The sequence below is a fragment of the Accipiter gentilis genome, chromosome 32, assembly GCF_929443795.1.
Source record: "Accipiter gentilis chromosome 32, bAccGen1.1, whole genome shotgun sequence".
In the NCBI taxonomy this organism is placed as follows: domain Eukaryota; kingdom Metazoa; phylum Chordata; class Aves; order Accipitriformes; family Accipitridae; genus Astur; species Astur gentilis.
This window is the reverse complement of record NC_064911.1, coordinates 10,848,614-10,901,693: the sequence shown is the minus strand read 5'-3', so window position 1 is coordinate 10,901,693 and position 53,080 is coordinate 10,848,614. Positions and strand designations below refer to the sequence as shown.

General features: G+C 43.5%; 1 protein-coding gene across 4 annotated transcripts; it reads right to left on the bottom strand.

The window, feature by feature from the left end:
• Nucleotides 1-24,378: 24,378 nt before the first annotated feature.
• Nucleotides 24,379-48,331, bottom strand: NDP (norrin cystine knot growth factor NDP). 4 transcript variants are annotated; one of them, XR_007510284.1, is made up of 4 exons: nt 47,127-47,372; nt 36,329-36,683; nt 28,184-28,483; nt 24,379-24,468 (listed from the first exon to the last, which is right to left on the bottom strand). XR_007510284.1 is itself a non-coding variant. In XM_049835008.1 (3 exons), exons 2-3 carry the CDS (start codon nt 36,500-36,502, stop codon nt 28,256-28,258), a joined length of 402 nt encoding a protein of 133 aa, XP_049690965.1. In that variant the 5' UTR covers nt 36,503-36,683; nt 48,197-48,331; the 3' UTR covers nt 27,534-28,255. The 4 variants fall into 4 exon arrangements, 3 of the variants coding, with proteins under 3 accessions (XP_049690965.1, XP_049690964.1, XP_049690966.1); XM_049835008.1 differs by lacking the exons at nt 24,379-24,468; nt 47,127-47,372 and adding an exon at nt 48,197-48,331 and having other exon boundaries at nt 27,534-28,483; XM_049835007.1 differs by lacking the exon at nt 24,379-24,468 and having other exon boundaries at nt 27,534-28,483.
• Nucleotides 48,332-53,080: the final 4,749 nt, after the last annotated feature.

Below are 53,080 nucleotides of genomic sequence, written 5' to 3'. Positions count from 1 at the left end.
ACAATGTCCACTGCTAAGGCTCTAGCATCTTCATGACACCCTAGGATGAAATACCCTTCATCTTACAAGTATACTGTCTAACAAGCATCCTCTGTTTCTTTATATTTTTCATAGAATTACAGAATGGTTTAGGTTGGAAGAGACCTTTGAAGACCATCTAGTCCAACCCACTCTGCCATTGACAGGCACACCTTCCACTAGACCAGGTTGCTCAAAGCCCCATCCAACCTGGCCTTGAACACTGCCAGGGATGGGGCAGCCACAACTTCTCTGGGCAACCTGTTCCAGTATCTCACCACCCTCACCATGAAAGATTTCTTCACAAAAAAAATTTCCATGTACTTCCACCTCACTTTCCTCCCCATCTCTGCTTCATCTCTCATTCCCTAAAGATGTGCTCGCCATACTTCTCCTGCCCTTCTTTTAATCGCTTTCCCAGCCTTCTCCACCTGGATACCTCCCTTCCTTGTATCTTACCCACTCTTTCTCCAAGCTGCCAATTGACAGATGAAGTCCAGCCTTTAGGATGAAAGCCCTCCAAAACCTGAAGAACTAGTGAACTAAACCCCATGATTTCTTCATAAGGGGAAGTTTGGATTAAAGGAAAGATTAAATTAAAAAAAAAAATAAACAAACAAACAAAACCCCCAAAAACCTAGAAAAAGAGCAATATCTAGCTGAAACTAGTTTATCGCAGTTCTCAATATCCGAAGTATGAAATTTTCATTTGATTTACCTGATATCTTTATTACTTTGTGGCTATTACATTAATAATTGCAGCAGTGATACCCAGAAAACAGGTGCAGCACTTATCTTTCATGGGAATGCGATTCCTCCATGATCATGTGTATTTTCTTTTTTGTCTGGGAGAAGGCATGCCAGAGGGGCAAGGGATGTCAGAGTGCTAGGGATTCAGCCATCGTCTGGAGGGGCAGTTCACCTCTTGGAATATACAGGGAAATTCATTACAAGGCAAGGGACACGTGGTGCTGTTTCTTTTTATATGCTTGGCAGAATGCCACATTTATATTTCTGAAGTTCAGGCTGGTTGCTGGTAAGAGGAGAGATCAGAGTAGATAAAGGGAGAAGAAAAAGGAGTAAGAGAGGAAGAGGAGAGAGCAGCGGCCCTAATTTATTTGTCTATTGTCTGTGAACATTTTTTTAATTCACTCAATTCTCTGAATGTGAAAAATCAACCACTATATTTTAGAACTTGCACTGGATTTCTTTCTGAGGATGCTAGTCCTAAGCAGTAGTTAGCTAGTACATATGTTCCTTTTGATGGGGTCAGCAATTAGCTGCCTTGCCACACCTAATGTGTTTAATGTCTAGGCTATTTTACTGTATACGAGATTTGGGTCTCATTTAACCACTGTAGTTACGAATATCATACTGCAGTTAGACGCTGTATCTGGAACTGCAGTTCCAGATAATTTTAGACATTTGATTCTGTTTTGTGCTGGTGAAGTCTGCTTTGATGAAACTGATCTTTTGCTTTGAAAAATTATGAAAATTTGTGAATAAAATTTATTGCTCCTTACCCCATTTTTCTCCATTGCTCTCTTTCCTTATCAAAGGTCTGTTCTCATCTTTGCCTAGCTGCCTGCTTACCTTTGTTGTGTACTTTTAGGTGTGATCTCTTCCTCCTTAAAGCCATGTATGTATCAACTTCTTACAAAAGAAAGCAGTCTAGTGAGACCATCCACATTTTTACTTCCATTATTGCATTTCTACCTAGAAGATATGTGAAGACACGAATCTTTGCCTCGTTAATAGTGTCATAAATATCTCCCTCTCAAAACAGTTTTTCTGAGTGATATTTGCCCTACCCAAAGCCATACTGCATGGTTGATCATTTACAGGGAGAAATTCCTTTTCTTTGAGAGAACTGGTTAATGGAGAAGACAGACAGACATCTCTCCAAACAACCTGAATAAAAAGTTATTGGGAGACTGATGAGGCTGAATTAATAGAAGATGGCATTTTTTTAGTTTCTGCTCAGAAATACATATTCTTACTCTGATTAAAAGAATCTGTCTGATTCAAGGATGGTTAAATCCAACTCCAAGACCTCTTCATACTGAGAGACACGCAAATGGCTCTCAGAAACAGTAGTTGTAGAGATTATTTCAAACCCCATAAGAAACATTGAAAGGTAGGGGAGGCTATTCCAAATGCAGAAGTGTGTAATTTTATTTGGGCTGTTGGCAAGGGTAGCTATGGTTACATCTATGTACTTAACGCCAAGTGCCACCGATTCCCAGTGTCCACAATATATACCACTTATTCCTGGGATTCCTCTGGTCTTTATCTTCCTCCTGTGGCTCTAAGGAATAGTAATTAATTTTTGTTTTAATGTGAGTGTTTGAAACAGAGGGCTGTATTGCCTGCAATTGAGGGTATGTGGTGCATGCCCAGGAGTCACATGAAGGTGCATGGGAGTGTTTGAAGGCACAAAGCCTTCAAAGAGCTGCTATTGAGATACAACAGAGGAAACATCTGTGTCATTAAGACTGGTTTTCTATCATCATGGACACATTATATAATCCTTCTAATGAATAAATCTAGTTCTGTCTAGAGCAGGCCAAACCTCTCCCAAAGCCAGGTTTGTAGTTTTTCTCTCCTCTCTCCCACAATAAGTCTGTTTCAAAGGTTCATTTTTTTTCATCTCAGTAGCTTCTGCTGCCAAAGTATTTATACCATGATACACTTAAACAGATACCATATTCCCCTTTCTGCTTTTCTGTTTGCAGTGCTGATGCTTGTCGAGCACTTTAGTATCCTCATATACTGGGATACACATTTGCTGATCCTAATAGCTCTTTTATACACCTTTCTCAGTCTATAAGTATCTATCTTCAGCAGGTATGACCAGAATGGTATACATAATCCTAATAAAGCCTTTTTGATGGCATAAAGATTTTTTTTTTTTTTTTTTTTTTTTTTTTTTTTGCCTGGAACCCTCTTTTCTAATCATATTAGGATTCTGTTTCTGGTTTTTATGGCCCCATTACTCCTCTCATCCCATGTGGTTCTAACTAATTAAACAGTTAAGAGTCTTCTGCCTGGATTTTGGTGCATTATTCTTTGAATGCATAATGTTAAAAGCAAAGCAAACTTTCTGAGAAAACAGAGCAACTGAGAGCCTCCACATTTTCTTACCTTGGAAGAGAACTCATCTGAGACAAAGTACATTGTTTTCATAAATTTCATTAGGCACTTAGACACTGTGGTGATGAGATGGCATAAATAGCTATACTGTCTGGTGGAAAACGTACTGACAGCCCCAGACTAAATTTTGAGAAACTAGTGGAAAGCTGATGAAGTAGGGGTCAAAGCCAAAGATTTCCAAATTTGCAAAGACTAAAAGGTAGAATTTAAGCACATGATTCATGACTGTCTGGTTGGTGGCTGGTAAAAACACAGTGCGGCATTTTAAATTACACATCCTCTCAGCTTCTGTTCCTTCAACAGCAGTGCGTTTAATAAGCCAGCTTTTCATTGTTTGTTACAGTCTCTCTTCATCATATTCAGCGGGAAACTGCTTCAGGAAAAGTCAGTTTTCACTGCTGAAATTTGCTGCTGGCGGGTAATACGTGTTGACATCACCTTTAATCAAAGCGTCAGAATGGATTCCTCCGTTACCTGCAAGCTATGTTAGCACCTGCATCGCTAGGGTACTTCAGTGACAGTGATATGATCAGAGCCAGGATTTGTTCTAAATTCCTGGGTCTGGATGAAAACTCCCACTGTGCCAGGTCCATGTCAGCAAGCCCTGGGTGTTCATCCCACCTCCCACCCTTCCCTGCCGCTGCTGCTGTCCCCTACCACACAGGGAAGAAGCCCAGGCATGCAGGCAAGGTGGACACCATGGCACACCAGAGTGGGTCCCAGACCTTTGTAATTGGGGTCAGGGCACAAGGACCTGACAAGTTTTAGGCTGTTTGATGGTCAGAGGTTCAGGCCCTGGAGCACAGGTATGTCTAGACACAACCTTAGGGCATCGTCATCACATACAGAGAAACTGCGAAGAGAAAGATAACAGAGAGATTGTTTGTGAAGAGCAAGATTGCATCTTCCATCAGCCACGAGCATACACTGAGACTCGGTGCTTTCAGGCATCTAGTGAATGCAGTGCTTGTACTTCATTACTGGTTTGTGGTGGAGAATCCCTTGAAGGTAGGGTGAACGTGGTTTGTAACCTCTCTAGTCTGCAACCAGGTCATGCTGTTCTTCTGGTTAGTACCTTTGTGTCTGCTGAATACTGATGTTACAGAAGACAGGTCAGTTTAAATAAATTTTTAAACATATATTTTACATAGCTTCAAATTTCTCTAAAGCAGTCAGTGCACAAATTGTGAAAAGCACATGTCAGTGATTTTGAAGTACTGTACAATTAAATGAGCATAAGCTCCATGCGAGGCTTTCCAATAAAGGAGAACTGCTGCAAGGAATCTCAGGAGGTTGTCTAGTCTGTCCCTCCGCCCTACAGTGGCATCAGCCATGACCGAAATGTATCTTGATTAGCAGCAAATGTTAACTGGAGAGGCTAAATGTTAGCAGCCAAGATTTTTAATCCAACATAAACAGTCTGACATTAATCTAGAGCTAATAAGCAAAAAATTGAATGTTTTATCAGTCAGATTCCATTCAAAGTAGGACTGATCACTAAATGTAAAACCTACGAGATGAAGCCCATTAGTAGAAGCGATGAGTGAATGTAAACATGTCACTCCTGAGCACACAGAGCCATAGTGCAAGAACAGAACGCAGGTCCAAGTGCCGTGGTGCAGCCAGGCCGGCAGCTGCCTAGGGCCAGGGGCCACGATCTTGGGGGTCCCCCCCCAAAAATGGGACGGCGGACAGGCAGGCCCTGGCAGCCCAGGCCTGTCCCACCCCCAGCACGGATCAACCGGGGGCACCGGGGCAGCCCCAGCCCCAGGCATCAGGCACGTCCCCAAGGATGGGGACGAGCTGAGGCTGGGGGAGGCCATAGGCTTGCAGGTGGACCCAGCTCAGCGGGTCCCATGGCCGGGCAGGACGGATCTGTGCGGAGCTGGAGACCGGCCCTGCCGTGGTCTTGCTGGGGCAGGGGCTGACGGCCCTGGGGGGCTGACATGGGGCAGTCAGGGCTGGTGGTACCTTCAGGGCCCCGAAGCTGAGTGAAAACTGCTTTGCGTATTTTCAGGTTAGTCAGAAAGACCAGTAGAATTAGGTCCCTACTGATACCATAATCATTAAATACAAGTACACAAACTTCTAGACCGCAGCATTAGAACACCAAATAATTTTTGCTTTCTTATTAGCTCTTTGTCTATTTAGACTTAAGGATCTTCCTGTCCAAAAGCATCTGTAATGGGTATAAATGCAGCCTCCTGTTCAGTGGAGGGAGGCCATGCAGGCTCTAACACAACAAGGAGACAATCACATGTCCCCTCGTTAGATCTTACGGAGAACCCATTCATCAAGACTGCTCGTGTAATGAAACCCCAAGAAGGAGTGGAGGAAAGCTGATGTGATGTCTCAAACCGCTCCAGCTAGTTCTCCTTCACAGTCTCTAGTTTTCTTTCCCCCTCTTTGTCCTAATGAGCCTGCTTTTACAAATCTGTGACTGATGTAACCACAGTTCTGATGCAAGGATTAGTAACAATTATGGTAATTATACAAGTATATGCATACTTACTAATGTAGCCAACAAAGGAAAAGCTGGGAAAAAAACTTAAACTAACATAAATTATTTTCCCAACGTCAAGCTCACCCTTGCACTATGCTAACCTCCTCCTGACCATTAGCTACAGTATAAGCTGGTCCAATTTCCTATTACTCTTCTCTTTTGCAAAATTTTTCTCCAAAAGAAATCCGCCATCAGGTTTGCAGTGATGTTCGCTATTGGCGTTAGCATGCATATCTGGCAGAGGTGCCTGGTACTGCCATGGCATCTGTGACATGGACTTCTACCAATTTCAAAAGACACTTTGCATTCATTCACAGACAATGCCAGTTCCCACCATACAGAAGTCCTAGCAGACAGGTCCACAGGTGACCCATACAGGCAAGGATACAGAATGGAAAGCAACATTTTAATTATATATGGAGGAGTTAGAAAAACTGAAGTCTCTTAGAACGTAACAAAGATGGAAAAGAAAAAAAAAAATCTCAACAGCAGCAGCTAAACTGAGCTCCATGTGTGCATCATGGCAAGGTGGAACACTGGCCCCCCCCGTCCATGTTGGAGAACTAGTGTGAATGAGGTGCTCCCAAGCCCTCCAGTTCACCTATAGCCTAAATGCCACAAAAGAGACCAGCAGGCAGGGCATGACCTGGAATGGCAGAGAGCAGTCCAAATGAGTTGTTCTTGTTTCAGACAGAGCCAGACTTAATTTTGCAATCACAGTGTATTGTTCCAAAATAATCACTGTTTTGTAAGCAGTGATCAGAAGACAGGTTCTGAACTGCAAATCAACAGTCTCTGCTATGTAATGCCTTTTTTTTTTTTTTCTGACCCTTGTTTAGAGTCTGTTTGCCCTCAATTTTTTTCTTCTTGAACTAGATGAGCAAAGGCTAAAGATGCAAAGCAGATGATAGCAGTGAAATTCCTTCTCACACCTCTAAACAGACAGTGCCCTGTGTAATATGAATTGGCATACCTCAGAACACATGAGGAAATAAAACACTTTGATCCTTTTAACAAAAATGACTGCCATGTCCTTTGCTGATAACCTAATCTGAAGAGTTCCTGAAGAGACAGGTTATGCCTCTTACTCATGTCAAATGTTTTCCTAGTGAATAATGGCAGGTGACCTTTTATTTTTTCTTAATCATGCTGGTCCTGCTGCTTTGCATCTATCAAAATCGCAGCACACCATTTCCATCTGTCACTTGAAAGGTAGCTCCCTTTCAGTCTGGCCACTGCTGGCCTTCATTAATTCACTGCTAACCTATTTCACCTGAACTGGAGTCAAAAGGAGTTCCTAGGTTTGCATTCCTCTGGTTCCTCATTCTCTAATTATGTCTTGCCCCCCCGTGTTTCTTCTAATGCCTCATTCCCTAGTTGTTAGCTGTGGTGAAATAGAGCAGCATCAGTAGCAAAACTCATGTTCTTCTGCAGGAGAAAGCATACAGGAAGATACTCGGGAAGATCCTACAGTGGAAACTTAGGAAAGAATTGAAATAGTGAATGACAGGCTATGGTGTATTGATATGGAGGTTATTATCACTGAGGAGGCTATTATGCATGTATTATGTATTACTATGCATGTATATGGTAATGCTGCTGCAACTACTGAGGTATGTTGTTTACTCTTCTGTGCACACTTCCATAGTCCAAGATGGCCCTGTATGAATTCAAGTGGCTTCAGTGAAAAGCCCTGAAAATACTTAACAGATTGGAAAATATGCTTGCTAGTGAACAATCTAAATTTAAAGAGGAGAAGGTTAAGAGGTTGTAGTATTTACTGGTGCAATTCATTTCATCTTATGTTGACCATCTGCACTGGCCAATGAGCTCCCTTCTCTGGGCAATGGAAGAGATAGGTAGGTCTAGAGACTGATTTATACTATACTACAATAGTTAATCAAGAGAGGTGGGACAAGTTTCCTCCTGAGATACCTGGCTCTCTCCAAGGACCCTTGGACACTAATTGACTTGGACTAGATAAACTTTCAGATTATTAGAAATAGTGAACTAAGTCCCACTCCAGGTATGTACTTAGGAAGCAAAGACCTAGTCATAGAGTTCTTCAGTGAAGTTGACAGAAGTGCTAATACTTCTAACCTAGAAGAAAAGGAGAAATCAATACCAATCTTCCCCTGGAAACTTACCACTCGGGTTATTTTGTACAGACCATAGGATCTTGTCTTTGCTCCCGAGAAGCAGCAGGAGGTTGTGACTTCAAGGTAAATTGGCTCCTTGCTCTTCCTTAAAGGCTAGGACTGCCTCTGCAAAGGCCTGTGTTGTCCTGCTCATCCTCTGTGCCTTTCATTAGTGCCCCTCAGTGCCCTGAAGCAAAGCTGATAGAGCTTCCTGAACGGGCTTGGAGAACCCCTTTACATAGAAAGGCTGGGGCCTTGCTAATTATTAACATCATAGCACAGATTTTAAGCACCCACAAACAGCATTAGCTGTATGCTAGACCAGAATCAAGTTTTTATCTTCTAATTGCCCTTTGCACTCTGTGTTTTCTAAACATTCAACATCCTGGCATTACAAAGTGCTGAGCTTAATCCAAATCTTTCTGTGCTAAATCCTCTGGGGTCAGGACTTGATCCTGTTCTTTGAGGCTTGGGATAGATTTTCCATACTCATGTTATTTTTTCTTTCTATTGTATACACAGTTTTCATTCTTTTCAGGCCTAAAAATTCTCCAAAATCTTTAATTACCCTATAAATTCTCTAGTCCAGCTCCTCATCAACTTTTCCTTGCATGCTTCCTTTAACTCATTTCCATAAAAGACCAACCTCCTTCAGAGAATTAAAAAAATACCTATGTATCCTCTTACTAAATGTACAATAGTTTAAAATCTGTAGAATCCGAATCTAAAATTAAGCTTTTCATACTGTCTTCATGCTATTTTTTTGTCTCTCTAAGTATTTAGGTCTGTCTTCACTTATGGTCTTCCATTTTATAGCCTGCTTCTTTTGAAACACTTTTTTATTTTAATAAGCCTAACTTGCAAAGGTGTTTTGTTTATATTAGCACTTCTCTACACTGCAGCTAGGATCAGTCATGAGTCTCTTTGTTTTCTGCAAAATGAGCCTGCTACATTCCCTTTATGTTTACAGATCTCCTACAGAAGCCAGTCTTCTAGTTTCAATGCAATAAAAATATTCTGAGTTTAGGTACATCAGAATTTTAACTGCTGTCTCATATGGACACTGAAGAGTAGTTTCCAGATAAAAATATTATTTGATCTCCTCTCACATTTCTCATGATCCGTGTTTTGGTTTCGTAAGGTGGCCAGCATTTAGTGTTACTGTGGGTCATATTTCACAAAAGGTAGATTTTAGAGGAGGTCAATAAGAGACAGGATATTTTAAAATTATGTTACTTTACAGAGATCAGCAACCAGCCAGACAGCACCAGGGGACCTTGTCTCTGTCCCATTCCTTAGCTCAAAAAGATCTAGTTTCTTGTTGCTGGTGACTGCATTGAAAGGAGTTGTCAGAGATGAGACCAACTTTAACTATTTTACCTAAAGACCTCACCTAGTCCTCGCTCTATCTTCATGAAGGAGATTCTTGAATCAGAATATCATCCGGAATCTAGAATATCATCAACCCTTTAGGTTGTGGTATGAAAACAGAAGCTTGTCATGTTCAAATACCTGACCCTATGGTCTGCATGCTTGGAAGGAGAACTGCAGTGATCCTTCATCTTCTGGCAATTATTGTTTCACAGCAGATGGCAGAAAAAATCAAGGTGAGCCTTCTGCATTTTCTCTCTTGGGATGAAAATCTTGGTCCTGAGCTATCACATGCATTTGACTGATTGCCTCCTTTCTGTATGCAGTGGCCATTGCTTTCTCCCATGCCCTTCTGGGGAATGGTTGATACCTGATGGTGCTTGTTCAGACAGGCATCCTTTTGTTTTAAATGTTTTATTAGAACTCCAAATGATGCCCTGGGATCAGACCATGCACTAATTTGCATCTGAACTCTTTTTGAAGTCTTGCCTGCTTCCCTGACATCTTTTTGGTCTGTCTTGTTTTGCATTATTTTCTGCTGGTTCCCCATTGTTGGCATTCTCTACCGTGGTATTCCTGATCACCAATGTATTTTGTGACTGGTGTCACATTGTCCTGGTGACTGTTGGAGCTGGTGGAGAGATTCATACTCACGTCAGCGACTGTTTTCTGAGAGTCTGTGTTATGGCTTTTATTGCTATTCTAAAATTCCTAGGTTTGAAAAAAGCTGGTTTGCTTTTCATGCATGATTTTAGATTAAAAGAACATTAACGTGTGCAAGCAGTTCACTGAAGTTAGACAGACTTTTGTCTAAGTCACACAGGTTTCTGGAACTGGTACATGTCCAGAGATACCTGGACAAAGGTACAAGAAATATCTCATACAAATGTGACTTTTAAGTTATGTCAGTCAAGTGAAGGAATTGAAGCAATTCTGTCAGTCAGGTCTTATGAATTCACAGTCATAAATGCCTTAGCACTGATGTCAGATTTTAATAAACCAAGTATATTTGCATACTTTCATACTTTGAGAATACGTATAGACAATACCAGAAAGAAATGGCCTTTTGAATATTGGTTAGTGATTTCACATACCCTGAGTTCATTAGAATAGTCAGCATTTCATCTGGGATTGACTGACCAATAAAAATAGTAGAGATAAGCAAAGAAAGCACTCTGATTAATTAGCAAATATATGTGGTATTTCTGAAAAAAAATCCTGACATTTTCATAGGAGACTCTGGGACTGTAAGCATTACATAACCATGAGGCTTGCTTAATGAGGGAATGTATTCTGAAGTGAGATTCTTCGATGCACCTGTATCTTTAAGCTGGCACTCAGTAGCCATATCCCCATGAACACTGGCTTTTACTGCATTATAAAATATCATTCCCTTGAGAAACAGGTATAGGTTTTCCTCTGAAGAAGGTGTTGCACAACTTGGATTAGCACTGCATTGCACAGCTGCTGGGGTCTGGCCTCCATAGGCTTGGTCCCATGGTGAGCGGTGAGAGATTTTGCAGAAGCTAGTCAGTAGCCACTGAATTAAATAACTGGGAGTCAAACTCCTACTCTGTTCTGCCCTTGAGCTGTCTTATGGGGAAAGCCAGCACCATTTTCATGCCCCTAGGAGATCATTATGCATAAAACTGTCTTCTAGGTTCAGTGCTACTGCAAACTGTATTGCAGAGCAGGGCTGGCTGGTAGTGTCTGTATTTACTCAGGTTGATCAAAAAAAAGGTCAGAGGTAAACTCGTGGGTTTGACGTGAGCTCCGTGCTGATGGAGGGCCAGAGAGGCCTCTTGAAGCCAGGATGGTGGCTGCATTCACACTATTTCAGGCAGTGCTGATACTGAACACATTTGCTAATCCATGTCAGGAAATAGTGGGACTTTGGCCTAAGAAGGTGTAGAGGAACCCAGCAAAATAAGCAGTGCTGTTGTTCACTTGAACAGTCTTTCCTGCCACTTTGAATGGGGAGATGGCAGTCATGCCTTAAACAGCAACAAATTCCTTCCAATGAACTCTGCTCTATCTAAAAATTTGATTTATCTCTTCCAAGATCATGCCTGGAATTTTCCATATCATGTTTTCCTTTGCATAAGCCTTTGTAAAGTAAACAGTGTTCATGCCTTCTAAACTGTGTTGTGAAATTTCTTGTCTAGTTCTCATCTTGTGATATGTCAGTGTTGCTACACTTACTTTCACAGTGGTTTGCTATACTTGAAGAAGAGGTTGCAGATGTACAAGACTTTGGCAATGAACAGTGCACAGGGAAGTGCGGGTCAAGCTTAGGTGAAGGGCTTTATGGTGACAGGAGGTTAAGATAGCACGAATATTGGCACAGGTATTGTAGAGGAGTGCATGTAGTGACATTTAATTGATCCAGACATGGAAAGTTGTCATGACAGCTGTTTGATGTTGATTGATTTCTTCCTTAGGAATAGCTGTAATTTGTTTTCACTCCCCTCTGAAAAGTATTCATGATAACAGCCTATGCAAAGTGTTCTGAGCTCCAGATAAATGTTGACCAATGACTCCAGAAACAGGTATGGCACCTGTGAATAGGACACCCTCTAATAAAGGTAAGCACAGGGATTCTGCAGACCCAGAGCCCAGTTTCTCTGTGGATAATCTTGCAGGCATACAGGAAGTCTGATGTGGCCAGGGCGCTCACTGTTGGATTTGATGACCTTTTTAAACCTGGGGACATTGGAACCTGGCTCTGAGGTTTATGTCTTAAGATGGCACTGTGCATTCAGAATAATCTTTCCCGAAATGACCAAGGTTAGCTAATATGACGTCATGGGCAGTAACTGTGTAATTTCTTTAAAACAGTTTCCAACATTCATAGCTTGCTGGTCTTCATCATTCCACCGACTGTAAAATGCATCCTGAACAAGGACCTGTTCCGGAGATAACAGTGTTGCTTATTAGCCACCAAATAATGTCATACTGAATTTTAAAGGAAATTACTCTTTGTACCCTGTAAATGAATCCTGAGGAACTGTTTGTCTTCAAAGCATGGTGTTCTCCGAGACTGTGGCAAGTGATCTGCAGATGATCATGGAGCTAACGTTACCTTCACAGTATTTCCAACTAAAACTGTGCTAAAGATGCATGGCTGCCTACAGAATTTCTGAGAGGTGATATGGGCCTGAGGGATAAAAAATCTGGAAATCACCAGGCAAAGAATGCCATACTCCATAACCTCTGGGTGTTATGAAGGAGTGAAGATAAAATATAAATGAATATTAATGTCTGGGGACAGCTTAATGATACAGCATAAAATTGAAATTATATCATTAATTCCTAAGTCTGGAACAACATTCTTTCTGAGAGAGGAATTGGTTTGATCATGATTAGAGATATTTTAAAAAAGAAGGTTTTTCTGTACATAAATGTCTGTCTTTTTCTGGCTGCTGTGAGGTGCACACCTCAGTTCTCTCCCCTAGAAATAGTGTAAGACTTGAATGTCTTACTGTGAAGAAATACTTCCAGCACTTCCAGATGCAAGCTATAGCTTAAAGTTGAAGCATGACATACACAGCGTCAAACAGTTTATTTCAAAGGACAGCTGGCACTGCATATATTTTGCAGTTAGCATTAGTCCCATCCTATCCTAGACTAATATTACTCATAGACTGTAGCAATTTTAGTTGTATTTCAACATTATTAATGCTCTACAAGAGGAATTCTTTGTAAATATTTGTAACAGAAATAAATACTGAAGAGGAATATCATAAGAATAACAACTTGTATCACAGGCCTCATTACTTGATAATTATTTCATCTCGTTAGCATTTTGATCTGTGTTCAATGTAAGACAAACTGTACTGTCACTATTTGCTTTTGAATAGGCAAGCAAAAAGGTGATGTGTCTCAGCTATGTTATGAAGTACCTGTTTGTTGTCTTTTGTGTGAACAGTGTGGTCTTTTATTACATTCTCTTGACATTGGTTCTGTTCTAGCAAGATTCGTCTTCTTTTTCCAATATCTAATCATCCTCCCATCAAAGTATCAGTCCCTGAGGGAGAGTGAAGGAGGGGAGAAGCACATATGTTGCCTGCCAGAAGACAGAGAAGCTGTTTTTATTTATAATGAAAGTGATAGAACAACCTGGTTTAACTGTATGAAGCAGCAAAATGGAAAATCTTGAGTTTTCTCAACAATGAGGTTATTTTTTTGGCTACGTGTCTAGCTTTGGTAGATTTGTCTGATACTCAATGATGATTCATAATCCAGCAAAATCAGAACGACATCTCAGAATACAATTAAAAATTATGTTCTTGTTATTACTGAAGTCCTATGAAGCTGCAGAGCCTGAACACATGTCCTGTACTTAGATCTCGGTACAGAAAAATTTTCAGTGCTGGCATTTGAAAAGGCCATGGCAATTAAATGAGATAGAGGCAAAGCATTCTACTGGCTGGTGTATACTTCTCCAGAAGGTTCATAACCTTAGTGATTTCAAGACAGATTACAGATGAAGTAATCTTCAAATAAACTATGATAATGTCACCCTATGTCCTTGTTGCCATAGATTATATTCCGGGTCATAGTTATTGTCCAAAATGGTCCATAGGTCATACACGTTCATGAGCTGTAAGGGGCATTTCTGTTCCCCAACTGACTATGTAACTGCGGTCTCTTTGTGACTGAAGGATTTACACTTGGCACAAAAAAGAGAAGAGCTCCCCACGATCATCCTGTTTCCATGCTGCCTCTCACACTCCAACCAGCCTGTAAAATGCAGCTGGATGGTGCTAAACACCAGGCAACATGGAGCTGCTCATTGCCTTGGATGTAGAAAGGCAGCAGAAGAGCCAGTGTCCAGCAGGCTTTTGCTGCTGTCTGTCAGTGCAGACAGGGGAAAGAAACATTACAAACCTTAAAACCAGAAAAAGCATGGTGTAGCACATCTTTATATTATATGATGAGGTAACCTGCTGAATCCAAAGGATGAAGAATTGGGCCTTGCTCCTTCCTGGTGCAACTGAAGGTCTGTTTTTGTGTTGGGTTTGTTTTTCCCCCCCTGCTGGCTTGTCTTTGAATTCAAGGGAGGGCATTTTAATGTTGTTCCAGTTGAAAATCAGCTGTTCCAGGAGCATGGATAAGTAGGTAGGAAAGCAGGGAATACACAAACGTAACTCCCTCTTCAGCTGGGGTTTGGGGGGGTGGAGAATAGGAGGAAAGCATAATCAGCTCTTTTTCAAAGTAGAAGTACTTGCTTTGATCATTTCTAGTGAAAAACAGGGTTAGTAAAAGGTGACACTGCATTACAAGAAGTCAGCGAAGCTGCCCAGGAGCTTCCTGAATAGGGATCTCAAAGCTATAGTGCTTTAGCAGAGGCATACTCACAGCAAAGCTCACTCAGGAAAAGACTGAGGTTTCTCACACCTCTTCACTTAACCTTTGCTCTTTGCCATTAGCAGAGACTCCCAGGAGATGACTGCCCTTATAGTCAGTGTAGCTCTCTGTGCCTATTTTCTACAGAACCTTCATTTACATCTTTTTTTGCATTGTAGTTACAAATCATATCCCTATGCCTCACCACTACCTTCTCCCATCAAAATATTTTCTCATGGGCTGTTGACTGAGGTTTCAAAACACCTTTTTCCCTGCCTTTTGGACATCCCCTTTCCTATATACCTTCACAGCTATAAGGCCTAAGCCTCTCTTTTCCTTTATTCAAAACCCAGATATCTTATTTCTTATGGTCTTGAAACTGTACTTTAGACCAGTGGCATATCTGTTTATTGCTGGAGCACTATAGTAAGGAAGGGTTAATGATTATAGTAAGGAAGGATTAATGTTGATACTGGCTGTGTCCAGGACCTGACTTCAAACCTCAAGAGATTTCTAAGCCTCCTGGCTACATGACAAATGTTTTAAGGTCTTTGGAAAGTGCAGAGTATAAACAAGAACAGAAGTAGGAAATGTAAACCAGGAGGAAAAAGAAACAAGTCACTCTTGGAGAGAAAACTGGGGAAAAAATGGCTAAGAGCAGATGTAGAGAGGTATCTTCAAGACTTTGGGTTAAATCTACCTCAGCTCTACGGGCATCTGCAGCAGGCACCGAGAGCTCATGCTCACAGCTGCAAGCTAAAGCTAGATTTCCTCTTGCCAAAGAACAGTCAGAACAAATAGGCTACCCTAGCCCACACTTTAACAAGCCAAATGTTGCCAGGCCTCTACAGGCTGCCCTGTTATGTGAAACAAATTCACGGTATATTTACTTTTTCTAAATGTTGCAGCTCTGCTGTCTTTTTAGCTCAGTTTTGACAGCAGCTCACAAATGACTCTCCTTTCCTGTTTCCCAATCAGAGAATCACTTTGACATAATTTTTCTGCAGCAGCCCTGGCAATGAGAATGCATGCCTTGACCTCTTCTGCATAGTTTAGTGGCACAATTTTTTTAACCCTCTCCTCAGGGGTCAAGAGAAAGATATCGTGACAAAATGGTCATGATGCACTGTCACACACAGGGGCATGGAAAGAGACCTGAGGAGATGATTTAATTCACTGCACCATCCGGAGATAGGATTGACTATACCTAAACATTTATCTATCTAAACTGTTCTTAAAGGCACCTAAGGATATGTCTTAACAGCCACCTACTGCAATTATTTCCAGTCCTTCATTGTCTTCTGTGTAAGAATGCTTTTTCATTATGGATACTAGGAATTTAATCCCTGCAGCTGCTTTTTGCAAATGTTAATATTTTCAGCAGATTTTTCCTAAGCCTTCTCTTTTCTAGGTTATACAACCTGCTTCCTTCAATTCTTTCTTACAGGCTATGTTTTCATGCCCTCTGATACTTTGAATTTCTCTTCTCTATATTTTATCCAGTTAGTGAACCTCTTTCTTGGCCTCAAAACTGATCACACTATGCCAGCTGAAGCCTCACTAACACTGAATAAAGTGGAAGGATTGCTTCAGGTACCTCATGATGCCACCCAGTATTGCATTTAGCTTTGTCATAACAACATGATGTTATTGATTTATGCTCTGCTGCGACCCACCATAACCCCCGTATCTCCTCCTGCTGAAGGTTTGTATTTGTACAACTGTTTATTCTTTCCTGTCTGCTGCATCTTTCAGGTCTTACTTCTGTTTACTTTAGGCGCTACCTTCAATTTGTCAGGATTGCTTTGAATACTAATTCGTATTTGCAGTCCCTCCTGCTTAATGCCACACGCAGATACAGTAAGCATCCTCTCTATTCCATCATCTCAGTCATCAGTGAAAATACGAAGGGCCCCAACTGATGTCATCTCCCATTTTGACACTGTTTACTAGTAGCCACACTCAGAGAGTAGTTGCTTACTCACCTCTCAGAAGTTCCATCTAGATCATGTTTCCTCAGTTTATTTGTGAGGATATCACTAGAGAGACTATGTTAAGAGCATCCCTGTGACTCCTATTGATCTCCACAGCTGCTGTGCAGTTATACCTGGATCTGTATTCTTTGGGTTAAAATTGTCCTTTTTGTGTGTGTACAGTATATTGATCTGTACCTGTGACTTTCTGCAATAAGAATGATAATAAAAGTCACAGAATTGCTCTTTCTGTTTGAGGAAAGAAATAGCAGGTTGATTCAGATTGCAGATTAAGATATGTCTACCTATGCAGTAGGTGTCTAACCTCCTGTTATAATCCACGGGCATCTAGTCGGGTCAGTTCAGCCTAGAAGGGTACTCAGCTCACCCAGAGGTTTACACTAATGTCTAGTCAGCTGGGTTGACTCTAGACTTAGTCGTCTTGACTGGATCTCCTCCGACTGCAGTGGGAAGCTAGACATAGGCCTGATTCTCGGTGCCTTGATCTGTGAGACAAATCCCGCCTGCTAAGTTCTGTACAACAGACAGGATAATACACTCACTGTATTCAGTATATTCTAGTCATGTTCTGGTACACAGTTTTAGAGTGCAGAAGAAAACCAGCGAGAAGGGTAATATTTACAGTGCAAATAGGAGTAATGCTGCAACACTGGAATTTGTTATTGCTGATCTCAGTAACTACTTAGAGTAGTGGGTAGTGATCTGTCACATGAAAGAGATAGTGAGTCTTCCTAATCCTGACCTATGAGATCATCTTAAATTACTACTGTTGCTTACATTTATAGTAATTGGACTTTATCCTTCAAAAAAATAGTGTACTGGGGAGGAAAATAAATAACAGAATTAGATGCATGCACCAGCAACACTGTTAAAATTTGTTTCCCTTAAAACTTGATTTCCTTTCAAAACCTCTTATCACATACATGAGAGGGAGGTTTGGATACTGGTATGAGAGATCACAAAATGAGGAAGGATTTTTGGTACAGATGTAGTTTCAGCTAATGAAGTTTTGTCTGGAAAACAGTTCACCAAACGATTTGCTATTTTACAGATATTCACAACCATTGGGGTTTTTTTCTTATACAAGTAGAGAAAAAGACCAGGAATTTGTGAGAATCCAACTGAAATAAGCAGGCACTAAAGTAAGAAAGAAGAGTAGTTCTGCAGGCTGCAGAATTACAAAGCCTATTTGGTTTGGATTTAGGTTTTGTTTTCTTTTTTTTTTTTTTTTCCAAAATGCCTCTTGCCCTTCTGGACTCTCCTTTGTCTATAGCATGGCTGCAGACAGTTCTTCCTTGGAGGCATCGCTTTACATCTCCTCTTCTACCTGTCATTGATTCTCGGCTGTAAAGACTTAAATATCATTTAAGTACAAAGCTGAAGCTCAGTCGCAAAATCTGCTCTTCAAAGGCCTTGGCTGCTAACTGAATATCTGAACTTTGCCTCCCCTTTATTTGCACCAGCTGCATAAACTCAGATACTGTAAGACAGACTCTCCTGGATGAAGTTGTAGACTGGCTATATCAGCCTTGTTTGTCCCTGACCAAACTTCATGTCAACTTACTTATATGAAGTGCAAGAAGGAGCAAGAGCTCATAGTCATGGTATTTCGTGAAATGTCATGAAATGACAAGAGCATTGGAGCAACTCTGTTGTTAACATATGTCACCACTCTAGCAGCAGAGTTGGATGGGGCTGTCTGCACGCTGACTCCACAGGCCAGCCTTACTCTAACCACCAAACTTTTATTTCAGCCCTGTGGCCACAGGCTAGGGGCAGTTGTTATGAATCCAACATTTCCATTCACTGCCAGGGCTTCGACAGGGCATTGGGCACCTCCTGATCCCTCTTTGATATCCATGCAAGATCCTCACCATCCCACAGCTGGCAGCAGGACACCCTCAGTGTGAAGTTGCTTTTGTAAAAGTTTGCTGTCCCAAACATCTGTTCATCCTAGGAGGCTGGGGAGTTTAAAAACATGGTGGGCAAGATTTGGGGCTTTCTCAAGCTCTTCTGGGAGTATGGTGTGATATTGCTGGCAGCTTCATCTATAATAAGAAATGTGGAATGCAGTGATTTTGCCTTTTTGTGTTTTGCAGGTTTAAGGACCATTCCTGTCCCGTTCTGCCATCTAGAGCTATCCCCTGGTGCTGTCCAGGACACTCACATTCTTCATCCTCCTGAGCTGACACAGGCCCTGCTTGTGATGCCTGGTATCCCTTTACAGTGTGAAATAAACACAGCTTTTAGAAGCTTGGCTTTGTGAGACAAAATTGCAAGCCCTCACATGTGACTTAATTGCAGTCCACTGATTTGGGATTTCCTGCTAGCATAAACCTTTCTTCTACTTATTTCTACTTACTCTCCAGCCTGCCAGATCTCACAGAAGGGATGGGAAGAACTGGGAACCACACACTTTGCAGTCGATGCGAGCCTGCCAAATTTCCCTTGCTGAGCACAAAACTTGCCCAGAAGCCTGCTTCTTCATGCGTTCCAGTGCACTCCACTTGTGCAATGGCCCTCCTCCCAGTCACACAGCCTCCGCACTGGTCTTCCCATCCCACACCCCAACACAGCCTTCTGCAGCCGTGCAGCAAAATGTGCCAGATGCATCCGCTGTCCCGTGCTCCCGGGCCATACTATGTCTCATTCTGGAGCTGAAGGTCCATGGGATCCTTTTAGACTGGGATGCGAGGTAGACCTGAAGGGAGCTTCCCTGGCTGTGTGGACCTACACAAAAAGTCTCTGAGACCATATTCATCCTGCAGCGGTAGCCAGATGCACACAACACCTCCAGCCCGGGTAACGTAGCCTAGCCAAGGTGGATCCACTAGCAGCCTTATGTCCCGTAGACACTAGTCAACGCTGTGTACACGGGACAAAAGTCATCCTCAAACAGCCTTTGAAAGAAACCGGTTTTCAGCTTGTGAGGAACCTGGCTATTAACCTGAGCTGTGAAAAGCAGGAGACTAGCTCTGCTTGCCTGGCTCTCTCCTTGCAGGGCTGGGCCAGGTTGGCTGTGTCCAGCAGGAGCTGCGGTACGTGAGCTCCACCTAAAGGCTCAGCCCCAAGCCCAGCTCTCTCCCAGAAAAGGAGGAGGAATCCGCAGGGATTTCATCATGCCTGAGCCTCCCGCTGTACTCCACCTCCAGGGAAAAGCGTAGGTTACTCAGCAAAATATGGGAGCAGTCAGTAATGCCCTTTGCCTCCGTTGCAGCCAGGTGTGCTGCTGACCTCGCATCATTTTGTACTTATCACCTTTTATTTTATTGTGCTCAAGGTCATTCACACTGTTATTTTGTCTGACAGCGATGGCACTATTGAGGTTTCAATGCATAAAAATATATTTATGAATATATAAAAGTAGATTTGTGTGTGTCTCTGTATGTTTCTCTTTTGTATCTCATTGAAAGACTGTAATATAAATAATTTCCTACAAGGCTGGGATTGTCCAAGACAAGGCTAGAAACTATAGCTTTTCCCATCCTAGAGTGAACACAGCCTCACCCTCCCTGTCTTTCTGTCTCTCTCTGTGTGCACATACACATATACCTGTATCTATCATTACAGTTTAAGGGAAAATAATCACAAAATAGTCAGTAGTGAGTTTCCAACACCAGGTCACAGAATAGTCCCAGTGTTCTGGACTTTACAGCGCCTGTAGATAAAAAGCCAGAACTAGCACATCATTCAGTCTTTGAAACAAGATGCAATAGAGGAGAGAAGTCTTTAGTTTTAGAGGAGGATTATGTATATATCCCCCCCGCCGCCGCCCCGAGGCTGTTTCCAAATTGGAGAGTAGAGAGGAAGAGAAGTGGACTACCGGCTCCTCATTGCTCAAGGCCTTAACGGCAGCAGCGTATATAAACAAAGAAACAACATGGGAGAAATTAGGAAGCACAGGAGTGGGTTCTCCCAGTGTAGGGACTCTTTTGCACTTCAGAAGGAATGCAATATGCGAGGCAGTAGTAACTCTAGTCCCTGGAGTGGTAATATTTGAACATATCTAGCTCATATGAAATTAGAATCGGGTTTAAGTCTGCACAGTCTTGCTGCAGCCGGTCACAGATTTCTTCTTCCAGCATCCCATTCCCAGTTACTGGGAATGTTTGGAAAAGCTCTGTATGTGACAATGTGGAGATGTATCTGACATTAGCAGTGGGATCCCAGCAGCATGATTGTTTCCACGTGTTAGAGGTGCAGGGTGGGTGAGGAGGAGCAGGGCAGGCAAAAGGGATGAAGAAATCTTAAATGAGCATAACTCTGCCAAAATCCTGAGCAGGTGTATTGCAGAACTGGATCTTTCCCCCTGTCTCCCCTCCTTGGCCCCCCATCACCCTCAGGCAGGAGGAGGCTTTGTGGTTCTGGCCAGGGTTTGTTCTCGCCGAAGTTACTGATTGCTCTCCTTCTGTGTGAATGAAACTGGACTTAAGTCAATACTGAACACCTCTGAAAAATCCCACTCAGAATTCATTTAGTGTTTATTCAATTAAGTATTAATTATGGGATCTCTTTTGCTAAAGAAAATCGCTTACTGTCATTTCATCAAAGTGTAGAATATGGTGTCTTAGTTCCCCCAAGCATCCTCTGCTGCGTTTCATCTTCTGATGTATTTTTCCCACAGTTACAGTCTGTAGAAAAGACCTACATTTTAAAATATAATTCCAGAGATGAGGAATGCCACAATTTCTAAACACCATGCAACAGTTTTGTTAAAGTGCCGATAATATCTTTGTCAATACTGTAGAGGGATCAAAACAAGAGTCGGGAAGATCTGCAATTTAGAAAATAAGAGACCCATAAAAAGCACAGTTGAAAAGAGTAAATGTAGACATGCAGCTTCATATGGGATCACTCTGATCCCTTTTATACCAGGAGCAACAGAACTTTATGTCTGGAATATCTGTTTGGCTCCAACAAGTGACCCCTGATGTGACCCTTGAGAGCTGTATTTGAGCAGTCAGCTGAGGGACTTTGGTGGATTTGGGTGCCTACTGCGATGTCTCACTTCAGGAGAATGACGAGTGATTAAGGCCACCTACTTGCTAAATTTTGTCCATCTTGCAAACAGTGGTGAAATATAGCTGCTTTCTGAGAGCAGTGGAGAGGGTCTAGGAGAGGTCTTTGCTCCTCTCCAGCTACCAGGCTCTCAGGGAGTGGTAGACGGCTGTGAGGCTGAAGAGAGATGGCTGTGAAATAAAGCCTTGTTTTGTGCATATATGTATGTATAGATATACACAGGAATATAACAAAAAGATCAAGAGTTATTGCTTCTAATAGTACCAAACCGCTCCTTAATAAAGCTATGGGGCTGATTGCTCTTGTGAATATTTGACTTTTGCAAAAGCATGTTGCAAAAGCATTTTCAAAAAGCAAAGCAGGCAGTAAGCACATCATTTCAATACTTCACATACTTTCAATGTATTTTCAATGCTGTTTGTGTGAATTCTGCAAATCTAATTTCAAATACACTCAGGCACCTACCTGGGACATTTTTGGCCTCAACAGTTTCAGACAGAAGTCTCTCTGACCAGCAGAGGTTATCTCTGCCTTTCCTACAGGGACTACCTCGGAACTTACATCTCCAGAAAATCATTTGGCATATAGAAAACTCAAATCCAAAGAGGAGCTTCATTTTTCTGCCAATGCTGAGAGCGTGCTTAGCTCACTCAGACTGCACTGCATTTAGTGACAACTGCTTTGGTGATTTTACCACCTCACTTTTGCACAGCTCCCACAGGAAAACGTGCTCACCCAAGACAGTGGAGACTGATTCCAGACCTTCCTCCACTCAAACAGGGTTTGATCCCCATCTGTTACAGAGCTGGGGATCGATGCTTTCCGGGGAGAGGACCTTCCACCTCTCATCCAGAGTATCAATCACTTTGGAGGCAGAACAAGACCCAACAAGACAAAGTCTCTAGTGCTTAGGGTAAGGAGCTGGGGGAGATAAATCTTGGCACAACACTTACTGCTGTTCCCCGGATTAATCCTCTTTTTTGCACAGTGATTGTCTGCACTACACAACATCAATGCTAACATCCATTAGGTTTTGTGTCTGGAAAGCCTCAAAAGAATGGAAAATTTGAAGTCTTGACATTCATGTAGAGCTTGGAATAGCAATTGTGCATCTAAATGAAACCAGCTCTAACTCAGGATTTGCTCTTTAATTCTTCCTAGAAAAAAGATCAGATTAATATATGTAGATTACTTGGGAATGTGATTAACTGTTTTTAAGATTTCATTTTCATGGGATGTACTGTTGGTTAGCATGTAAAGGAAGTATTAATCCTGACTCAGCAAATGATAAATGTCCTTTTGTCTTTTCATACATGTTTTTGATTCCTAGACTGCTCCCTAATGGTCTATTAAAAAAAAAAAAGCAAAACAAAATATTTTGAAATATGCATTCTTGGTGCAGGCCAAACAAGATTACTTATACTTGTTAGTGAACTCTGATCTTTTGTATCTTGATGTACATAAAACGTATTCTTCATATCATAGAACCACCAAGAACCATTTTCAGTGCATTAGCCTGCTTACTATCATAGTTTGCAGACTAGCGATGACCTGTCCTCTCCTTTTTGAACCATAAAGATTGTGACCCCTTGCTTGCAAAATAAAAGGGATAGATTCACTATTTGGATTTCCAACCAGCTTATTTGTATACATGCCACACAGCAAATTTAACTGGGCTACTACTTTCCAACACAGCCTGCTGCACTTTTGTAAGAGTATCTGTCTCGATACATAGTCATCTTTTTTTTTTCTTTTTCCTCAGCCCTTGTATTTTAAATAACTACAGAGTCAAAGAAAGTAAGACACACACACACACACGCACGCACCCCCTCCCCATTACACTGACCTTTTTAATGGTATTCAGATTTTTCAATAATATTGATGGTCCAAGTCAGAGGAAAAATTCCTTGCTAAGTAGAACTGTGTTTCCTAGAGGGTTAAATCCTGTTTCAGACAAATTCAGTAATAACCTACTGTCCTTAAACACGTAGGACTAGGCACTGAAAAAACATTCACCCGCAGAAGGGAGCTCAGGGGCATCTCTTTTCTCACACCAGGTCCTAAGAACTGAAGTTAGACACGCACAGAGCAGCAGAGCATCGGACTATTCCTGTGAGACAGTAACCTTTCCTCTTTTATTTCCCTCCTCTCTCACAAAAACACTCTGGCTGCAAGCTACACAGTCCTGCCTGAGTTTCAGGGCTTCACGGTAGATCTGCGAGGACTTGGCGAACAGGTCTCCACTGAGGCTCACGTGAAGGCCCAGCACAGGCTGTGGTGCACCATGGATGTCAGAGAACTTCACCTCTGTGATTGCCATGAGCACCGTGGCAGTAGCTTACAAAAGCCCTAATAAAGGCCACTGGGAGACAGCCAGGCTCGGGGTCCCTTCTTTGGTAGAAGTTCTCTGAGCTCAGAGGGCAAGGTGAGGTAAGGAAAGTCAGTGGGGACATCTCCAAGGAAGCAGTGAATTCTTCAGTTTAATGATTCATATAAAGCTTGAACCAGCAAACCGGTTTTGTATCTATCCAGCTTTAAGCGCTTAACAGACCCACTGATGCTGGGAGCAGAATAATTAAAATTTGCTAGGTCGTGGGCTCTTTTATTCTGGCGAATCGCAGATTATTTCCGATAAGCAGAAAATGCAGTGGCATTACAAGGCTTTTCTTACAAGCAAAGGGTACCAGCAAAGGTCTGGTGTTTCCCTCTGGTCTCCATGAGTACAGTCAATCCAGCTGAAACCTACCACCACCACTGCTGGGATGGCTGGCTTTCAAAAGTAAGCCAAGCTGGACTCAGAAACTTAATCAAAAGAAAAGAGGGCATAGGGTGGTGACAGTCAAAAGTCTGTAACACATCTCATCTTGAGCAAACCACAGGACGATCACAGCTGAGCCAGCCTTCCTGTGAGGGCAGACAGTGCCTGAAGGGTGAGGAGAAAAAAGGACAAAGCCTTCTCATTTGAGTTCCAGCGAGAGGATGCTTTAGCAAAGAAAAAGCCCCATAACGTTATCTGCACAACTAGACATTGCCCTCCCTGTTGTTAAATTTAAGAAGTGCTTACACGGTAGTCTGACTTGAAAAACAGAGCTTAAGTATCCAGAGTGGTGTCAGGCTAAGAAATCAGGAAGCCATTTCATCTCCAAGCACCATTTATACTCTTTCTCGCCATGAGCCATACCCTGTAGTTTTTACCTGAAGCCTCATTTTCTTTTGCTTAATACGCCTCCTGAATTTTAACATGGGTAGCACTTGTGTGCTTCGTTCAGCACTTAGTTGCCTAAAATACAGATTAAAAAGTATCAAAGTATGGATTCATAAGCGACTTTGGGGCATTTGGTTCTCAAGAATAGCTCCTCCTTTTCTTAAATGTTAATATGAAGATTGCCTGACAAAGCCAAAAGGAGAATTTGAAAGTTTGATTCATTGCTTAATATCCAGTTCTAGCTATTTACAAGTATGTTTTGTCTTGTCACTCCTAATTTCTGTTATATTCCTTCCATGCATTTATTTGACTCAACAGTTAAATTAGATAATGTTGAATTCACCTCAACATTTATGCCTGGCAACAGCCTTTGCGGTCACAAGGCGATGATTTCATTAGAGGAACCAAGCAAAAGTGGAAGGAATGTGGGGTGTGAGAGGGAAAAAAAAAGCTTTTGTTGAAACACAAATATTTTCTGTGAGACCAATTGGAGCAATTATAGCTCTGGCACTGTGATAGTGAGGGGATGTGGGAATAAATACCAGCCAAGATTTTCTCTCACTATAACTATTCTCTTTTTTTCTAAATTGGCTCAGGCATGGTCTCTGCTCAAACCCCTCCTCTTTCCTTACCAGAGGACCGTTATCGGGGCCACACTTCTCTGCCACATCCTGTGGCAGGGGCACCACAAATCGTTACCCGAATTTCATGTCACAGCCCCCGCTATCCCATTTTGCACCAGCAAAGGAGGCCAGTGGCAGCACAACCCAGGGGGAAGGTGGTGCTGGATATAGCAGTTACCCTTCAAACATTCCCTGTTCCTTAGATAACTGCATAGCACGGCTTGTGCGCAGCAGTCTCTATACCCACGCTCAGAGGTCACGCATATTTTGCAGTATAGTTATTTGGTTATCAAAGGTATAGCTGATGTTTCGGATAAGGACTGGGATTTTCTATATATAATTAACAGTAGGGGGTGGTGCTTTTTTCGATAATGGGATTTTTAGATGCTGGAGGTTGAAAGAGAGTGGAAAAGAGATGCACATATGATCTTTCATATAAAGTAGTCTGCTGATAATGCCCAGCTCCCGCTCCCTTCGCTCACCCTTTGATGTTCAGACCATGCATCAGATGTGAATGGAATGACTGACAGTGCTGAAACAACGCATAGTGTCTAATGAGCTCACTGGGGCTCATCACTCCCGGTTTTGACATTTTAATTTGAGCCCCTCAGCTTCTAACAGTTTGATTCACCCTTTTGTTTGCCCACAGCCTTGTGTTGTTGAAAACTGGCCATCTCCAAGTCATCTCCAGAAGACAGAGACAGTCCTTCCCATGTATCACAAACCTCTCTAACTGGCATCTGCAGGTGTACCTGTCCCCCACCGCTTTCCAGTACTGACTGCCATCCTGCTCCAGGATTTGCCTTGCAAGGCCAGTGTCTGCCACCTGCCTGCCTTCACATCCCATACATCTTTGCCATAAGGAGGCAGCGGCAAAGGAATTTGGCTTTGCCTGAGCAGCCACAGTAACTCCTGTGTAGACCACAGGACAACTGCCCTCCCTGGCAGACCTTGGGAATCCCCCGCAACGTCAGTGTGCATCCTTGAGCTGCTGCGTATGGCATTTGCTGCAGACTGACTGGATGGTGCTGAACAGATGGACCAAATGCTGGGCTTGGATAGGACCTCTCCGCTTCACCATGGGGCCCTGCCAGACATTGCTGTGCAGGCAAGCTGCTCCAGCACGTCCCAGAGAGTAACTGGGACCACTCACACAGGTGCTACTGAGGGGTAGAAAGTGCACTGACTCTGAATCCTTACACAGCAAAGATGCTCTGAACATCTTCATGACTTCTATCAAAAAAATGGGTTAGACAGGTTTATGTGAACATCACAGACATATTGCTGACTGACTCGATATAATGCCATTTAAGCAGATAGGAACTGTAATATGAGATAAGAACTGTTACGTTGTTTTCTTGCAGTCACGAGAGACTATGACTGAGCCTTCCTAAAACATGCTGTTAATGGAGGAGGGACAGAGTTTCTCTGCAAATACCAAATACCATTCCGAAAACTTGGGATCCTTTGTTATTTTGAGATCCTCTCACCCTATCAATCACTGCAATTCATTCAGCTCCTTGAGGCATTTCTTTCTGCAATGGTCCTACAGGGGAAAGCAGCTCATGACCTCACTTGCTTCTTACAGAGAAGTGCTAGCTCCCCTTGCTCTGCAGGGCCCCACAGCTCTGATGCCCTGGCTGTGGGACAGCTTCACCCATGGGTGAGGTCTGGGCTTGCACTAACCCCACCACAGCATCCTACATCCTTGTGTGTGCACAAAGAACGCTTGGGCACACGGACCAGCCAAGAGCTGTGCCATTCCCCGAGCAGCTGCTAGGCTGGATGGTGGGTCAACTAGGACCCCAGGTAGCCGATTGTCAGGTAAATCAAAACACAGCCTTTGTGGTCGAGTGGATAACGCTAGGACTTAGACTCTGCCTTAAACTTCCTATGGGCACATCAGCGTGATTCCCCTGTGTTAAGGACTGCCTGTCTTTAAAAGGCAAAATGCTACTCACTCAATGGCCTAAGAGCTATAGATGAAAATAAATCCTAGGTATGGTCATTACTTTGGTGGCTCTGGCTCTGTACATCAGCAGGTCTACCCAAGTTAAGAAAAGACTCCATTTAGTAAGTGTCATTTTAATCTTTGATTAGTTTTTAGCATTTGAATAATGGCTTTTGTGACAGCTGTGGTATGTCACATTTCCAGGCTTTTAGAGGGGAATAATGAGTCTCATGACCTTTCACTTCTCAAGAGTCACTCAGCCACTGAACTCTGATGCCGCACGCTGCAAATAATCATTTCAGCTGGCTAGGGCTGGGTAATCCCAGCATGACATTTCATATCCAGTTCAATTTTCAATGATTTATTTGTAATTTCTGCTAAACCACAGTTAAAGTCATCCAGCGCTTGGCTGCTAGATCAGTAACAGATAACCCTTGCCAACAACACAGTTTGTTTTGAAGGCCAATATAACTAGGAGACTGAGAATAAATTGATAGGTTAAGAGGTTGTATGTGGGAACTGATGCCCATCCTCTGTCCGAACGCCAACTTCCAGAGCGCAGTGCTGTCATCGGCTGACCTTCCTCTCTTTTCCCCTGCTGCCCTTGGCCTAAAGTAAAAGCACCTTTCTGTAGTCGGAGCTGAGCCTGAGAAAGAAGAAACTCACAAAAATATCCTTTCAGAAAAACAGAAAGGCTTCTTAAGAACAAGTCCTCGTGCTTTTGCCTTTGCCACAGCATACACTTCGGTACCGGCGCCATCCAGGGCCCCAGGATATTTTACACTTTAGCTCTCAGATCCGATCCAGCCTGGTTAGTCCTGTCCTCGCTACAATCGTGTGCTGGGAGCGTCAGCCTCACCTTGGGTTACTTCTTGGGAGCCTTCCCCAACAGCAGCATCCCAGTCCCCTCTCTGCTGCGGCAGGTACATCCCTAGGAGTTGCACTCCTCGCAATGGCAGGAGAGGATGTAGCGGTAGGTGGCAGTGAGCCGCATCCCCCCCGAGCATCGCAACCGCATGGCCTTCAGCTTGGAGGTCTGGGGCCGGCAGCAATGGCAGGTGGAGCGGAAAGGTTGCTTCAGGACGGTGCTGAAAGAAACCATGGGCTCCGAGCGCGACGTCTGGCTGCAGCGCCCTTCGCAGCGAGCCAGCAGCACCATCTGCGAAGGAAAAGAGACGGGTTAGGAAACTTGCCCCGGTGGCTGCCAGCGCACAGCTAACACCAGCAGATGGGTACCTCCTTCCAGTCTGGCTCGTCTTTCTTCACTTACTGCATCTCCCTACGTTGGTGAGAGCACCCAGCCCCACACAGGGCATTCCCCGTGAGCTGTGTCTGAGAGAGCGGAGGAGAAAACATGGGCAGGAGGAAAAGCAAGGCTCCATCTGGAGTCCCAGGCACCAACACTAATAAGGACTTCAGGCCCTGGTTTTCTGAAAGCTGACTTTGGGGCTCCAAATGATCCCAGCCAGCCCTGCTTTCCAGGCACGGTGACTGCAACTGTGGCTTGCTGACCCCAGATTTGTGGCAGCTGAGCCCTTAAAACATCTGCCAGACTGATACTTTGGTTGGATATTTTCCAGTGTTTTGAGTGTATATACTAGTGATCAGCAGAACTGGTCCTTGGGGCCAGTGAATGTCTCAAATACTTAGATATATAAACATATAAAGTAGAAATATAAAGAAGATGCTTAGTTTATTGCTTCTAATGAAGTAAGTTTCTAGCTCCCTCCTTTTACAAAGATCACCTTGAGTATGTATTTGCAATTACATGTGTGTATATATATATAACTGCATCAGTTGTATCTGTATAAAATGCACTGCATAGCATAAGACAGTAAAAACGTAAACAAGATTAACTTGTTGCCAAACATGAGGGTTCACTAGTGAGATTTTCCAAAAGCACTGCAGGCTCCATGGTTCTTCTCCTGAGTTCACTGACTGAGCTGTGACCAGAACAAGGTAACTTGCACAACAGAAGGCACTAAGGAAGGAAAGCCCGTGGGGAGTCACTCACTTCTCTTCCGAACACCCCTTGTTGAGCAGAGGAGATGGATAGAGTCTACTAAGCTCTACATAAAACATGGAAAGGATCTTCTAAAGCTCAGGAAATTGTGTGGTCAGAAACAGCTGTTACCGCCTTGATAATGGTTAAGTGTTGGACAAGTTTGAACAAGTTCTTATACCTACGTGGGGAATGAAATATTAAGTCCATATCAGCTGATTCTGCTTAACCAACACAAATTTCAAAATCAACTCACTGTATTATCCAAACAAGGTCAAAATGTGACAGAGATGAGAAAGTAGGCAGTAAACCGATTCTAAGTCTATCCTATAACCAAGGAAGGAAATTACATTTTAACCATGCTGCACATATCTCATGTTTTTTCCAGACAATCTAAAAGGATAACTATGGATGTGACAGCAAATATTTTACAAAGTTAAACCTTTTTGAGCTTCTTTTACTACACATGCTCAACTGGCTGCAAATCTTCAAGTCTTGCAAGCAGGTATGTCAAATCTTAGTTTTTTTCTTTAGTCAGAGTCATAAGGAAAGATGAGAGAGAAAGAGAGAGAGGATATTCCTGGTATCAAGTAGGAAATACCAGCACTGTCTGTGTCTACGGGAAAGGCACTGGTCATCCATTGTACAGTGCTTAAAAATTACTCTTCCAGGAGTACTTGCATGCTAAATGGTTTGCTTGGAAATGTATTAATATATTAATGACTACAATTCTAGTCAACACAGACAGATCACAAGGAAGATGTCTTCATGAGCTGATGATCTGGGATTGGTACCATCTCGTTTCTTGGTTTAATTAAGAGATCACGTTTTGTTGCTTTCCAAAAAATTTGCCATCCTTCATGATTTGTAGCATAAATTTATGGTCCCCTTCCTGTGACATTCATAAGCAAAGTTGCTTCAGCTGTTAGTAGTAATATGGTGAGAAGGAAATTTCAGTGTACTGTTGAGCCACACCCCGGCTTTAGAAGTATCAGGTGTATCAAGCTCCTTAATACCAATTTCTTTAGTGTATATGAGAACAAGGAAAGGGACAATCATTACAGTGCTAGCACCCCATTACTGATAGATAAAAGTCCACTTTTGTCCCCTTGGTAAACAAAACTCACTTCCCATAGTGGCAGGCAGGCAGCTGGTAAAGACCTACACAGGTATCCAATCCTGCCTGTATTGCAAAGGAAAGACAGCAGATTGGGACATTTAAAACAGTTAGTTCCCTTCCCAGCATCTTGACAGCTCTTGTTAGGTCCTCCACTTTGACCAGTTCACTGCACAGCGTGCGCTCTCTGTCACAGGCTATTCCCAAACGTTGGGCTGAAGAGGAGGGTGAAGAGCAATCCAACGGCAGCTGGCAACTGCTTGAAGGTTACAAAGACAACAGAACCAAACTCTCCTCAGGAGTGGCAAAGGGGGATGTGCAATGTCCACAAGTGCTTTTGGGGAGGTTCAGAGGACCTCCAGAGTCCCTTTCAACCAACATTTCTCTGATTCTGTGATTTCAGCCCAAATATGGCAGCACGGGTTGCTATATGATGGAGGTGACTTCTGATGGTTGATGCTTCTGGAGCTGGAACAGTTAGTCACTTCTGGTACTGTTATTCTAAGGACTTTTTATGGCACAGATCTGCTCCTGTGTCTGCAGGTACTTTCGGAAATGCCAGGAAAAAAAAATAAACCCCTGAGGAATAGGATTAAGGACTACAGAAGAGTTGCAGTAATGTAATTATAGGGTAGAATTATCTGATGTGCCAATATCTGTGTCTCAATACATTTCTTATAAACAGCAAGCTTTCTAATGCAGAATCAGTCGATATTTCTTCAATGTGCAACTGCATTTATAATTGATTAGCAAGCCTTGTCTTTAAAAGCATGTTTTAGTCTGTGGAGACTCTAATTTTAATCTCAAATTTTGCTAGCTACTTAGTTTTTAGTAAGAGTATGGTCAGTATTCATATCATGTAAAAGTACACAGTGTTGGTTTTATGCCCTGGTTTTAGATGAGAGTGTAAATTTTACAAATGGCACAGGACCACAGGTATCAAGTCAACCTTGTAGGATAAAAAAAAAATTCAGATTTCCCGTTTTGATAGCTTTCTAAATTTCTGGGCTAACCTGAAGTCCTCAGCAAAATTCAACCTCTTCCTCCTCCTCATAAATCCAGAAGAGGACCAGTGGATTTTGGCAGGTGTGCAAATGAGCTGGAAATAGCATGTACTTTCAAAGCTTTGCTTTGCCATTTAGTCAATCGCACCAGCTGCCTATTGCATCGTATACTATAGCGCAATAGAGATTATCACCTAAATAATTAGTAATGCTATGATGGCATAGCACAGTAATACAGTGGGTGTATATATAGTAAAAATGTGTGGGTATTTTATAACCTGATACGCATGCCTCTTGGCTCCCCTCATCCCCCGCACAAGTGAGCTTCTGCATGTCACCTTCCGATGCTGGATCCAGAAGCACAGCGTGCTACAACGTGGGAACCGCAGGGTCCTCGTGTATGAGCAGCTACGGAAGAATAGGTTTTCTTACTTAAAGTCAGCAGTCATATAGGTATCTGGTAGGCCACAAAAGAGAGCAACCTGAATCTGAGGCAATATTTGACTCCGATCATTCAAACCGTATTCTGGAAAGTCAGAAGTTGTGAACTGGTTTGCTCCTAATGGTGTTTGTAGTCCTCTTTTCCACTCTCTTCAGCAACAAACTGAGGCCCGAAAGCAGATGGGCTGAGATGCATGAGAACAGACTTCCACACAGTATCCGTGGTCTGGCTGCAAGCAGGCATTACTGAAAATCTCCTGTGCTACCTTATGAGTAAATGTCTGCAAATATTTGCTAAACCTTTCTTCATCTGGCCGATGTCTCTCTGGGCTGGATTCTTTAGTGCGAGGCTGTCAGTGGTAGCACACTTCTGGCACATCTGGAGGAAGCACTTGTGACAGCCAGTACTGTAATTTAGGAGACTCTGGTTGCAGCGGCCAGGCGATCCAGCACATCGGTGAAGACCGGTGGGTCTCCGGGACAGAGGTCAGGCAGAATCCAATAGGGTCAGGAAAGGCAATACCTCATGAGCTGATACAAACATTTCCTTGAAGTCAAAGGAAAACACTGTTTTTCAGGAGCAAATGACCTTCCCCCATCCCTCTTTTGTGTCTCTTTTATACACTCTTTTACTATAATGGACTATGTTTCCAAAGGCTTTGGAAACCTGTTTTCAACATCTGCCTGAGGTCACAAGCAAGAGGGATTTTAATGATTAAATTATATTCAGTGGATGTTTCCAAATGTAACAAAACTACTTCCCATGTGGGTACAATTGGCAGCCTCCACAGAGAAGCACGGTGGACATAATCCTTTTTTAACCAAGACGGACAGCAAACATAATACGTCTTGCAATTTCTGAAACCATTTTTAACTTCTGTAATTCTATGCTGCACTAGAAGGGAAAATATACAGAGTGAAAAAGGATGGCTCAATGGAACCAATATATCACGCCAAAAAATGGCAAAGTCTCTGTTTGACATCAATTGTCAGTCCAAGCTTCACAATGGAAACTCGGTGGAAACAAGAGGTACCACAATTCCCACAGCTACTCCCGCAGAACCTTCCTTTTTTTGACTTGTTTATATTTTATCACAATATATATAAGGAACAGACATTGCATCTAATTTTCATTAGCAAGCCTAATATTGGCCTGTGTTTATATATTATATCCAGAACAGAAGCCATATGTCTACCAGGATGATTCAGATCCCTGAGACCTTAAAAAAAAAAAAAAAAAAAAAAAAAAAAAAAGAGCTTGATTTAACAAACAGAAAGAATGTCAAAATTATTTCACTTTGTATGGAAACTGTTTTCATTTTCCACTTCATGAGAAAGTCCATACAGCTTGCAATATTGTTAAAAAAACTGTTCTTGAAACCGTTGTGGAATTTGGGAAGCCAAGGGATGTGATAATATTTTCAAACATGATTTCCATTAAAGGCTTGATTTAAAAAAAGTCACTGACATTTTTGCAGTCAGAGTTACAAATGTTTATGTCAACAGCTTTTTTCTCAAAGCTCAGTTTTGAAATAATATGGTTTTCATTACAATGCATTCTGTGTTCTCATTTCCATCAGTCCCGCTTCTAAAGGCCTGATTGCTTTCCTCTGTCATTAAGGATGCTAAGAAATTGAGTTGCTGGTGGGTTTCCTTCCCTCCCTCCCTTCCTCCCTCTCTTCCTTCCTTCCATCTTTCCTCCCTTCTTTCCTTCCTTCCTTCTTTCCTTCCTTCCTTCCTTCCTTCTTTCCTTCCTTCATTCCTTCCTTCCTCTTGTTCTTTCTTCAGAAAAATAACCCTCTATCTGATGTCTGTGGCAGCCAGGGTTTTAAGAAAAACCCAGAGGATGGTGATGGCGATGGTGGAGCGAGGAAGGCAGCCACACGGTGAAAGGGCATCGTTGAGGTGTGCAGGAGCATGCCGGACCCACCGGCACATCCCAGCCATCGGGCAACAAACCTGCAGAGTCCTGGACAGGCACAGTAGCAGCTCCCCATCACGTGGACCAAGGAGCAGCCCCCCACCTAATACAATTATCCGAAAAGCCTCCACCAGGAGAGCCAGATGAGAAGCAAAAGTCCTTGGGCTGTGTAGGAAGCAATGCCCTCAGCATGGAAGAAAATCATGGCCGGAGGGGAGGCACGGGCTGACTGCAGGGCAGGCAGGAGGGTTTGGAGCTGCGGAACTGGGAGCGCTGGGGCAGCAGCCTCGGGACCAGTGCCCGGCTGGCCCAGGGACAGGAGAGCTTGGCTGCAGCAGTGGCCGCTGGAGAGCTGGTGGCGATGCGGGGCCAAGCGGAGGCAAAGATGGGCTGTGGGAACCTGCTACAGCCAAGGAATGGGGATGGGTGGGCGATGGCCTGGGTGAGAGGAGAGACCGGGATAGAGCAGTCTTCTGGCCCCGGGGCCAGGGAAGCCCCATCCTTCATGCTCCAGGATGGATTTGCCTCAGGGGCTGGGCTGGGACCTGTTGTGTTTATCCTCTTGTGGCTGAGGCAGCGTGCCCAGGTCAGCTGTAATCTGCATTTCTCACTGCCGTAGTGAAGTTGCTGCTTGTTACTCATTTACTCTTCTGCGTGTAGAGGGGCACAGGGGGATCCTGCCCAAAGCTGGAGACCCAAGGGCCTCTGGGGGCTACCTACCATCTTGCCAAAGTTACATACGACAGCTCCTCCTGCTCTCTGGCACAGCACGGAGCTGAGAGAGAGGGCCAGCTGGGTGAGGCATCATCCATACTGGACTATACTGGACCATCGCGGTAGCTATGGCTTCTCTGGTCTAATAGATGATCTGAAGCGCCTTGAGAGAGGAGGGCTGCTAGCACCCACATACCAGTGAGTAAAACCCACCCACACTACCAGCATACCTACACTTTTCACCTTTGCCTCTCGCTGGAGTCAACAGCAATAAAATCAATACTGCACAAACAGATGCATCTCTGCAGTTTGTATGTTAATGCTGGATGTTTCCCAGATGGTGGGAAGGTGTAGTCTAGGCTAAAAGCAAACCAGAAGATCTCTGCTGAATCACAAGCAATGCATGATTTTACTGTTTGAACTCAGAAGCAGTAGGGCAAAACTCTCCGATCTCCCACTTCTGTGGATCAGGTGTGGTTACGCAAAGCTGCGCAGACAGCGCTGCTGTGAGACCAGTGTAAGGCAGCCCAAAATGGGGCTTTCCCCTGTGCCCAATTTCGAGGTCATCAGCCTGTCTCTGGCGAGCAGGCACAGGGCAAGCCCCGCTGAAGGTGCACAGCCAAGGCAGCACCCGTCCTGGTGCACAGGAGGAGCGCAGAGCACCGAGCAGGTCTTATTTTCTGTTGACGCTTCTCTCTGTGCTTTATTTTAAATTTTATGGCCCGCTGCTACCTGTGATATTACCTCACCCCTGCGCTGATTATGGAAAGCAAATAACTCATTTTGCACACAAAGGCATCCGGGGGTCTCCGCAGCCAGCGCTGCATCCATCTGAACTGTGTGGGTCCTCTCTCCTCAAAAATGCTCCCAGGATCTCCGCTGCTGGGGTTTGCCATCAGGCAACGCCACAGGCAGCCCTCTTGTCCTAAACCCCGTCATATACCTGCCTCCCATCGCTCTTTTACCAACACAGGGCTGGCAAAACTGTTGGTGCTGACAGCTGTTCCTTTTCATTAATCCAGGGATGTGGATGCATAAGGCAAAGCCACCTTCCGCGGGACAGAGGGATGGTCCAAGTGGAGACTGTCTATCGGAATATGAGTCGGGTTAACTCAGCCAGAACAAATTAGGACAAGACAAAAGGGACCAGCAAGGATCTTCCCATTGTTTCTCCCCACAGTGAAATAAATGACTGTAGGCTACGTGCGCAGGCTGCTAAACCATTTTGGCACAAATTTTTTTAGGCTTGAAATCTCAAATGAAAGGCAAACTTGTATTTTCTTCTGCTCCTAAGCCCTACAGTAAACATCCAATTGTCATTCTGCATGAAAACAAAGGCCTTGAAACTAAATGGGGGAAAAAATTAGCAATGTTTTGCACTACCATTTTACATCTTGATTCTTTATCTCAGTACTTCACCTTGAAAGTTGTAAATTTACATACTCCGGATTAAAGACTCACTTGAAGGAGGGGATGACTGGGATGATCTAAACTTCCAAACTAGCCCATCTCCTTGGCACTGGCGGCTGAGACCTCAATGTGCTCCTTTGAATCTTACAATTTATGGCATGTTAGCTTTACCATCACGGTGCGTTCCTCCTTTTGAAAAGGTGAAAATAGAGTCAAGAGCCTTTTTCTCCAGTCCCAGTTCTGATGTACACACTCAGATGTCTCTACATCTGTATGTCTCTGCAGCCAGATTTTGGTAGTAAAGAATTTGTGCAGAGAAAATCACCCAAAATGGCTCATTTTAACAACTCCACCGACACAGCACCCTGCTGCAAGGGGGTGAGGGAAGTCCTTACCTTTGAGCTACACTTGTAGAGGGGGTGGCTGATGGAGTCGACATAGTGATGCCTCATACAGCGGCTGGGGTCGGAGTCGATCATGAAGGAACTGTCTGTTTTACTGTCCGCGTCTCCCATCATCGCCAGGAGCGAGAGCATGGAAATCGAAGCTGCAAGTACATGATTTCCCATTGTCGAGGAACTTCTCACTGATAACAGCAGAGGGAGGTAGAGTATTAAAAAAACTCCAAATACTGGCAGCCAGTTCCTTTCCAGGATGGTGAAAAGTCTGGTTTAAGTCTCTTAGCTGTCATTCTTCTTCTCGAGTTAGAGTTTGCTGAGATTGTAATCCGTCAAAGAATCTCCTGCGTAGCTGGAATAAAAACAATATAAATCACAATCCTGACCAAAAAGACCTCTGGAGGAAAACAGACATAAATAATATTAAGGTACACAGGATTTTTGCTAGCCAAAATATACGCTCTGAGTGAGCATCATTCCCACCATAGGTAGAGTATATGGCATTAGGAAGGAGATGTCAAGGCCTTATTACTTTAAGCATTGCTCTATCATTTTACTGGGGAGAACCTTTTGACTTTTAACATCACAAGTGTTACGATGCCAATCTTTTTCACTTGTCGACCTCCCTAATGGGTTCCCCTCAAAACTGGTGATTAGTAGCAGATCAGAGATTTCTGCAAATTGAAAGGACTGTGTATCCACTCAAAGCGTCGAAGTAGGGCGGGGGCAAAGCTAGGCTGCCTCCTGCATTACAGATGGGAATTTCTGACCTAGGTAGCACATGGAAAGTCTGGAGGCAGGTTGACCCCTGGCTCTAGGGGCTGTGTGTTGGTCTCCTGCAGTTGCTGTGCTGCAGGGACAAGGGGTAACCCCTGGCTGGAGGGATGCTGAGGGTCTGAGCCCAGGCATGAGCAAAGCTGTCCCCCAGGAAGCTTGCTGAGCACCGACCTGCACTGCATGGAGGACTACCCAGCTCTCTGGCTGCCCTGCCCTCCTGAGTACCAAACTCACATGCACACAGGTGTTTACTTGCTTACTTGTCAGGCTGCACTTGCTCAGTGTTAGTCTCTTACCCATTAATTAAAGAGAAGCATCTGAAAAATACATTTCCATAGCATGCGAGTACATCCCAGCTATCGACTGGGGAAAAAAAAATACATGCAGGTGGAGTCATGTGGATATCCACCCAGGCACCCGGATTGCCGGTGCATGTTGGAGACCAGGAGATCCCCCAGAAAACAGGTGCAGGACAGCCCCTGAAACGCTGCCTGGAGCTCTGTGTCGGTGGGGAAAGGAGGGCATCTACCTCAGCTGCTTCATCACAGCCCCTTGATCCTTCTCACAAAGCCCGCAGTCTCAAGCGGGTGATTTAATTTTGCTTTTACTACAAACAGCTATAACTTGAAAGAGCTGTGAATTATCCATCTAAATACAACCTGACGAAGCAAAGGATAGTCATAAGTAAAGTTAAAAGCGCAAGGACTTTCTGAAGAAACTTGTGATAAAACAGTTCCCTGGTCACACAGAAATACTCCCCCAGAGGCTCTTGCCTATTTAAAGAGCTGATGTGTGCCTTTATTGCCTTATACAAGCCTCTTTCAAAACTGTTTACTGGTTTGCTGGTGATACTCTAAACCGACTGATACTCATCTCCCAAACAGCCTGAAATTACGAGGCCTCCCCACCAGAGTGCTTGATGATTTGTGTATTGCTTTATAGCTTGCTCAAACACTTTGGTGAGAGGAGTGCATAGCAGTGAGAAACACTTCCAGAGTTCATCCAAGTTGGGAGTCGGGACTTCTCAGGCTGAAGTGACATACACGGTCTCATGCTGGGAAGAAATGTAATTAGGGATGCTCTGTGTATTAGACATTTTTTAAAGCCTTTTTTGGGTTTCAAGCTATTGTCCATGTGCCTAAGTAGGAAAGAAAAAATGATGTGACTGTAGATTTAAAAGACTTTTTTTTTTTTTCATGGAGTCTGACCTATGACCTAGTATATTCTCCTGCAGCAAATGTTTTTTGGTGGATATGGCATTAAAAAGATACTATGCCTTTGCAGTATAAGGAGCTTAAACAGCACTAACCACTGAGGATCTCAGATACATTTATGCACAGTCTCATTCATGTCAATAAATATCCCTCCAAACATTTTAGCAGGGTAAGAGAGAAATCTCTCCGTCATGGGAGCTGGGACAGACTCCTTCCCAGAAGTGAACTGCACTACTCTAGTTCATGCAGATGATGCCCAAGGATTAGCTAACAGGAGGACTGATGGACTTTTTTTTTTTTTTTTTTATTTAACCTTTTACCTACATTCCAATTCTTCTTTATAAAGAGGCTGACCAAAACACGCTGCTTGGCAAAGTCTCTTTCCAACATAGTTAATCAGTATTACACACCCAGTAATTCGCTTTCTGTCCAAATAAGTTTACTTGATATTGGACGGTCTCATCTCATGTAATAGTACATCCAGGGATCCCCATTTCCCACTCTCTCTATCCCACTGTCAATTTTGTGCTTCTATATCTTTCTGTGTTTTTGATCAGTATGATTTAATACAGTGAGAGAAATCTGGAGTCCTGGCTCTGTTTTCAAAGGCTTATCTCTCTAGTTTTCTTCAGGAAATAATTGGATGACATAGAGTCTGCCTCACGAAAACACTCTGAGAAAGCTGGAAAGAAGCAAGGAAAAATGTGAGAAAAGGAAGACGTCAGTACCTTCTTCAGGATAAGCACAGCACAATACAAAAAGTATTAACACTTTCACAATCTTTTAAAATTGCCCTGATACTTCCCTGGCAAAGAAATGTAGCAGGTTTGGTAACAAAACTTTGAAAGAAGAAAAAAGTATGGTTATCACATATTTGTTAGTAAAAAGAGAGACCACGGATGTAAATGTGACCCATCTTTTGTGAAAAAAATTGTGTACAGTTGTTGATAGACATACTGGCAAAACGAGTGTGTAGGTATCGGAAGCAGCACTGCAGACAACACCAGCCTATATGCACATGCCAGTATCTCCTGACATACCTATGTGAAGTATACACATACATTTTTCAAGTACATATGCCATATATAATTGAGATATATGGAAAAAAGTCTCACAGGGACATTTAAACATATAGAAGTTAGTGTGTAGATTTTTGATTGTGTAAAAAGGTGTAAATATTTTCACTCAGGTACATCACTGTGATGAAGTATGTTGACATGACATTTTCCATCTCCAGCTGATATTATGCAATGGCATTTCACTTTAAATTAGAATTCTTCTTCTTTTTTTTTTTTTTAAGGTTATATTCTTTTTGAAATGCTGTCTGAAATTATAAAATCCTAGACAGTACATGACATCAGGAGTGACATATGTAGTTTCCAGTCTATCCTTCTGTCCAAAACCAGAAGCAAGTACACCTGTAATCATTAATCATTATAGCTGTACTTATGATGGCATTTTGTTTCATTTGGAAAATACACTTTTTCTACCAAAATCAACAATTTCACACAGATTTTTTTTTTCTTTTATTTAGATCTGTTTTTTTCCTCAGTTTCTTTTCATGTGAAAAACTGTGGTAAACAGCTCATCTGCCAAGCTAACAAAAAGGAAGCTAAAATGCTTCCTCTTTACAGCATCCTGTAAAGAAAAAAGATGCAAAAGTGACTTCATATTCTCAGGCTGAAAATTAGCTACAAAAATATTTTGGTCTAACAGTGGATGAATATCACTACTTCCCATTTTTTCAGAATTCACTGATATGGGTATTACATGTTGTTAGCAATAGGCTTATAGTGCCCTTTCCATATAACTAGTTTTCAGGAATTCATAGAGACATAACATGCTAAAAGCTGTTACAGCTGTTACCTAAAACTGCTACAGCTGTTACCTAAAAACTGCAGGGAAAAAATAGAAGACATCCCTGAGAAAGACCATATGAACATAGAATCCAAGGCTGTATTGCACATGGACATAGGGGCAGAGTTAGGGTTATTTTTCCAACTTTATGTTGCTATTAACTGCTTTTTGAATGCTAAAATAAAGACCTTTTTTATCATAGTCTTAATATCATTTAGAGAGTGGTGAAGGTTTTGTTTTGCTTTAAGGACAGAAGAAAATTCCATCATCTGGAATTATTTAGCCAGTCACTTTGTGAGAACGTAAACAGAAATTCCCTTTTTGCTATGTAGCTTGGAAAAAAATAAGGAGCCGAGCAATTCTCCAAAGGTCTATTGGATCTGCACCACTTTTACCCTGGAAGGTAGGAAGGGAGCAATGGAAAAGCTCATTTATGGTGTACTTCTACTAAGCTGTTCCCTGCTCCTGAGCCTCCTGAATTAGGCATGCACGTATGTTCAGCTTGGCCTTCATTTGCTGTGCATTTTCCATTTTTGAGACTCCTACTGAATGGTGAGGGTACAATTCAAGTCACTCAATGCCTTTTATGTTTTGGAGGCTGCCAAAATCCCGTTGGAGCAGCAGTGTGTATATATAACTAAGCCTGGCCTTGCATGCTGTGCATATTCAGTAAACACAATTACTTGGATCCTACCATGCGGTTCCCTCATTCTGAATTTGTTATGTAAACAGAAAAGTTACGAGACTACTCAGCTTCTCCAGACTCCAGCCCCCAAAAAAGCGTCACTAACTATATACATGTATATATGTCCGTGTGTGTGCATAGCTCGCCGCTGCTGTTCTGACAAAAAAGCCACAAAGATCTTTATGAGACCAAAACGGATTTCTCAAGAACTTCATCTAGCCTGGAAAAGTTTAGGCCAGAAAGATGAGGATTTGGGGGGTTTGCGCTCCAAGATTCGGACCGGAGTGGAAACGACTGTTAGGCAAACTACACCAGGGTTACACCAGGGTTTGTTCTGCAGGGATAAACTCCCCACTGCCGTGAGACAGGCCATGAAAGGGGCTGGGGACGGAAGGCAAGGAGGAGCAATCTGCGCTGGACACAACCTCCAGTCCCCCAGCCCTGGGCACGGGGCAGCGCTGCCGTGTCCCCGCTGCTGCCGCCTGACCACCACGCAGGCACGGCCCACGCAACCCACCGCAGGCATTTCTGAAGAACAGATCCGTGCTTGCAGGGAACGTGGGGAAGGAACCGTTGTTTCTGCTCCTGCAATGAGTTGCCAAGGTCTCGGCTGGCGGGCCCCTGTGTACAGAGCTGCCCCACGCTCGACCACAGCTCCCGGGTGCCAGCGGCAGCCGGAATGCCCTTTTGCCAAGGCTACCCTCGTGAAGGGGTACCCTTCTCCTCAAGCCATGTGCTGTTCTGCATGTCCGCAGCTCAAGTCCTCCTCCGAGGCCACGTTTCCTCCGGGACATTATACCCCCGTGGAGTGGTTCTCCAGCCCTGCGACCACGTAGCGCGGCCCGGTCTGCTCCCACACCTCCTCCAGCCTCCACAGCACTCAGATGGCTTCCAGACCACACAACTACCCGCACCGTGCTCGGGAACTGCCTGGGAAGCGCTGTGTGCTGTGGGACAAAATCGTACGAGTGACCATCTGAGCAATTTAAGAGAACGGTTTGTCTAGTAGGAGAGATGACCCAAGATGCTGTGCCTTGTCCTGCTTTCTGTTGAATCAACTCAAAAGCTTTATCAGCTCCAGTGTATGTTTTAGCTCTGTGACTAAATGTAATTGTCCTCTCATCAAGTTATTTTACTGTGGCCATTTCTGTTCCAGCAGTAAAGTAGCTGGCCTCCTGTATATGCTATCAAAATCCTTGCTCCGCTCTGCAGCCGCCTTTCAAAACACCTGACAAAGTCACCGAGCGGCCGTCTGGCAGCCGGGAAGCAGCAGGTGAACACAGGGAACTCCAGTTGTTGGTGAAATGCCTCCGTGCAGCATACGAACAGGTTTCTTCCCCTCCCGAGACAGGGCAAATACCAAACTAAATATTTTGAGTGAGATCCTTACAGGTCTAAATAAGTGGAATGCTTTCCTGAGGCCTCGTTGTGCCAAATGAGCATTTGCCCTGCTGACATCCAGCTGTGCTGAAGCTTGTCCCCTTGGACACCAAGGGGAACGTTCTCGCCCATCGCAGGGGAGCTCCATCCACCCGTCACCCAGCAGGTTGCAGGGCAGCGCGCGCCTGCAAGGAGGGTACACGGATTTCACGCGCTCCTGGCCAGAGCTGGCGGGCAAGAGGAGAAGGGAAGGAAAAAGGCAGCAGGAAGGAAGACAGGCTCGGAAGAAGGGACTTAAGCCTCTTCATCTGGGTGTCCGCAGGAGGGAAGCACATCTTCTGGTCCTACTGAGGTTGCGCTCTCCTACCGCCTGCCAGCCAGCAACTGCAGAGCATTGTCCCGTAAAAACCAAGAAGATAAAACGGACGCTACCTGTGAGCAGTCAAAAATGTCAAATGCACTGGTGGTCGTCGAGAGAAACTCCTGCGCATCGTTTTCTGCTGTGAGGCTTCGCTAAGTCTTTTAATATTTCAGGAGATGAATGCCTGTGACTGTAAGCAGACTGAAAAAAATAGGAAGACCACGGTGTTTGAAGCGTAAGAAACAACATCGTAATTGCTGCAAATATAATGGAAGAACGCAGTGCTGCAAGCACCGCTGGGAGCATCAGCATGCCTGGGATGAGGACGCATGGGACTGGTTCCCTGGGCTTTGATGGGGCGGCTTGTGTAAGGCCCCCATAAGTGTTCACGCGGCGGGGACCCGGTGCACGAGGTGGAACAAATTAAGCTGAACAGCACTTGAGCTGGCTGAGCTCCCCTCTCCTTTTGAAGTTTCCAAGACTATTTCTAGTCCTTCAGGTAGCTGGGAGAGGGGGAGCTAACAGTGCCTTCCTGCTAGGCGGTTGAAATAACAAACTCTAGTGGGTACTGCAAGCTGGCGCCCTGCCAGCAGACAGGCACAGGCCAACATGGAGAAAAGGTTTTTAATACATTCACAAAGAATAACTACTGGTGGACAAAAGAGCGCTTGTATTTTTATTCTTTCCTTTTCCTGCTTCCAGGAAACTTTAAATAGATTGATTAGGGGCATGTATGGGATCTCTCTCTAATGAGCTAGTAGAGCCATTTAATGGTGAGGTGATGCCAGCCTTGGATTCTTTCTTTGTTCTTGTGTCTCACTGAATATCAGAGTAGTCATGGTCTTGAGTGTGGGACAGGAATTGAGAGGAATACAGTTTTCCACTTGCTCATCCAGAGGGTGCTGGATGGGATCACTGCTCAGTGAAGCACCAGGCGCAGAGCTGAGCTGTCTAAGTAAGTTTGCCCATCCCTCTCAGGAGGCAAACCAGCAAGGGTGGCTGCTGGCTACAGTGCAAATATTCCCAGCCAAGCATTAGCTATAGGATTTGCTTCAGTAATTACCTTTACTTTAGTCTTATGACCCAACATGAGGCAAAATTACTCTTGGCCAAATTACAAGTTGCTGAGAGGTCTAGGGCATTCAGGCATGTGTCCTCTACCTGTTGGAGTGTGTTACGAGCAGGTGGGCAGTTTTTGTTCTCTTTTACATATTTTCTAGAGAACTCAAAGGACTGGAGTTAACAACAGATGCAGGAACAGGAATGGGTTCCGTATTCTTTAATACTAAGCAAAGACATCCCTGCCACTGGGACCAGCAGTGAGTGCTATGCATGCTGGAGATAGCACATGATTGTAGGACATGTTCCCTCTTTTCTGACCCTCGGGGCAGAATCCTCTCTTCTTTTATACACAGGCAAAATTCAGACCACCATCCATATATCTCGGCCTCTGATAATTAGGGAACCCAAATATTTGGCTCATGGTAACAATTTTATGTCTTCTAACAAGGGGAACAGCATTCCCCTAGGTCCCACTCTCTTTGAGCCGTGCTGCTATGACAGTAATGCGATTGTCACTGCCATGGTATGCTTAACCTTTGCCAAACCAGAGCTGAGGCATTAACTCAGATCCTCAACTCACATGTCTTAAAGGGCAACATAACCTGTGCTGCCTCCGCACCGCCAGACCGACACAGTTTGCAGCTCAGTAATAATAAGCATGTAAATGTGACAAGTGTAAGCCGTAACAATGATTGATGCAAATAGAAGAATAACAAAGAGAAGCTGAAAAATAGTGATGCGGTGGAATTTCTAGGGCTGGTGTCTCCATGGCACCAGCAGCCCAATACCCTGACACCAGAAGAAAGGCTACACTTGTCTGTGGTAGAAAGGATCTCCGTGCCACGCAACGAAATTCCAGCAAACAGGACAAGGACTGATGGTGTCTGGAAGTGGTAGTGCCACTGCTACCCGGATAATAGTCTGAATTAGATTATGTGAAAAAAGGAGGAATATATAGACAGCCAGCTGCTCAAAGGCTTACTACAACCTTGCTTTTATTGTTCTGCTAAGTTAGAGGTGGGGCATCAGAGGGATTCCTAACATACCACTACTGAGAAATTTTAATATGTTCCACACTGACACATATAAAAAGGAAATAACAGCTGATCATAGTCAGTGGAGACTGCAGCATCTCTTCATACACATGCACAGAAGCATGGGCAAAGTGGGGTGCTCTTGGCCAAGGAGACTCAGGCACCCGAGCTACCCTGACCCAGCTAAACCTTTCTGCTGCCATTGAGCTGAGTTTCAGCAAAAAGGACTGTCAAGTGGGAAGCAAGACAGCAGAAAATAGGTGATCTGGGCATGGCTACTCACCCCATCCCAAGATACCAGGACGTGGAGAAGAGCAGGGGAGCTGAGAGGCTGCACATTTAACACTGATGAAAAGAAACACATGTTTACACAACCGACAATGATCCGGTGGAACAAGATATCACAGAGGGCAAAAGTTTAGCTGGGCTCAGCAAAAGGACTTGTTATGTATGGGAGGGTTACAGTTGTGAGGGTTTTATTTTTAAAGAGTTTTTGGAAGGGTTATAAACTCTCAGGACTCAGAGTTCAGTTGATGGGGTTAGGGAAAAATCCTTTGCCACAGCAAGTTACCCCGTAGCTGCTGGCCACGGGGTCTCTATGTCTTTCTTTGATGTGGCCGCTTCCAGCCACGCTCAAGAGGTGGATTACTCAAATAACATGGGACTGTGGCATGGTCTCATGTAGCAAAACTTTTCTCAAACTCATGGAGACAAGCCTATCCTCATACTCAGCAGGACATGAGAGGCAGAGGAATTTGTAGTATTTGTAATACAACTATCTAATATTTATAATTGTAATTACAATTATAGTATGGGGGGGGGGGAGGAAAAAAAAAAGGACTTTTTTCTTTTTCTTCTTTCAGTTAAACAAATAATCCAGACTTGTTACAAAAACAGATGTCTCAGTGGCTTCATGCAAGCTTTGCACCATAGATAGTCAACTGCCTTCAAGGTCCAAGAACAACCCTGAGCGCTTCCTAGTGCATCTGAGAGCAGACAAGCCAGGAAGGGGACAGTCAGCCCCAGGGCAAATGGGGAATGAAGCCAACTCCAGGAGGATTCCCTGTCAAAGGAGTCACTGCAGGCGTCAATGCCAGTCCCCAGGTTGGTGGCTTGCTTCCTTCCCACCTGGGCAAAAGAGATTGCAATCCTGGCCACTCAAGCAAGCAAGAACATATAGATGCTATCACAAGCCTTGATAGCACGTGAGGGATTGTTTCAGTGGGGCAGATGGCTTTTGCGGAGATCAGCCATGCGTAGGTAGCTACCTGGGGTGTTGCTACTGCAAACTGGACACAAGACTGTCCGTAACAAGTATCTTGCTCTGCAAGGGGGAATCATCAGCGTACATGCATCTGATCAAAACCAGGCACTGCACAAAGCCAGGAAACCTATATGGGATACCTTCAGGTAGAGATCTGAGCTTGTAACTAGAGTAATCAGCAGCAGCCCCTAATTATATCCCTCCACTAAATCAAACTGCATTTTATTTTGTAAGCTTGAAACATCTTTTTGTTCCACATTTGCTTTTAACTGGAAAATCTTAAAGCATCTTCTTATAATACCAGTATTGCAAATGCGATTTCATTATTCCAGCAAGAGCATGCCAATGTATATATGTCACATTGGGAACCCCTGATTCAAGCTGGTAAGTAATTACTCACCGAATAGTTCTATTTAGGTGGACGGAATTATTCATAGGTATAACTGCTCACAGATATGAGTAAGGTCCCACAGCCCGAGCAAAAGTGACCACTGTTAGTAACTCAAAAGAAAGAAAAAAATAGAGGTTCTAAAATGTAGATGTTCTTTTGAGGAGGGACAAATAACAAGGCTGTGATTATTACATCCACATTTACTGACACCACCAGGCAGCTGGGTTGCTTCTATTAGAAAATAACTGCAATGAGGAACTGATTCGGAGTGACTTTGTCCCCACTGTTAGTTTTAAATAATCATTTGGCTGTCCTTTTCCAATATGCAGAGTTCTCACCCCTCAGCCACTGGGACAGTTACAAAGCTTTAGGGACTGTTAGTAACATTTAGCATATAGGAAACATTTTTTCATCTTCAAAGAGCTGCAGAAACCTTAACAAGTTCCTTGCCATGCCATCTGTCCCAGGCAGAAACAGGTAAGGTGTGTTATGGGGGAGGCTATGGGAGAAATTTAAATGAACTTAAGGAGTAGGATAAGAAATCTGCCTGACAGTCCCACAAGAGTCAGTTCACACACACCATCTTGCAAATTCAGATTTGCCACAAGAAAATTACCCCCGCAACACACACTCTATGTGAGCCTGCTTTACTGACACTACGGTGGTCAGCAAACGTAGTACTGACATTGCCCTTCACATGGTTCACCTTTTTACCCTGTTTTTGCTGCTGGACCCATTCATTTGAAGTTTTATAGGATGAATTCACTCACCTGAATCCTAGCAGGGAGACGGGGCTTTCTTCCTCAGCCGGGCTCGCTCGGGGCAGTGTCCGTTCCCGTGCCTCGCAGTCACGCTACACGGACACTTTATCACCAGGCTCATAACAGTGAAACTCTTCTTTTGTCCCAAAGACACAGAGAACAGTCATGCTCGTGCCTCTGACGCTGATACACAGCGAAATGATCTGCCAGCAAACGAGGAGAGCCTCCCTCTCTCCTTCGGCAGGCAGTCTGGGGTCCTGCAGCATCCTCCCGTGTCAGCTACTGACTGCACAGCCACGCTGCATTACGTGTTGCGCTGACGGGGTCAGCTACCTACTAAATATACCCCTCGGCGTTACAGCAAAGGCAAACATCGTGGCTTTTCTCACAGGTTTCAGCCAATCGAGAGTGTATATTAAATCTGTCCTAATCCATAACCAGTGCTGTCCAGTCCATAGTAAAGCTTCCCAGAAGTTTGGATAAATAATAACGTGCAAATTAAGAGTGCTCCTGCGAAGCATGACACACAAAGCTAGAAATAAATATTGCCTGTTGTTTCAAATTATTCTGAGCACTCTGGCAGATGACTGGCAAGAGAACAGCATGCATAAGTAGTGATAAAAGTAAACAGTCCATCTTTAAACTAGCAGGCTTGCCTGTGCTCATAGAGCCCTATTGTAATGGGACAAAGAGGGTGCTGGCGATACCGACGCTCTCTCGACGAATTCGGGCCAGAGTCCAGCACGTCCATTCACTCCAAAGCCATACAGCTAGGACAAACGCAGAGCTGCATGAGCTCGGCATGCCCACAAGAATAGACGTTTAACCAAGTTGCTCAGAAGTACGCTGGGCTACCTGTTTGACTGCGTGCAGGCATCCTTCGGACAGGAGATATAGTTAAAGATCCAAGGATAAGAAGGAGACACAGGTACTAGAACTGTTTCAATTCCACATGAACACATTTCAATTAAAAAAATGGTACAAGGAGAAGATGTGTTTGTCAGATAAAGAGGTTAAGCGCTCAGTTTAAGTCCATGTAATACTCAAAATCTGGAGGAATCTCTTATTTGTCTGCTTACCTTTGGAAAACGCACTGCTCCTTCCTTCCCTCAAACTCTTCAGAGAGCTAAAAAGAGGTCCTGTTACTTCCAAATGCTTTTGTTCTTCTGTCCCTCTGTCACATGGCTTGCCTTTTATATTTGCAACACACAAAAGTTAGGGCTGTTGTTTAAGAGAGAGAGGGAGAGGGGGGGGGGGGAGAGAGAGAGAGAGGGAATGTCAAATGGAAAAGTGCCATTGCAGTCATATATCAATCAGGGCAGCGGCAGCAGCAGCTCACTGGCAAATGGGAATTCCACAGAAATGTGAAGCTCTTGTTATCTGAGAAATCACAAAACACCACCAGCCAAGCTCCTCTCTGCAGGGACTTATTATTATTGGCAAGCCAGGAAATAGAAGGAAATGTAGGCTCTTTTTTTTTTGTTGTTGTTATTGTTTCGGATCTGGAGATACGTACACTGTGGCATATGTAAGCCAGTGGAATACAAATCCTGAATCAGATTCCTTCCTAAACAAATGCACTGTGTGCAAGATAAAGCAAACCACTGAGAAGCAAGGTAACAGACCTAAGTGAGGAATCTGAAAGTAACGATTTTAAAAATTTGATATCAGTTTGCACTTGGAAAATATCCATATAAAAACTACCTTTTCCCTGGATTACTCATTAATCTCCTTCTTTCTGACAGGTTTTTCTTAGAATTTTTTTAACTGCGATTATCTCATATATCCTTAATTCAAGCTGCGCTGCTTCACTACAATTGGTCACCCAAATCATCTGACATTCCCTGGCTCTCCAGTTGGGTAAGCAGACAAGCATTTTCTGTATAAATACTTGTCTGCAAATCTGCAATTCCAATGCTTCAGATAACCTGCCCCGAAATTCTGAAGTTTCTCTCAGATAAACTCAGAAGTTTGCTCACAGAAGCAAACATTGTCTTTCTGCTTTACCCACCTTCCTGTGAAGAATGCCAAGTTTGAAAACAGTTATCCTTTAAACCTTTTATATAAATATTGTGGGCTTATGCAAAAAAATTCATTCCCTAAGAGGCTGAAGGCAGACTCCATCCACTGGAAAACCCCACTTAGAACGCACCAAACCCTCCTCCCTGCTTCCACGGAGGAGCGCATTTCACTTTCCTTTGGAGTGCCCCCTAGTTGTCCTGCGGCGTTACGGGAAGCACAGACCTTAGCTGGTTAATTAAAAAATAGGCGACATAGCTGGCCATTCACAAGCTGGATCTGTTCAGAGGCACTGGCCAGCAGATGGACGGGGTCCTGTGTCAATTGTGTTTGAACTCTAAAGGAAAGTTGGTATTTGATGGATGAAGTTATTAGCTAAATGTCTTATGTGGTATAAGATCAAAGAACAGATGGAAATTATGCCTTAAAAATAGAATAATCTAAAAGGGGAATGGCTTGTAGATGAGTAAGCATCATGGAAACAATAAAGGAGACATTCTTTGGCTTGCTTTGCTGTAGAGCCAGGTTTGGCTGGTGGGATAAACAAATGATCCATTTAGGACCGAGATTCTCAGGATGTGAGTTTTGCTGCACATTTTTTCTCTCATACTCAGTGTTTACATTGTTTTGCCTTTTAAGTCAACCCCGGGTTTCTCTCACCAACCGTATGCATATCAGCTCTCTGCCTCCCTCGCAGATGCCACCGCGGTCACCCAGGATGGATGACGGCAGAGCTCACCAGCATCTTTGCTTCACTGCAGCTGCAGGATGAAATGTCACCGATGCTCTGTGCACACACTTACCTTAAACAGACAGACTACACATAGCAATCTTTTTTAATTTAGCCAACACCCTCTTTTAAAATCAAGCCTACTGGCCCTTTGGTCATTATGCTCCTGGGTTGTGTCTCTTTTTCCATGGGTGAGAAAGTGGCTCACATAATCCAGTTGCTTGCATTAAGGACCTGCCATGTGCAAGACAAAAGCCTGGCTAAGTAGCTCCTGGATGAAATCCTCCAGGAGACAGTAGATACCCTACTCACAGTCCTTACTGAAAATAATGCTGAAGTTTTTCACTGGTCCAGCTCAGGTTTCTTATCTTTGCATCATCTACGGGTGACAATATCTGTATTAATTGTTTGTTGGGTGCTAAGCATACTTTAAATACTCAACAACTATCAATAATACCTCAAACGGTGGTATTTTTGAGAAGTAGTGCTCAGCAGTTTGCTACCACAGCTACAAATTCCTAATACAGGAAAATCTGCAGATATTGGACTAAAAATTTTTCAAAAAATTAAAAGTGGCTTTCAATTTTTTATCTTCAGCTTCAAGACCGTGTTTGGCAGTAAGTGGAAGTTAATGGGCAGTTATCGACCTCACAGGCTGGTGACTTATAAACCAATGGTCTCATTTGTGCTGTCTGAATGAACTTACACATGATCACAAGCACAAAAGTGGAAGCATCAAAGGTAGCCTTCCCCCTCCTCAAGAACACTATGGCCCATAAGTTTTTCATAGCTGTTCATAAATCTTCAGCCTCTCTCAACCACTGTGACTTAATCCCACCCATAAAACTGGTCATTTTAAAGAAACAAATAAAAGCGGAAAGCACAGGAGCTCAGAGCTCGGTTTTCAAAGATGATTAGACATCTGAGATGACCCCAGATATTAGATAAGATTTCCAGAAGATCTAAGTTATCCTGCTTCCATCAGTTCTGATCTGAGTTCCCTTCAGAGGAAGTTTATCTCACTTAACAGTAGTTGCCTGAAAACTAAGTTTAGCCTCTCCCAACAGCACATGGAGAGTTTCCATCCCCAATTACTTTCAGTTCATGCCAGTTTCAGGTCGGCATCAATAACAGTTTTTCTCTCTGTAACAACCAAAGATATTCTGCTGACTCAGTTGGACTAAGTATCTTTTTTTAAAATAGATAAAACTAGGTGAGATAAACCCCTTCTTCAAGGACTCAGGCTGTAATTTTGAAGAGATGGAGATCCACCTCTGCATGGAGTTCTACCAGCCTCCCCGGTTCCACCCCCATGAAATGCATTGCAGATCTGCAACCCTAATTTTCAGGCTTCCTTATTCCATTACTGCATGACCTACAAGACTCATGTTTGTGCTCAGAAAAGCATTGTACTACCATTACTTGCAATTCAGTGGGACCAAATTGTTTGCCCCGTTGGCATCATCAAGCACCATGTTGCTTCCTCAAAGGAGCAGGGTCTTACTTCTCTATCATGCATGTATTGTGAAATGCATTCAGACTTCTGCAGCAAAATCAATCTTTCATTGTTATCTGAAAGATTTTCCAGTGCTGCCATTTTGTAGTCTTCCCCAGGCAATTTTTAAATTCTGAGACAGTGTATAACAGACCTCCATATCATTGAATGTACTATCAGAACAGGCACTACTTGGTATCTGTGCTGGTTGTGTCTGTGAAGACAATGAATGGAACATGCAAGAACAATTTTTAAGTGTAGGTATATACTCACGCACAGACATAAACACGCCCATTATTGCTGCAAGCAGTTAAAGGGAGTATGATGTATAGGAATGCAGTTCAGGGAAGGATGATGCTTTGTTCCACTACTGAATTGATAAAGGGTGGTTCATATTTGAGGCTTGGCTATCGGTACTTTTTTTCGTAGCTGGGAATGTGGGAGGAACGGAAAGTATTGTAATGATAGTCTACAGTAAGAAGCAACACAATACTTACATAAGGAATATATACTTTGTGCAGATAAGAGGTATCCAGAATTCTTAGAAGAAGTATTTCCTACAATTTTAATAATCAAAAGAAGTATTAGGTAAATAATATTCCCAATAAATAAAATTACACACCCACATATATCAGTGTAGGAGCAGGTGGCACAAAAGTCTGTTTAGGCACTTGATATTTTTCATTTCTTCTCTCTCCCCATTGTGCATTATCTCAGATTCATTTTGCAAGGATATTTAAATACCTAAACACATATATTCTTCTGTAATCTAAATGGGCCTTTTCTTTCAATGTTTATATGTATCCACAAACGTTTGTTGTTAAGGCACAGTATATGGAAATGTCTATTCAGTGCCTTATACATATGCCATTATTACAGCAAGGCTCCCTTCATCTAGAGAATAAGGCTGCTATGGAAAAGACTCTGAAAATTGGGTCTGAACTATTTGCTTATTCATTTTATGACAGAAGTCAGAAAGACATATTGCCTGTGGACTATACTCGGGCTTTAGATTGACTTAAAAATGTGGTTGCAGCAGGACCAGAAGCTGGTGACCCCCTGGCTCCTTCAGCAAGAAGGAGTAGTCGGTCAGGTAGGGCTCCCCTGCAGTGTGCTGCCTAGAAGGCACAAATGACGTTAGGATATCGGTGCTTAAAAAAGACAAGCGGAAGAGCCTGACAAGAAAAACAATATACCAAGGACAAACAGTGGCTTGAACATGTCTGTGGGAGGGGGGTGGGCGGCAGTCAGGTGGGGGAAGGTTAGCATGAGCGATCCGAGTGGAAGAAGTCACTGCTCTGCCCTCCTAACGAAAGTCGGTGGTGCCATTAGTCACACTCGGGCTCCCCTGCACTCAGCACAGCGCCGTGATGAACAGTTTGTATGGGGCAAGTGAAGAAACCTGGATTCCTACACATTTTTAAGCCTATACCCCTCAGGTTTACCCACTCAGGTTTTGCATCTACGTTACCTTCATCTCCCCGACCCCTGCATCTCTTGATGATGAGTAGTGCCGCACCTTGCCCTTTGCTCCCTCCCACAAAATTTTCAACTGCTTTTAAAGCTCCTATGGGACTGCTGGCTGAGCAAGGGGCAGCGTGCCCTCGCTGGCTAGCAAGCACATGCTCATCATCCAGCACGCTGTGGTTCCTCGCCTCCTCAGGCTGCCAAACTGTGAGTGCTTCAGTTTCCCTCTGCAGTACAGCAATAGGATGCAAC

What these genes read in the sequence shown, in the direction of transcription:
- NDP (XM_049835008.1), bottom strand. Translation starts at nt 36,502, where the DNA reads ATGGGAAATCATGTACTTGCAGCTTCGATTTCCATGCTCTCGCTCCTG. An exon ending in TCTACAAGTGTAGCTCAAAG is followed by an intron (nt 28,484 to 36,328) that starts GTAAGGACTTCC and finishes TTTCCTTCGCAG; the next exon opens with ATGGTGCTGCTGGCTCGCTG.